Raw genomic sequence first — 71325 nt, 5'->3', positions numbered from 1 at the left:
CCTTTTCTGATTGCATTTTTTCAATAAATGTAAACCTGCCTTCTCTGCCTTCTTCTCATCTCCACTGCTCACCAGCTATTGAGAACAAGGAAAAAGAAAGCCTCTGTTACAAAAGTGTATAATCAATATTCCATATTGACCACATCCAAAACCTGTGTCTCCGTCTGTGCTCTGAATCCTTCGCCTTCTTGTCAGGAGAGGAGGAGTGTGTATCATCCTGAGTCCTTTGGATCGTGGCTGGTCATGGTGTGATCAGAGTTCTAAAGTCTTTCAAAGTTGTTTGTTCTTACAATAATGCTTATCGTCTCAATTGTTCTCTATATCAGTTCCTATATCATCTTCCCATTTTTCTCTGAAACTGTTCTTATGACACAATAGTGTTCTATCCCATTTACATACTGTAACTTGTTTGGTCATACTCCAGTGAATCTTCTGAATGTCTAATTCCTTGCCACTTATAAAAAGGGTTGCAGTAAATATTTTTGGACATAAAATTTTGAGGATTACAATATTTTTGTGTATTTCCTCTTTCTTTGAGCTCTTTGGGGGTGTAGACCTACTAGCGGCATCACTAGGTCAAAAAGTAGGCACAATTGGCTAACTTTGGAGGCATCGTTTCAAATTGCTTTCCAGAATGGTTGGACAAGTTCGCAACTCCACCAGCAATGTATTCATGTGCCTACGTTCCTGCAGTCACTTTACATTTGTCATTTTCCTTTTTTTTGGTCAGTTTTGCCAATTTAACAGATGTCAGGTGGAACATCAATTATTTTAGTGTCCATTTCCCTAAATGATTAGAACTCCAGAGCATTTTTCATGGCTATCAAAAGATTTGATTCCTTCCCTTGAAAACTGCCTTTTGACATCCTTTGATCATTCAGCAACTGGGGAATGCCTCTTATTCTTTTAAGTGTGAATAATTTCCTTTTATATCCTAGAAATAAGACCTTTATCAAAGAAATTTGCTGCAAAACTTTCTTCCCAATTATCTGCTTTTATTTTTCTCATTTTAGATATTTTGTTTGTGCAGAAACTTTTCAAGATTTTTCAGAGAGTGTTGATAGAAGCTCAGCAATCACATCTATCAACCCCCAAGAAGGAAGCTCCCCAGGCCTGGTAACCTGAACTCACTGAGGGCACCTTGACGCTGTCTCATTGTCCCGTCGCTGAGCTTGGGTTTCTACTTCTTGCTCGCTGGTTTTTGCTCTTTCCTTCCCACCACAAAAGCCGTCATATTAGGAAGAAGGAAGAGAGGTAAAACAAGGGTGCTGGCGGCCCATTTTCACGGTCTCGTCCGCCCGGGGCAGGTGATGCTCTCCCACGCCCTTCTTCTAGGTTGCCCCATCTAGCGCCCCGGCTCCCTTTCGTCTTCAGTCTCTCCTTATCTGCTGGCTGCCTCCCTCCTGCCTCCAAACGTGCCCTTGGCTCCTCATCCTCAAAAACCCCTCCCTTGATCCAGTCACTTCCACAGGATCCCTTCCCCTGTCTCTCCTCCCTTTTGTGGCTAAACTCCTTGAGAAGGCCACCCGCACCAGGTGCCACCACTTCTCTTCTCTCACTTTTTAAGTCTTTGCATTCTGTTTTTTGACCTTACTCAACCCCAGCCGCCCTCTCCAAAGGTACCAGTGGTCTCCTCACTGTCAGCTCCAATGGCCTTTTCTCAGTCCTCCTCCTCCCTGACCTCTCTGCAGCCTTGGCGGAGGTCTCCCACTTCACCCTGGGCCATCTCCAGTTGTCCTGATCTGTATCTGGCCACTGGGCCCAGATGGCTCTGGAGGAGAGAGTGAGGCTGGTGACACAGCCCTGCCTCACTTAAATCCAAGTCACTTGCATGTCATGGCACGGTCCTCCTTGAGACCGAAGGCCGAGAGAACGACAGCCTTGGATGTTGCTGACGACCCTCTTCTCCTTGAGAGTCTTTTCATTCGAGGTTTTCCTCACACCCCTCTCTCCCGGTTCTCTTCCACCCTCTCTGACTGATCCTTCTCTTCTCCCTCTAGAGTCCCAGGGCTGGGGAGCCTGCAGCCTCGAGGCCACCTGTGGCCCTCTAGGTCCTCAAGTGTAGCCCTTTGGCTGAATCCAAACTTCACACAACAAATCCCCTTAAAAAGATTCCTTCTGTCAAACTTGGACTCAGCCAAAAGGCGGCACCCCAGGACCTAGAGGGCCACATGTGGCTCCCCAGCCTGCCCTAGCCTATTTCACTTCCTGCTCTTGTCGGCTCCCATGGGCTCATGCTGATGATCCTCACATCTGCTTGTCCAGCCCTAACCTCTCTCCTGAGCTCCAGTGTCAGAGGCAGTCAGAGCAGAGGGGCCTCGGGAGAGTGTCTGAAGCTGGCCTCCAAGGCCCTCCTGCCTCATCCTTTCTGATCTTGTGGGGCTGGACTTGGGGGGTGAGGAGTGCATGGGCGTTCTGTTTGCCAGGTGTCCCTTAGAAATCTTAAACTCAATGCATCCCAAGCTGAACTCAGGTCCTTCCTTCTTCCTAACTTCTTCCCAGTCACCCAAGCCAGCAGCCCAGGCCTCAGCCTTGACTCCCCCCTGAGGCTTTCCTGGGACGGGGGTTCTCCACTTTGAGGCTGTGTGCGACAGTGAGAGAGGTAGGCCCAGCTTGGTCTGCTCCCCACCCGTGCCAGCCCCAGCGGGCGGCTCCAAAGTCTTGGCATCCCAAGGCACATGGAGCTGCCATCTTGTGAAAAAGAAGTGGGGCGGGGCGGCCAGGTGGCTCAGCGAGTAAGAGCGGCCCCAGTGTCAGGATGACCTGGGGATCAAATCTGGGCTCAGATACTTAGCATCACACCCAGAAATAACTGGCCGTGTAACCTTGAGCAAGTTACTTAACCGCAATTGCTTATAAAAAAAAAAAGAAAAAGAAATGGGGCTCAAGTAATCTTGCTATCCCCTCCCCTCCCCTTCCCCCCCCCTCCCCTCCTTCCCTCCCCTCTTCCTTCCCCTCCCCTCCTCTCAGTGGTCCCTCTTGGCCTCTGGCTTTGCAATGCTTAGACATCTCCCCATCAGTTTTCACACCCTCTCCCTCCAGGCCAGGATAGCCACCCTCTAAGTGACTCTGGGCCTCAGCGGGCAAACAGCCTGGGCCATGCTCTGGAGAAGCCAGAGACACACCTAGGCCCCACCTTTGGGCAGCTGCAGTGAGCGGCCAGCACTGGGCAGTGGAGGATCCTAATCAGATCTGGGGGCCTAAGATTTCCCAGCACTTTCTGAATTCCTTAATCCCACATTTTCTAGAATGGAACTCAACATCACTAGCCCCCATTTCACTGACACAGAGCTTTAAGATTGGCAGATATTTACTCATTAGAGCCTCTCAATCCCTCTGGGAGGTGGGCGCTCTTAACATCCCCATTTTTCAGATGAGGGAACTAAGGTCCAGAGACAATTATACGCCTTGCCCAGGGTCACACAGCGAGTTAAGTGCTTGAGGTAGAATTTGAACTCAGGTCTGGCTGGCTCCAGGCTCAGTGGTCTCTGTCGGTCACAATCACTTTGTATAATCTAGGCCTGTCCAGTCTTCCGTGAGCTGGAGAAGCTTGGGTTGTGAGAAGAGCCCAGGGTCTTCACAAGGGAAGGGGTGGGGCGTCTACCAAGCCCAGCGTCCCCTTTTGAGAAGCCATTGAGTCATGGAGAATCCCTGGGGTCCCTCTCCCACTCCTCTGGATTGGTGAATTTTTCCGTGGACCTGCTGAGAAAGGGGTCTAGTGTTTCACTGCCCCCCAAGACTCTAGGGGCGCTTAAGGAACTGAAGCTCTGGCCACCTCCTCTCTTGTCTGGTGTATATGGGTTTCAGGAAGTAGGTTTTCATGGGAGCACGTGCCTCAAAATGGCACTATATGTGTGTGTGCACAGATGTGCATGTGCACAGCTGTGTACGGATGTGTGTGCATGTGCATGTCTGTGTGTGGATGTCCACTGGCTCCCAGTAAGGGAGCTGACCCCAGGAAGGACTGACCCACAGTCCTGGGCATTCTTTCAGGCCCTATGCAGAAGGGATGAGAGGGTCCAGGATCCCCACTGGAGGCTGGGTCACCTCACTGAAGGGTGTCGGGCACCCACGGTAGATTAAACTCCAGCCACTGGGATTTTTCCTTAGTTTTCCATCCCGAACATCTCTGCGGCCTAGAGGCCCCATCCTAGAAGCTGAGCCAGACTTGGACGTGGGCAGCCTGAATGGGAGCTGGAGAGTGGGAAAGTCTACCCTGAGCAGCATCACTTACAACAAGGCTCTCCCCTCCTGCACCTTCTCGTCCCCTCATTTGGCGCCCAAAGCAAGTTCTGCCTGAGACACTTTGGTGGGTCCTGTGGCTGAGGGTTCTGTGGGAGGGCTCTGGGTCATGTTGGTCAAAGGCTCACAGAGCCAGGCTGAAGGGGCCTAGAAGCCATCACCTTACAGGGAAGGAAATGAAGCCCAGGCTGAGGAAGTGGCAGCTCTGAGGTCACACAGGGAGTGAGCAACCAAGGACTATACCTCCTGGCAGGCTAATCTTCCCCTTGCCAGCTACCAATGGCAGGGCCCTATGCCACTTCTCCATCAGTGATATGCCTAGTCAGAACACTAGGGAATTCTGACTAACCAGGGGTGTCCACACTTCACACCAGCCTCCTTGCCCAGGTCTAGCTCCCTAAGGAATCGTGGCTACAAAACTCCCCCTGCCCCCACCTGGGGAGGGTGCCTTTGTCATTGGCCCGATTAAGGAAAGCCCTAGCCATCAGATGACTCCGGCTGGGCTCGCAGTTGGTCCCTTATTGAATGGCTTGAGGCCCTGCTTCTTTTGAGGTTGCCAGCTGCTAGATTTGGTAGCTCTCACAAGGTTGTGCCACATGCAGATTCTGAGCTCAGACGAGGCAGGACTCGTGGCCCAAGTGCAGGGGGTGTCCGTGACCTGGTCCTGGCTGGGCTCTCCCAGGGGAGTAATGTGGGACTCCACCTGGACTCATTCATCTGCTTCACAAGACTGAGAGTCCTTGAACTCTCGGCTTATGGCTATCTGCTGGGACACCTGACCCCTGGCTTCAACTGAAGCCAGTCTTGACCTGTAGGGATGGCCTGCACCCCACCTGTGAAGACCAAACTGAAACAGCTGGTCTTGGTCCAGCCTCTGCTCACCCTGGTCAAGAAAAAGTATCAGCTACTCCCATGTTGTGAAGGCAAGCTGGGGCCTGCTGCCCACCTGCTGCCGCCTGCACTGGGGGAGTCCCCATCTGGACACCGTGGCATGTTCTTCCTAAGGCACAGCTCTCATCTAGTGCTCAAACCTTACATGGCATTCAAGGCCACATCATCTGACCCCAATCAATCTATGATTGATTAAGCACCTACTGTGTACCAGACACTCTAGTAGGCACTGGGTACGACCCAGACAAAAACGAAATAGTCCCTGTCCTCCAGAAACAGGAAGTATACTCCTAAATATGGACAGAATGCATGCTCAAGCACATACACCACACACACACACACACACACACACCACACATACACAAACCACACACACACCACATGCTCACACTTACACACATCACACACACACACACCCACACTCATACACCACACACACTCACACACACCACACACACACCACACTCACACACACCACACACACATACCACACACACACCACGCATACACTCACATTCACATACACACCACATACTCACACACACACCACACTCACACACCACACACTCACACACACCACACACACATCACACATATACACACATACACCACACACACACCTCTTCTTTTCTTGGCTTCTCTTCTTGCTAATCTTCCTCAGGCACTATGGCCATAATGGACCACTAGCTTTTCTCCCACCTCTCTCTGGGATTTCCTACCTCCATGCCTTTATCTGCACGAATGAATGGATTTTACAGAGCACTCAGCCCCTCCTGGATGCCCCAGCATCTCTGGGGATACAGACCCCAGAGAGACACCATCCCTGCCCCCCAGGACCTACTTTCTGATGGCCAAGGGAGGGAGCTTTGCTCAGTGGAGCCACAGGGCCTTTGGCTGCCACACCCTTTCCCGGAGCAAAGCTGGATTAATGCTCCAAGAGCAAAAAAAAAAGTGGAATGTGGTGGCTGGCCCCAGGCCAGGAAGCCACCTCTCTGCTCCAGGACCAACAGCGTCCTTTGCTTCACAAATAGAAGGCCTAAGGTTAAGTAAATCATGTATTTGGAGAGGGGAGGGGAGCCCTGCCTCTGAAACATACTAGCCACAGGGCCCTGGGAAAGTCACTTAACTCTTCAGCAATAATTGGTAAGATTACTCTGGCAGGGGTAAGAGGCTGGATAGCAGTTTGCCCTGGTGGAGGTGGAGGTAACAGGTCCCAGAATATTAGAACACCAGATTATAAGCCCCCTGGGGGCAGGGGCTGCCTTCAGCCTCTTTTTGTATCCAAAGTGATCAGTATCATGCTTGGCACATGGCAGGCTTTTTGTTGTTCAGTCATTTCCATCAAATCTAACTCTTTGTGACTCCATCTGGGATTTTCTTGGCAAAGATATTAGAGTGGTTGGTCATTTCTTTCTCCAACTCATTTTACAGATGAAGAAACTGAAGAAAACAGGGTTAAGTGACTTGCCCAGGGTCACACAGCTAGCATCTGAGGCCAGATTTGAACTTGGGAAGATGAGTCTTCCTGACTCCAGGCCCAGTGCCCTATCCACTGCACCACAGTTGATTACTGGTTAAAAATGGCATTGCCAGGTGGGTAGCGGTGAGCCAAAGTTGTTTCTTGCTTGGGCTGACCTGGGTCTGAATTTCCTTACCTGGGAGTTAGTTAATGAAATCACGGGTCCTGTCGGTACCTCAGAGCAAGAACTGGAAAGTAAAGGAGTGGGGGTAGGAAGGATATGTGTGTGGATCTCTGTCTCCCACAGTTCCTGCACAGGACAGCTACTCAGAATGTTTGCTGAATCTCTAGATTCAGTTAGACTTGTTGGATTCATTGAAGAGAGACCCCCAGCTCATTCAGAAATGAAGGAAGGAAGGAAGGAAGGAAGGAAGGAAGGAAGGAAGGAGGGAGGGAGGGAAAGAAGGAGGAAGGAAGGGGAAGGAGGGAAGGAAGAAAGGAAGGAAAGAAGGAAGGAAGGAAGGAAGGGGAAGGAGGGAGGGGAGGAAGGAGGGAAGGAAGGAAACAAGTATTTTAAAAATAATATTATTTATTTTTAGCTTTCTTTTCTTTTTAAATCTTGAGTTCCAAATTCTTTGCCTCCTTCCCACCCCTCTCCACCCACTGAGAAGGCAAGCAATATGGCATCAATTACACATGCGAAATCACGCAAAACTTATTTCCATATTATCCATATTTCCAAAAAAAGGAAGAAAAAGAAACAGAGAAAATCATGCTGCAACCTGCACTCAGAGCTCATCCATTCTCTTCCCGGAGGTGAATAGCACTCTTTCATCATGAGTTATGTGGAATTGTCTTGGCTCTGTCTTGATCGGAGTAGCCGAGTCCTTCCCAGACGATCGTCATTCCAACATCGCCGTTACGGTGACAATGATCTCCTGATGCTTCTCACTTTGTCTGCATCAGTTCATAGAAGTCTTGCCATGTTCTTCTGGAAACACTCCTCTTGTCTTTTTTTTTTTGGAGGGCAATTGGAGTTACGTGACTTGCCCAAGATCACATGGCTAGTTTTTTTGTTTTGTTTTGTTTTTTGGTGTGTGTTAAGTGTCTGAGGCCAGACTGGAACTCAGGTCCTCCTGACTCCAGGGCCAGCACTCCACCCACTCTTGTCATTTCTTATAGCACAATATAGTATTCCATCACAATCATATGACACAACTTGTTCAGCCATTCCCCAACCGATGGGCATCTCACCAATTTCCAATTCTTTGCCACCACAAAAAAGCTCCTATGAATATTTTTGTACATATAAGTGCTTTTTCCACTTCTTTGATCTCTTTGGGGGACAGACCTAATAGTGGTATTGCTGGATCAAAGGGTATGCACAATTTTATAGCCCTTTGGGTTTAGTTCCAAATTGTTCTCCAGAATGGCTACACCAGCTCACAACTCCACCAACAATCCATGAGTGTACCTATCTTTCCATCATCTCCTCCAGCTAAATGCTGGATTTCTGATAGGGGGAGAAGGCACTTTGAAACAAGAACTTAAGTACCTACTATGTGCTATTACAGTGATGTTTAGATCACAAAGTGCTCTCTTTGGAGTCTGAAGATGTGCTTTCCAACTTCATCTCTACCATTTACCCCCTGTGTGATTGTGGAGAAGCCACTTCAATTCTCTGGGGTTTGGGTTTCTACTTATTGGGAATATGAGGGTTTCAGACAAGGAGATGATGATCTCTGAAGTCTATGTTAATACCGTAAGAGTCTAAGAACTCCAGCAATGGGGCGGCTAGGTGGCACAGTGAATAGAGCACCGGCCCTGGAGTCAGGAGGACCCAAGTTCAAATCTTGGCCCCAGACACTTAACACAAAAACTAGCTGTGTGACCTTGGGCAAGTCACTTAACCCCAATTGCCCTCCAGAAAGCAAAACAAAAAAACCAAACCAACAAACCAAAAAAAAAAAAAAAAAAGAACTCCAGCACTAAGAATGCTTGCTGCCTTCCTTGCTAGAAGGGCCCTGATGTGTGGTACCCAAAGATGCTTTTCTCTAGTTCCACAAGGGGGAGCCAAAGACACGCATTGTCTATTGAGCAATTTTTCTGTGTAAGAACCCAGATGACCAATGTGTCCTTTCGTTCCCAAAGAAAAGCCTAGACTTGACAAAATCACGGCTTTTTCTTGGGGGAGTGGGAGGAAGATTCAGGGGTGGGAAGGCAGAGAAAGGGAAAGGTAGACAGAGCTGAGAACAGTTTGGGTAAGGAATACACGTTATATGGTGAACCTGGACGTCGCTCCCTGTTTCTGGAGCTGGAGAGGGAGCTAGGGCATGACTGCTTCTATTCAGAAAGCCTAGAGCCAGGTTGGTTGGGGGGCTGAGAGAAAGAGCTGGGCAGAACTGGATTTATCAGAAAATTGCACGATTTGGTAGCTCCACATCATTGAATATCAGAATTCTGAAAAAGGATCTGACAGGTCATTTGGTCCAATAGTTTCCAATCTAAGGGATCTTAAGCTTTTTTTTTCAATAGGTCCTTGAATCCATAGGCAAATTCATAAACAAGCAAACATACCTTCTGGAGGCTAATGTTTCTGACACATGTAGGGGCCCCTTCTGAGTTCCCCTGATTTTTATACCAGTTCTACCTTCGCAGGCGGCTGGTTGGGTCCCCAGGGTCATGCCCAGTCTTTAGCTAGCCATTAGGAGCTGGTCTCTAATTACCTCAAGAACTTCTTCACACCTTGTAAAGATGTAAACAAGTGAAGACTCTCCTTTGAACTTGACATTATTAGCACCTTTTTGTCTTTGTTACCATACCCCTTTCTCTGAATATGGGAACTGGTCTAGGGGGAAATCAGTGGATCAGGGATGTTGTGACCAGCTCCCCTCCCTTGACACTTGCTGTCCCCAGAAAATCACCTGGGTGCTTCTATGCTAAAGTTTTTTTCTCATTTCCCATTTATTCATGGTCTCCCTGTTTTTCTCTGCCTCTTGGCTGTATTCTCACCATAGAGGGAAAGAAGAATGAGTGCAAAGAAAGGTAAATAGCCAGCTGTATTCAGGGGCAGCATCCAGGGGGAGTCCTGGTGACCAAGGGGTAGCAGGGGAGGCTTCCTTTCCTACAGAAAGTGATCCTTGAGCTGAGCTGTAAGGGAAACTGGGGGTTTCTGTCTACCTTCTCACTCCTGGATCCTCCCCACTCCTACCCTTGCCCCCCCAAAAGGCCATCTATTTGTGAGCTAAAGGACAAACTTCCTGCTGGGCCCTCACACAAAAAGACAGCTGGATAGACAATGTACATCTTTGATCACCTCTTGTGGAACTTGAAGAAAGCACCTTTGGGTACCATATGTCAGGTGAGGAGGGCATGGAGATGGAAGGAGGATGTCACAAGCAGGCTAGCTGGGGCCAGTCCAACCTTTGCATTTTTCAGATGAGGATGCCAAGGCCCAGAGAGGCCCAGAGAGGCTGGGACTAGAATCTGTTTCCTGGCTCCCAGTTCAGTGTTCTTTCTGTCCTTTGTTTATTTATTTTTTTGCCTTCTCTTTGGAGGGCAATTGGGGTTAAGTGACTTGCCTAAGGTCACACGACTTTCAGGTCCTCCTGACTCCAGGGTCAGTGCTCTATTCACTGCGCCACCTAGCCACCCTCTTTCTGCCCTTTAGACTACTGTGGGTGAAAGAGAAAATGACTGAGGGTTATCTGTTTATTAAGCCCAACACACCAAGACCAGACCTCCTCAGCTTAGGCCTGGACCCCCAAAACAAGGGGAGACAGACTTTTATACATCAAAAACAACTGGTCAAGCAAAAAAAAAAAAGAATTAAAAGGGAATACAACAGTAGGTAATCTGGTTTCCAATTAGATGAAAGATTGGGAAGTTGGGAGGGGGAGAGCAATCAGGCACAAATTCTCTGCAATCAGAAAAGGAGGCGCCTCACTCCCTGCCAAAGGTCTGTAAACAGCCAAAGGAACATGGAAACAATAAGTGATTGACCAGTACCAGGCCAGTTTTCATTTAAAACACATGGGTTGCTTGAGATGTAGAAATGTGAGAAAACACCTTGCATCAATTTTTGGATCTGACTGGGTTGCTGCTCAGCCTCACCTGAGTCCTTCGTTAAGGGTCTCTCAGCAGCAGGGAGAGAGGCCCAGCTTCCCAGCCACACTGGGATGGCTTCCTCCCGATTTCCAAGACTGGCTAAAGTTTTTTTCTCTTCTTCTCACAAAGTAGAAGTTGGACTAGACCCATCATTGAACAGGAGGGAGCTGAGCTGACTCCAGAACTGTTACAAGATGGTGGATTACTCAGTTTCCACACTTGACCACCTGCTGTCCAATCCCCTCAATTCCCTCACCTCGGCAGCAGAGCCTCAAGGAAGAATCAGGGTTCTGGCTTCAAGGTGAATTCCAAGTGAATTCCGCCCAAGTGAATTCCACAGCAAATGCTTCATCCTTCATGACTCCGGCTGGTGTTCAAGGGGGCAGACAAATGGAGAGAAGAGGAAAGACCACCCCTTGCCCCTAGAACAGGTGCTGACCTCATGTGTGTGAGTTTACAGGAGTCAGAATTTTAGAGCAAGAACGGATTTTGACCCATTTTGCACAGCCCCAGTGAGATGAAGGGAGGCTAGATGGCGCCATGGGGCATAAAGCACAGTGCCTAGAGTCTGAAGACTTGAGTTCCAATTTGGCCTCAGACACTTACTTGCTGTGAGACCCTGGGCAAGTCACTTAACCATGTTTGCCTCAGTTTCTGCATGTGTAAAATAAGCTGGAGAAGGAAATGGCAGACCCCTCCAGTCTTTCTGCCAAGAAAACCCCAAATGGGGTCACAAAAAGTCTGATAAGCGATTTATCCATTTCTCCCACTGTTAATACAAAATGGTGCATGGGCCCAAAGTTTTCTTGGCTGTTTCTCTGCCTCCTGGCTCTAAATGAAGCATAGCTTTCTACAGATGTCCTCTCCCCTTCTGCCTCCTTCGAGGCAGCTTTCACAGTAGGGGACGAGAGTCCGTGTTGCCCAGTCCTGTGCCTTTGAGAATGGTGACCTGGGTCACTGAAGGACAACAAATAAGTTATTACAGACAGCTGTTTGCTAAAGGTAGTTTTTTTTTTTTAAAGTTTAAATAGTTGTAAATATAACTTTAAATGTTTCTGCTGTTTAAAGTGACATTTCTATTTTTTTTCAATGAAAGAGGTGGGTACCATCACATCATCTTGGGAAGGATGTCCACAAAGTTCGACGTGAAAATGACGAGGGGGCCATAGGTGGTACGGGGGCTCCAATCAATGACCAGAGTCCCTGCTGGGCAGTCTGGAAGGAATTCACATGGCCCAAGCAGTCTTTTAAGTCAGGATTGTAAAAGTTTATTGGTATATCGGGCAGGGAATCTTAGGGAACCTGCAACCTTAAAAAAGTCATTGGTATAGTTTATAAAGAGTTACAATAGTAAATCAGATGTCAATTATGCTAACTAGGTGAGTAAGGGTGGGATTATGGAGGAGTTAAGGAGTGGTCAGTGCTTAAAGGAACATGCACTTTTAATATCAACTACACAGGCATATTGCCCATAATTCACTGGGAAATAGCCCAAGGGGGGGGCTACCTGGAGGTGTGGTTTTAGGCTTGAAACATCACTAAGTCAGCTAGCGGTCAGGGCTGACTGAGAAATGCCTAGTCTGCCACCCATCAGTGTCATGTTTGACAAGATGGATGTTGGGAACCAAGGCTGATGGGGATTCAGGATGTGCCTAATAGGCTGAGGAGTTAACCTACAGATAGTGCATTGAAGGATTCATAGGTGCAGCTGGCCATTATACTAGGGGGAGATAAACAGTTCATGAATTGTTGCTGGGCAGAGTGCTGGCAGGGGGAAGGGGCAGAGGTAATGCTCTGAGGCTGGGGGGCGGGGTGGGAAATGTGATTTTACAGACTGGTTTTACAAAGTGATGACATAGACACCCCAAGCACCCCATCAGAAGATTCCAGAAAGGTGAACAGCCTGGGACCACACTGGGCACGGGCTGGTTATAAGGGCTGGCAATGTTCAGCCTGGAGACTGAGATGGATAGGAGCACTCTGTCTGAATATCCAAAGGGCTATGGTGGGGAAGAGAGTTACTCACCACCTGTGTGACCTTGAGCAAGCTGACCTATCTGCCCTCGATTTGCTCATCTGTAAAATGAGGTAGAAAGGCCTTCTGGATTCAGTGGCTTTGGGGGGGGTCCTATACCGGCAGGCTGGGGGCTCACTCACCCTTTACAGACAGATTGTCGAGGGCTGTGGGGGAGGCAATCTGGGATGAGCCGGCTGGGGAGCCCCACTTTTTGTCTCAGCACCTTGATGAGGGAAGGGCTGAGGGGCTGTAGGTGTAGGACAGGGGCCCTGGAGAGGGCAGAAGCCACCCTCCCCCTGGGGCTGGCTCTTGTCAGAACCCGTATCTCTCCACACCTCTTACTGGGGGCCTGTGTGTCCTCTGGCTGACTGAGGCAGAGGCGCAGAGTGGAAAGCACACAGAATTTTAGAGTCATCTAATCTTCCAGAGCCTCAGTTTCCTTATCTGTCAAATGGACTACAGGTGATATTCGAGGCCCTTCCAGCTCCATGATCGCCCCACTTTGGTTTTCTCTTCCATGTCTTTGCAAACCTTTAATTGCTATAGAAAGAGGGATTATCACCATATCCCCATGCAGACTCCACCGTGGGTCCCTGGGGCCCTCTACTACACACTGGCTGCTGGGCTCCCAGCTGACACCAGCCCATTGGAGACCTCTCTGGATCTGGTCATTCAGCCCTTACAAACTCACCTGACTGTCCTGGTGTCTATCCCATCTCTCGCCATCTCACCCACAACAGCCTGACTTTGTAATGTGTTGTTTCTGTCATGTGAGATTCTGGGATAATGGAGCTGTGTTCAAAGACCAGCAGTCTACCCCGCCCTGGGGACTCAGGCCCCTTGGCAGATCTCACCCAGCTGTGTCTCAGTGGAGAAAACCAGCCTAAGGCTCCCTCCAAGGCCTCACTCCTTTCACCCGGAAAGCCCTGGGGAGTGATCAAGGGAGTCTGGGGGAGAAGCAGTAACACTGATAACACTCTAGGCTAGCAGGGCCCTGTGCTCTCTTGCCAAAGGCCAGCGGAAGTTCCCTAGCGGAAATGACGAAATCCTCCAATTGGGGGACTAAGAGTGAGCGCACTTCATCTCCAACTTGTCCTAATCAAATCTTAAGGCCCCTGGGAAGTGCCCTGAGGCCAACGCCCACCAGAAAGAGCAGGAGTCAGGGGAAGCCCCTCCAAGCAGCCCCCCTCCCCACCTTCCTGACTTATCCTGTACAGGGGGGAGCTGCTCTGCTAGGCCCTGAGGGAAGAATGAGGAACCCTGGATGAAAATTTAGTGGATGTCAGGAAGTGATCCTAACAAGTAGTATTATCCCCTGGACGACCACCTGCTTGGCCCCCTTCAGGGTTTTGTTGCTTATGTGGGTCAGACCAGCTGACCTCGGAGGTCCCTTGCAGCCCTGACATCCTCGATCCCCACTGGGCATGCTAGGAAGTGACTGGCTTCAGCGTAACCCAACCCTTGCTCCTTTGGCTGCTTGTGAGAGCGTGCTGGCTAACGTTTCACAGCTCCCTGGAGATCTTGTCTCCCTCTCAGCTTCCAGGGCCTGGCACTGTCTTTGCCCATGATGTGCCCGTCCCCTTTCTCCTATTCTCTGGAAATGCAGTGGCCACATGGACAGCCCTGTTACCAGTATCTCCCTATCCATAGGGGCCCTGGGCCTTCCCAGGCAGTCTTGAGATGGGATGCTCTCAGCATTTCCGAAGGCATTCTCATCGGTATAATGATGGGAGTGACCCCATGTCACCATACCTGTTAAGGGTCTGTGCTCCCCAGCCCAACACCGGGGCACCCTAGGGGAGAGACATCCAGGTGACTCAAACTGTTACCACCACCTTGACCATGGCCCCTCAGACCCCAAGGGGGCCAGTCCAGGACCCTGAGCCCAGGGGCCCTGAGAAGAGCCAGGCTTCCAGCTCAGCGCCCTCGGCCCCTGTCCTGGGAGATGCAGCCTGGGGCTGCAGCCACAGTGGCACAAAGTCCTTGGTCCTTCCCAATGGTCCAATATCAGAAGCAGATGTGATTTTATCAGTGATGGCTATTTGATCACCTGCTGTACACTCAAGTGCACAGGACTTTTCAGTCTGACCTCCAGCTGGAATCACTTTGTGAGGTTTCCGCTGTTAGAACATGAACTTCCTGAGTTCAGGGACTGTCTTCCCCTTAGATCTCCAGAGCTTAGCAAGGTACTTTGCATATAGTAAGGTCTTAATAAAGGCTTTAGGCATCCATTCCTAGAAAACCCACCTGTGCTGGGGACTCCACCCATGTCTGCCTCTCCTATGGGTATCCTGGCCCTGTTGGCCAAAAAAGAAAAGGGGGGGGGGGCGGGTGTGTGGCTTTAAAGCTCTCTCCCTTTTTACAAGGCTTGACCAGCCATAGCCCAGCAAGCTGGTGTGCCTGAGTGGGTAGAATGCTGGACTGGGAGGGAGAAAGGTCTGGGTTCAGACCCAGCTCTTCCCCCTCCTTAGAGGTTTGAGCCAGTCTGTTTTCACATCTCTACAATGGGGCACTGACCTCCCAGGGTGGTTGTGGTGCTCAAATGAGATGATACACTGAAAGCATCAAGGCACAGATTTGGAACAGGAAGAGGCTTTCAGGGCAGCTGTCTCCACCACCGTGGACTTCACTGTGACAGTCCCTCCACCAGAGCCGTGTGCCTGTCCCCCTCCCGGCCTGGCCCGATGCCATGGTCTTGTCCAGCTCTCCCAGCCCAGGCCTCTGCAATGGAAGCCAAAGGCCCCTCTCCATGAGCTCCGTGCCTGATGGAGACAGTGTGGTGTGGCAGACGGAGATGCGTCCTCCCTGGGAGGCGGCATTCAGACTTCTCCGCCCTCATGGCCCAGCCCTTGTTCCGCAGGCTCATTCTTCCAAGGGCTATCCGTTCTGGTTCTTAGCCTGGCGCTCACGTAATCTAAAGAGAAATGTCAGGCGTCTGTGAATTAAAACAAAACTGCTGGGTCTGAGAAGGGAAAATGCCGCCTTAGTCCCCTCTCTGACCCTCTGCACTTTTATTCTATGCGTTTACATTCTGAGAAGGGACCCCTGGGCTGTACTAGAAGGCCCATGGATCCCTGCTCTGGGGGACCCATCAGGGCCTGGGTACAAACGCTGGTACCTCTTGCCCACTCCTGGTCCCAGCTGCTGCTAACTCCCCAGGCAGCCCAGGGAGACAGTGGAGCCCCTTTGGTGCTTGGACCTGACCTTAGTTATCTCTGTATCTGCCAGGGCTAAGCACACAGGCTACAATTCCCAGAGAAGGCATTTAGAAATAAACGTTTACTGTGTGACTGAATGGGCCAGTCATGTTCCAAAAGGCTGGGGTAGTCTGCTAATGACCCGCCAGCTGAAAGGTTTCACCATTTAGGAGATCCACAGGGTCAGCTCCGAGGGGCCTTACAGAAATGGGGGGACCATTAGGGTGTCCTATGGTTCTGTCATTCTGTGCTCCTCCAAGGAAGCCGAGCTCCTTCCCATCTACCAGGCAATGACCCCAGGGGCCTCTGACCTTAAGTTCTTCCCTCTTGCTCTGAATCTGACACATTTTCTCTGAGTCTCTGCTCTGCCAGACGTATGGCAGCCCCGCCAGCAGCAAAGATCACAGGGTCACAGATTTAGGGCTGGGAGGGGTACTGGAGGGTAAGAGGTTAAGTGACTTGCCCCAAGATAAAGTGGTACCAAGCCAGGCCCCGAGATGCACGTTTGCCCCCTGGGAGCTCATGATGGAACACCATGAGGGGGAGCTCTTAGGGGAACTGGGGGCAGCACCATGGGGAGGGAACTTTGTCTGCCCCAGCTACTTCTCTAGCTTTCCCTGGACTCTCATCCCTGGCCCTGCCTTCGCTTGGCCAGCTCCGCTCTGTCTGACCCTCCCTAGCACTGACTCCCCGCCCGGCCTCCTGACCAGTCCTCCACCCCAGGGCCAGACTAAGGCCATTCAGCCTCATCTTGCTGCCTCCTGCTGGCCTCTCTCAACAGGGCATTTGGGCAGACTAGATGTCACACCAGTTGCCGAGGTCCCACCTAGACCAGGCTTCTCGATGCTTTGCTTGAGGTCACCAAGAATGACATTCCAGGCCATTGGCCGAAGCTCTGAAATAAGTCTGAGATGTGCTAAGACAAGCCAAAGCAGCATGGCAGCTGCACCAGGACCCAGTGGGAGCATGAATGAGACCATGGCGGGGAAGCCCAGTGAAGACCTCCAGGTCCGTGAGCAGCCCGGCCTTCCTTCTGAACCTCAGTTCTCCTCTCCATCCACTCACTGGCCTCCTCCTCTCGAAGTCCCAGGAGGGAAAGGCCTAGTTTTCTCTTTCGTCCCGACACTGGGTTTTATTCTGCTGGGAAGAGAGGTGAGCGGGCAGTCTCATCAGGGAGAGGGCAGCACCCACTGTACTGTCTAAAACTGACCTCTCCACCTTCTCTGGCCTCAAACGAGCCTTTCCTGTGAAGTCTCTTTCAGGCAACGATACGTGGCCACCCTGCCGGCCAGTTACCTAGGGCCCACCTAGGAGTCAGTCCCTCCACTCACTCATTTCTTCCTCTGAGCTGCCCCTTTTTGGGTCTCTCGCTCTGTTCCTCCCTCTCCCCTCTTCCCCCCCTCCCCCGTCTCTCTCTCTGCTTCCTGCCCTCCTTCCTTCCTTTTAGTACCATCTAGTACCTCATCTGGTCCATGATGGGGTCACAATGACAGAACCATTTGAGCCAGAACTTGGGGTAGGTTAGTTCTGCATATGGTGTAACTAAATCAACCTGTGGCCCTCATGTCCTCTCAGCTTCCTTCTCCCCCACCTGCTTCCTTGATCGTAAGCAATCCCCACTATGTTCCTGCTCTCCTCTCCAGTCAGGCCCACTTTCTGGGTCTATGGAAGCCTGGCTTTTCTCCACCCTCCAATGACTCTCTGCTGGGAAGGCCCCCAGCCACCAGGCCCACGATGGATCCCACCCACATCCACTGACCCCGAGGACTCTCTCCTGCTTCTCTCTGGCTTGAGGACCTGGCTCAGTTTTTGGTTCCCATCTCTTAGCCTAAGTAATTTCAGCAGAAATTCAGTGGCTAGTTTCCTGTGCCTCCGACAGAGCCCACAGTCAGCTCTTTGGGCTCCACCTTCCCCCAGCTTCCTACAACTTCCCGTCCTTTTGGTATGTGCTGCACTTATTTTTGACCAGGAAGCTTCCATTGGATGCAGCATAGGCTGGTAAATATTTAGCAACAGTCTCTCCAGAAAAAAGCAAAGTGTGCTGGACACACTAAAGTTATGGTGGCATTGTCATCTTCTCCACTGCTTTCTTAATTAAGCCCAGACAACTGACAATACATCAGACCACACCAAACACTTACCGACTGCTTGTCTTGCTGAGCAGCTGGGTCCAGCGCCCCATCGACTGCATATCTCCACCATTCTTCCTAAGCCATTCCTTCTCCCCATCACTTACTGACTCCCTTTTATGTTCTCTGAAGGTTATTCCAAAACACCATCCCCATTCCCTTCCACCCGAACCCTGTCCTTGCTTCTTACTTCATTCATCCTCCAGGGAACCTTGCCTCCCCTGTCCCATAATCTCCCTCTCAATTCCATCCCCCATGCCACGGTCCGCTGGTCTGAGTTCAGACCTCAGCTCTGACGATTTCTGCCCCTTTGCACTGGGGTGAGTTGCTTCTCTCCAGATCTCAGTTCTGTTTTTCAAATGGAGTGCTGGACCAGATGACCTCTAAGGTGCCTGAGCTCTAAATCTGTGCTTCCATGGCTTCTGAAGCTCATTAAATTCTTATCTGCTCCTCTTTTGTCTGGGAGAAGAGATGGCTTTCCACCTTTCTAAGATGAATTCCCTCCCCTGGCCCCATGGTGACCTCCCTTGGCCTCTGCTCCATCAATCTTACACACACACCTTTTTCCCCTCCGTCCCCTCCGTCTCCATGCCAGCCTTCCCTTTGTGCTGCCCCTGCTCTGCCGGTCTTCATCCCTTCTCATGCCTCCTTTCTGCCTCCTCATACAAGTCCCATGGCCACCCCTTCCTCCATTTTTGCCCCTTGGTCCCACTTCTCTACTGAATCTGCTCTCCCAAAGATCCCCATCAGCAAACACTGGGTACCAGATAGGAAAAAGCGGAGATGAAAACACTGCCAGGCTGAGGACTATAGGAATGTTTTAATTCATAAATTGGTTTTAATTACATTACGTAATAATATCACAGTCTATTTTACAAGTGTATGAAGACATATGAAACAATGAAAACTAAACACGGGGCTGGAAAATGAACTCTATTCAAAAGCAGGGGCTGAGAAAGAAGTGGCGCCAAGGGGGCCGAGGGAGCAGGAGTGGGGGGATGCCATTCCTGGTCAGTGTTCATCCAACTGTGCTTACAACTGGACAGGGCTCTCCGCTCCCCTGCTCATCCTGTTGTGGGGTGGGGGAGGTTGGGCTGGTCACCAAGTGGGAAAAGACCAGCTGGCTGCCTCTACAGAGCTGGCCAGCCGGGGGTGCAGGTCTGTGGTGGTGCCAAAAAAGGGGGTGTGGAGGAAAGTCAAACAGCTCCCTTCCCTCCCCCCACCCCAGACCCCAAACCCAGATCCTGGAAATCCACACCCACCCTTCTCTCAAACGTAGAAAAGTCTCACTCTGGACGTGCTGACGAGAAGGTCGTCATCAAAGAACTTGGTCTCTATGATCACATTCCCACTGTTGAGAAGGACAGGGAAGAGGCAGCAGCAGAGAAAAGAGAGGGGGCGTTAGAGAATGGACAGAGGCAGGGGCCTGAGGCGACCGATGCAGGCCTGCCCAATGTGCCCTGCCTGGACAGGAGCAGCCTGCTCACTCTGGCTTCAGGCAGGAGAGTCTGATGGCTAAAGGGTCACAACCTATGTGTCTACAGGCTCCCCCCAGGCAGGGGCAGGAGGAGGGAGCCCTCACTCTGCACAAGGTATTAAAGCTTAAAACAGCACAAAGACTTGGGCCAGTGTGTGTGTGCATGCTTGTGTGTGTGCGTGCGTGAAGATGGAACTCTGGGCAGGGGAAGGGGGCAAATCAATATACTCTACACCTGCATTATGCAGAGGGAGGAGAGGAAGGTACACAGAGATTAAGTGACATCTCTCTCTTCCCTCCTGGTGGGGTCTGAGGGTCCCCATTTCAGCCAAATGAGGCGTGAAATGACCCCTGAAGTCGCTTCCAGCTCTGACATTCTGTGATCCAGGGGCGGGCTAAGAACTGCTCATCTCCAACACAGGCTTTACCTCACTTTTTCCAGCATCTAAGAGACTCTGAGGTCAAGGAAGGGAGTCATAATTTTATTAGCCAAGCCAGTCATGGTGGGGCTTACAGGCCTCATGAGTAAGTGAGGTCTGGCCTAAGTCAGGCAGTGGGCAGAGAGGACTCTTTAACAGAACTGAGAATGTCTGTCTTGCCCACACCTTCAGTTTTACAGGCTACTGATGCTTTTTGATCCCCACAACCAATGCTAAGGGCAAACTGGGAACTCAAAATATGATGGACCGATAATTTAAAAAGCTATTTCCAAGGTTCCTTTAAAACACAACATGGCTTTTTACAAAGGCTTATTCTTGGTGGATTATCCGGCCTCCCCTATCAGCTCAGCTGGGTGAATGACTCTGAAAGAGAAAGAATTCTTCCTCAAGAGAAATCGATAAAGGATTTGACAGGGTCTTTGAACAAATGGCTGGCTGTACCTTGGGTAGACTGCTAAGTGATAGTCCCAGACATCAAGCCCAAGTTCAGAAACACTGTAACACTGAGTAAGGGCTTTGTCAGATTCTGCCATAGGTAGCCCATACCAGCGAAGACAGATGAGGTTTAGAAAAGTCAAAGGTATGGTCAAAGGAGGAAGACTCTGTCCTTTTGGCAACCTAAACAACCCACCCAAATGATCCAAAGTGCCCTCTGCTAGTCTCTCTTACCCTCACCTATTGGCCCAGGCTCCCACCCGCTTTTCCAGGAATCCTTGCTTCTCAGTCCATTTTCCTAAGACCTGCCCACTCACGTTAAGACGTTTGCTGGCATCATCTGGGACTCTGGCGCTGCCTCTATCAAGGACTGCCAGGTGTTTGTGGAATTAGGAATCACGAAGCCAAATTCGAAGAACCACTCTGAAGGAGGAAGGAGAAGCCAGGCTGAGCAGGTGTGCTGGGGAAGGGCTCCTGACTTCCTCCTTGCTGACTCTTTAAAAACCCAGCCAAACAAGCCCAGGCCACTGCTCAGGGCAGACGGCCCCCAGTCGGTGGGATAGAGAATAGGGCCTTTTCACTTGGAATGACAGCATTCACTATTTTACACACACACTGCTCATCTGGCAGAACAGCAGCACACTGTACCCTACAAAAAGGGTCCTTTTCATCCATTAAGAATCAAATATTGCATCAGTAACAAATGTCAGGGAAAAGCTAAGCAGGCCCCCTGGTGAAAAGAGGCATTTTTGCTTGTCGAACTCAAAGCACTTTGCAATTCTTAGTCTGTGTACATTCAAGCAATTTTCCTTTGGAGAGGAGGTGGAAGGAATAGATAGGACGTCCTGACCACCCAACACCATCACCAAGGACTTCATTAATTTTGGTGTGGTTTCCTCGTTCCATGGGAGCTCCTGTCAGACCAAAGCAGGCTCACGGCACTGGAGCTAGACGGGACCCTAGGAGTCATCCAGATCAAGACCCTCATTTTACGAGAGAAAACTGAGACCCACAAAGGGGAAGTGACTTTGATGCTAAAAAGGCAGTTACGAGTTGTACTGGGGTTCCAGGGCTCTTACCATTGTCCCCACTGTCCCCCAAGAACTGCTCTGGCTCCCCAGGGTTCCCCCTTTCCCCTCAAACCAGTCATTGCCAAAGTACCTTCTAAGCACTGCCCTTTAAAATACACTTTTTGCTCCAAGCGGAATTTTTCCATCTGCTCTGCTGAAGAAAAGTTCAACTCCCGAGACACAGCCTTACACTTGAGGATTTTCTTGGGTACACGGGCTGAAAAGAATATGGGAACATGGAATGGAATGAAGTTAGGGTCACAGCCTCCTGATCATGTGGTGGGGCATCTGCCCACATCAGCTGGGCTCCTCTGAGCATGTCTGCCCCACCCCTTCAAAAGAAAGAAGATTGTTTGACTCTCCAAAGGCAACGGGGCATCAGGATTTTGTCCCTACGGCTTCACTTACGCTGACGGATCGTTTACTGTGCCCAAAGAAATGATGGTTGTGGACAGGAAAGCAGCATAGAAGGCTAAAGATTCACTCGGCCAATCACTTGGCCTTCTCATTTATATCACCACCACCAACTTCTTCTTGCAGAAAAAAAAAAAGCAAGGCCCTTTTAAAAAGTCACCTTAGTAGATACATGCTGATCTTCCTGGCCAGCCAGACTGGTGGCAGTGAGCTGCTGACAGCCCTTCTCTGAGGCTGCTGGGGATTTCCCAGGAGGGAAATGACAGCAAAGTCATCATTCCCACTCACGTTCCTGGTCTGCACTCGATAGAATGCAAGCTCTTTGAGGGCAGGGACTTGTTTTGCCTTTTTCTGTATTCCTGGAACTCAGAACAATTCTGGGCACAGGGTGAGTGCTTAACAAAGCCTTGTTGACTGGCTGTCAGATCCTGGAAGAAGCCAAAAGCTTCTGGTCTCCAGACTTTGGTAAGAATGGCAAGTGGAAGAGTTTGTCTATTTGGGTGTCAGGCAGGACGGGAGGGGAGTGAGAAGAGAGGAAGGAGGAGAAAGAAAAGGTGCAGTTTCTATGTGGCTTCCAACTAAAGCCTGCTCTGAGCTCAGATTCCCCAAACCTGGCTCCCCCGCACCAGCCCCGACAAAAGAGTCTGAAATTACCTTCATGCTCCACACCAGGGACAGACAGGTCTTCCGTTCCCTGCCAAAGGATCTTCCCTGTCTCAGCATCCCGAAGGTTCATCCAATTTCTGATTGAAGAAGATTAAGGAAAAACACACCTCTGAGCTCCCATTGGGCTGTCTGGGTCTGGGACTGCTGAGTTCGTCACTGGCTACTTTTCCATTGGTTAATCAACCTGTTAGGTCCTGTGACAGCAGATTTGATTATATACAGCATTTTAGAGAAAAAAAAAACCCAAAGGATGTAGTTGAGACCTAGAGATGGATCTGACAGATCTGGAATCTGCTAGAAAGTGATGGAAAACCAACCAAGCAATCCCTGATTATGGAGGCCAACTCTGGGGCTACTAAAACTGGAAATAACGACAAAGCAAAACGATGAAATAAAAAAGACACAAGGGGTAAAATGTATCAGTGGCGAGAGAGCCAGCCTCTGAAACACACTGGTTGTGTGACCTCTGGCAAATCACCTGACCTCCCAGTGCCCCCAGAACCTTCAACTATAGGCAGTAGAAGAGATGGAGGGTAGAGGGAATTCTTTGCACTGATCAAGTCACAGGTTTGCAAAGAAGTGAGGCACATTCTCCTGTCTCCTCTTCAGAGCCAAGTTTGGTCATGATAATCACACATCAAGCTAATATTCCTAGGACTCGACCTCCCAAGTCTCCTCTTCTTCAGGCTCCTTAGTTCCTTCAAATAATCCTTATACATGGTGTCCTAAATGTCTCAGGACAGGTACGCACATCTGCCCTTAGACTTTTGGGACACTGTATGGTAGAGGCTTGGGCGCCGTCAATCTCCCAGTTGTCTTTCTCCATCAGAAGGCTGCCATCCTGTCAATGAAGCAAGCTCAAGCTACCTGCTCCATGTCAGAGAGATGAAGTAGGGTCCAGAATGAGACAAACTTTCTGGACACAGTCAATGTGGCAATCTGTTCTGCTTGACCATGCATATTTGTTACAGGGGTTTTGTCTTTCTTTTCTTTTCTCCCAGTGGTGAGGGAATTTAGAAAAAAAATATAGATTTTTGTTCACTGAAAAACAACTTAATTTTTAAAATGTTGTCATCTAAAGACATCTGATATTTTCTTAGGACTTTAAGTAATGTGTGGAACACATTGGGGACATACTGCCAATGATGCTAGGGATAGAGAATGTTAATTATCTAGGCTTCTTCTGGAGTTCTTCCTCTGCCAAAAACAGGGCAGTTAACACATTCTTGTCTTGCCTCAAAGCAATATTATCTCCCAAAACCGGAGGAAGCGACAAGAGAAGCCTTCTGTTCTAGACCTGATTCTGAACAGCAAAGATGAACTAGGACGCTGGCTAGAAAAGATGGAAACGTTTAGAAAAGATGACCGGTCACTCCCATCTTAGAATTCATGATAAAAAAATCAGAGATTTTTGAAAATGGTTCAGAGAAAAGATAAGTAGGATCCTAAGATCTAAAATTCTGCATGGCAAATTGGACCAGGAGTAAAGGGCATTGATAAACTGGGGCAAGTCTAGCAGAAAACCACCAGAACAGCGACGGCCTTGAGATTATACACGAAGGAAGACCAGCGATAGAAATGACTGGTGGCTCCAAGCCAATAAAGGACAGTCCTGTGGAAGCAGCATAAACTTGGCCTCAGAGGGCAGAGCTCACAGCACCAGAAAAGAATACTGATGCAGATTTCTGCTCCCTCCGAGAAAAACCTTCCTCGTGACGGCAGAGGGACACAAAATAGGCTGCCTTGAGGGTTTGTTTTGGTTCGTTTTTAGTAATAACCACTCATTGGGACATTGTTGCAAACATCTTGGTCAGGTATATGTTGCGCAAATGGCCTATTTGGTCCTTTTCCCCTCAAAACAAACCTGCTGGCCCATGCACTATTACAAGGTAGGAAAATATCATTCTGAATCTAAAAGGACTGTCATGGAGTATTGTCTAGCTCATACCTTTTCGGGTCTCGCATTCTACCTTCCTTCCCCTGCTTGTGTGAGTAATTGTTTATTCTGGCTAGAATTTGTGTCCTGTCGGCTGGACTGAACCCCAAAGGGCTCCCAGGGCAGCTGACCTGTGCCATGTTCAATAGTAGACACTTGGGAGGCAGCCAGTGGGAACATAAAAGTATTTGAGCATTTCTCCAGCGTTTCTGTTACTAATCAATTTCATCTTGCTTGGAAGTGGTGATGTAAAGACCTTAGGTAGGACACGTATGATTGGAACAGTACACAATGAAAAATCCTAGACAGACAGGCTAAGAGGTACTCCCAGGCTATTAGAAAGACCAGAATGAGGCCTTTATTCAGTTGGGCAGATTCCCTAGAGACTAGAGAGAGAACTTATTATGTGAATACCATGTGCAAATACTGAGCTAAGTGCTAAGGATTCTGATGCTGCCTCTTCTTTTCCCCCCTGAGATATACTTGTCCTACAGGAGTCAATGCTGGGTGTCCTGGCAAGAGAAGCCTCCAACTGCTTGGGGGCCAGGGCAGTGGGATATAAGCCCCTGGCATCCCTGTGACTACTCTGAAGTCAGTCACTGGATTGTCCACGTAGCCGTCACTCCCTCCTGTGGCCACCATAGCACCCCCTCCACAGCCATTCTCAGGCCTCTCTTCTTCCCTCTTTGGGAGAACTTATCTAGCTCCTTGTACTATTCTCTGTTATTTCTAGCTGGTTAACTTGTCACCTGAAGCTTAACTGTCCCCTAAACCAAATGCTGTCCTGACATTCAGCAGCATCACTTAGCCCACCCTCCTACTCCCCACCACGGGTTCACTGCTATGAGTCTCTTTACCATCTCCTCTCCAGTTCCCTCCCTCCCTCCCTCTCTCAAAGGGCTTAGCACAGTGCCCAGCACATAGTAGGTGCGTGAGAGAGACTCTCTCTCTCTCACGCTCCACCCCTCCAGTTCATGAGGAGCCTTCCTAACCAGGACGTTCATTCACAGTTCTTTGTACCCGAATGCTCATAGATCCATCTCATCTAAAAAGCTTCACACCTCAGCCTCCACCTTCTATATGAAGCCTTTCTAAAGGGCTTAGCACAGTGCCCAGCACATAGTAGGTGCTTAATAAATGTTTGTTGCTTTATCCTCTTTCCTGAACCACCTAGCTGCCAGGACTTTGTCTAAAAAACCAAACCAAAACAAACTCCTTTATTTATTTATTTATTTATTCTGGCAGTGTGGTGCAGTGGCCTGCTGGGTTCAAACCCCACTGCTGATTCACAAGGGAAGATCCAGGTCTGGGCCTGTAGAAGGTACTGATCTACATAAACAAGGAAGTCAGCCCTGAGCACTCCCTACACCCAGGAAATCACTGGTCAACCCTTAAAGCATCTCATTTATTTTGTAGTAAATGCGGGTGTGTACATACAGCTTCTTTCCCAAGGAACTTAAGCTCCTCAAAGGCAGGGGCCTTATGTTTTCAACTTTTGTTTTCCTAGTGCCCAGAGTGAGACAGTACCTGGTACATATCAGGTGTTTAACAAATGCTTATTGAAGGACAGCCACCCCAGCAACAAGTTCCTCCTTGCTAATAAGACTGATTATGAAGACAACTTCTCCTTACTGTTTCTTCCATCTTACTGGAGGATGACATTACCATTAAAGTAACTCAAGAAATCATCAGCTGCTCTGGTGTTGGCAGAGAAAAAGCTGTGGCAAATGCTGAGCTGCTCACAAGGAAAGGATGACCTGGACCCACGACTGTGTTTTCTGTTCTGGTCGTCTATGGTAGACCCTCATCCCGATGCTTTCAGCATCCCTGGCCACCTTTTCCTCTATCCTGTTTCTTCAGAGTAAGGCATGCCTTTCCAGAGCCATGCCTCACACTCATGGGTCTCATCCTACAACGTCTCAAGGAGGCCAAAGTTACTGGCTTATATTACAATCTCTAATTCATCTTGCTCAGGACTAATTGTTGCATATACTCTGCAAATGTGTGTATAAACATCTGAAGTCACAGGATTTGTAGTTAGCTCCTTTCTGCAAAATGCTAGGGGTCTATTTTTATTCTTTACTCTACATGTTATTTAGCTACTGTGTCAAGTGGATGGACATGGCAATTTTCTCCCTTTCCCTTCCTATTTAAAGTCCTTTGGATGGAATTTGCAAAACTGTAGGCAAATGTAGCTACTAAGTACTACATTCCTGGCCAGGAGCCTGTTACTCCTATATTTTATACAAAAGTTGAGGGAAAAAAACTTCATTTTCCAACATTATTTTCTTAACTACTAGCCCTGTGGTCTCTAAATCTGTCATTCTCTTGAATTCTTTGTCTTTGGGGGCAGTAGTAATGAAGCCACCACCTGTGCCCAGAAGGTCTTCAGTTTCTTGCCTTAGACTTTGTAATCTAGCAATGCTTTAAAGGTTCCTTCTGGCAGTAACATTTATGAATGAATGAAAAACAATTAGCTAGAAGTTTAAGATGCATAAATCACTGGGCTAAGCCCTGCAGATACAAACATAAGAGCAAGCTTGTCTTTGCTCTCCATTCCTTTTCTTCCAGTGACTGCCAGGCTCTATCATCCCTAACCTCCCACTAATCTTCCATCACTTCCTCTCTCCTGGTTGCTTCCCTGCCACCCACAAAGACGCTCATGGCCCCCCTCTCCTTAGAACCCCCACTTGATCCACCCATTTCCACTCACTATAGTTTGACACCTCTCCTCTTTTGTGCCTAACACCAGGAGCTTTCTCATCCACGGTAGGTTCGTCCACTTCCTTTCCTCCCATGCTTTCCAAGAATTTTTCTCTTTGGATCACAACTCTGTCATCTGATGTGTTAACTACCACTCCCTGATCTGTGTCATCTATAAATTTGATAGGCATGCCATCTGTATCTTTATTCAAGCCATTGATAAAAATGGCAACAGGCACGAGGCCAAGCACAGATCCCTGAGGGACCCCACTGGAGATGACACCAAACAATTAACTATTCTTTCAATGTGGTGGCTCAAATGGCTCCAGATTCATTTATCTGTATGATGGTCAGTCATCCCTCTCCAGCTCTTCCACAAGAATTGTATTAGACATTCTAAACATGCACACCACTCCCCTGACCTCTCCTACCGAGAGAGGAAATGCTGCTCTTCTGATAACCCATTCTGGAATATTCCTGGTAATGAAGTTCACTGGCCTAGAACTTGCAGATTCTGTTCTCTTCCCTGTACTGAAAATTGGGCCGACCTTGACACCTGCCTGGGCCACACTGCCTCTCCTGTGTTCTGCACTGCCAGTTCTTTTCGTAGCCACGGAGGTAGCTCATCTAGGCCAGGTGACTTGAATTCATTAGAGGCAAACAGGTGCTCTCGTACCATGGCCTTCCTAAGCTTGGGTCTCAGCTCCCCATGAGGCCTTTTTATTCTGGCATTTCCGGTGCAGAGGTCATTCTCCTTGACAGTGAAGCCAGAAGCAGAATAAGGAGTAATGCCTTTGTTTTCTCTGTTTCCAGGCAGCACCAGGTGTCATCCCTCCTGAGCCACCTTCCTCTCTGTACAGCTAAGACATGGCTGCTTCCTTGGCTTCCTTCGCCAGCCTCATTTCATCGTGAGCTTCACAGTCTGGACATCATTTCTGCAGGGCTGTGCTCCTCCCTACCTTGCTACCTGTCCTCATTTCCATCTTTCAAACATTTCTTTAAAAAACAAAACCCAACCTGAATATTAATGAGCTCCCTATGCATCCTTATAGGTCTCTTCAGACAGCTCTCATTTTGCCTCCCCTTGTTTCCTTTTGTATCTTTGTAATTTAATTCTTGAAGTTCCCCACTGTTCCTGGAATGATTTCTCCATAGAATTTTAGTCCATAGGGGACTATCCGTCCTCCCTCTTAGCCCAATTTAGGGAACATATCAGTCCATGCCTGGTTTTCCTCCTCACACACTCTAGGAGAGGGAGATCGCTTTCCCCCAGTTTTCATCATTTCTAACCCAGTATCCAGCTCCTCCAAAAGCTGACACTTTCTGTTTCCACAGCCCAGGCAGTCTTTAGATTCCATTTATAAATTCCAATTTCCGTAGAACACAATGGCTTACTATGGAAAAGTCTTTCCTGACGCTTACTGTACAGACAGAAAGCTTCCCGCTCTCACAAAAAGGACAGCAAACTCAAGACACAGACTGCTTTCTCTCACATGCTGTGGTCTCACATTTTGGATTTGTGTTACCAGGATTTTGAGAAGCCACAACTTAGCGCTTTTCCCTACTCTTTTTGGAGAAACTGGAAAGTCAATCAACCCATATACATGAGTGAGATCAAATTTTCTTAAATTTACTTGAAAAAATACTTTGAAACTCCCAGGCATGGCTGCCTGACAATGAGTGAAGGGTAACAAATACTAGAAAAAGTCTTTGTGGGGCAGCTAGGTGGTGCAGCGAATAAAGAATCGGCCTTGGAGTCAGGAGGACCTGAGTTCAAATCTGGCCTCAGTCATTTAACACTTACTAGCTGTGTGACCTTGGGAAAGTCACTTAACCCCAACTGCCCTGCCCTCCAAAAAGAAAAAAACAAAAAACCCAAACAAACAAAAAAAGTCTTTGTGGGGCATACTATACAAAGTAACACCAGCTAGGCCTCCTTTAAGACACGGATTCTTAACTAACTTCTTGTCTGGGAAAAGAGCCTAAGGTCTGAGACTTATCCTACCTGACTACTGAATCAGGGAATGTTATAGATGGCAATGTAAAGGAATAAAGTAAACTTCTCTTTGGTTGACTGAAGATTTTTTTTATCAAACAGCAAGAGGAAAAACTGTTTAAAATATGAGGCTTTTACTTTCTATCACCCTAATCTCACAGCCTGTTAGAGAATTAAGATGACTTAAGAGCTCTTCAGATCTTCAGGTACATTTCTGAAGCATCCAGACCCCACTAAGAAGGCCCTTTCACCTTATCCTCATCAGCCCTTCTTCCCAAGTTCACACCTATCTGGTTCACCCATTTCCCAGAACATCTCACAGAGTCCTCTGGAGTCCCCACTGTTAGCAACAAAATCTCCTTAATCCTTGGACATTGTCAATGAAACATCTAAGTCCCCTGAAGAGGACACTGCCTAGGGTGGAAGGAGCATTAGACACAAGTCTCTGGTTTCAGGCCGAGCTCTGCTACCTTTGGGGCCCAGCAGGAGCCACTTCATTCCTCTGACTCTGTTTCCTCATGATGAAATAAAGGCTTGGGCTAGATGACTTCTCAGATCAATGCCAGGCCTACATTGGACGATCCCAAGAATCCCCTTCAACCCTTTCTAGGGAGGCCAGCCTTTTCACTCCCCCAGCTCACCGGGCCAGCAGCAGAACGAGACGTCCCCCCTTGCCTCCCACTGTTATTCCCGGGCCACCAGCTTTTGAGCTCCACGTAATTCATCTAGACCGTCCCCTCTCAATGCTTGTCACTGTCATCTACTGACTTTTTCTCAATGGATTCAAATCCATGCTCTTCCTCTCTACCCCACCCCCTGCCATCATCACTGGAAATGACCCCTCTGACAAGCTGACCTTCTCATTCCTTAATCTCCACTCCAATAACCTTTTTCCCTTCAGGTCAACCACACACCAATACGACAGATGGTACCGATCTCACATCTCTATGAAATGCAAGACCTCTGAGATCTGGAAGGTGGAGACGGCACTCTATACCCAAGACCACCTAAGCCTCCCCGCCTCCAACTCGTGAATCTCATTCTTTGAAGTTGTGACCTGTCCACGCTCTCCCCCTCCATTTCCTCTATGACGGCTCCATTTGCCTTGCCACACAGTGCAGATGGTCAGCCACTCCAACACTTCACTGACAATTACAAATCTGTCATTCTATGGATCTTCTGGGTAAGGGCTACCATTTAGTCTTCCAAGGCTGTTCCAGGGCTGATTGGGACAAACTGATGTTAGATACTTTCAGTCAAGCTTTGGCTGCTCCTCTCCCCTTGACTCCTGTCTCATTTCCCACAGTCTCCTCCAAATTTCCTTTTCTCTCTTTTCCAACAATTACAGAAGATGACTTAGCTTTCTTCACTGGGAAGACTGAGGCCAGGCTGAGGGGGTTGTATTTTATTGTAAAAGTAACAGGGAGCCACTGAAAGATTTTTGATCAGGGGAATGGCACAGTCAGACTTGAGCCTCAGGAAGATTATTTTTGCCACTATGGAAGATAAACTAGAGAGGGGAAAGATGGCACAGAAGTCAATTAGAATGCTATTTATTACAGTCAAGGCAAGAAGGGATGAGGACCTGAACTACTTTTTTTTAGTGTAGTGTTTGTTCAATATGAAATGGGAATGTGGCACCCTCCATAAAAAGAATGCTTGGAGTTGGGGAACTTGGGTTTGAATAGAAACTCTGTGACTCTGGGTAAGTCACTTTCCCTCTCTCATCCCATTTGCTCATCTATCAAAATTAGGGGATTGAATCAGAGCAGAGATGTCAGACTTGTGGTCCCTGGCTGAACCAAACTGCAACATAACTGAGAAGTGTTTAACAAAATAAATAAAAACACACCAGAGCACAGATGATGTTAATTGTAGCTGATTAAAACAAAACGTAGCCGAAAGGCATGTTTTTCTATTTGAGTTTAATACCCCTGGATTAGAGGACCTTTAGAGTCGCTTTCCTCAATGCAGACTGAAGCAGGGAATGGTCAGTGAAACAAGCCCCCCTATGTCAGGAAATCAGAAGACCAGGGCTCTGTGTGGTGGCCCCAAGGTTCCTAGGGCACAACAGTGTGACACTAACAGGGAAGTAAACTTCAGATGGTTTAAGATGTCAATTGTGACACATGACAAAAGGGAAATGATAATAATGCTAACATTTACCATGTCCAGTGAAGGACATAAAACAATCAAGGACTAGTCCTCAGACAATGAAAAGTATTGGATTGGGAATGATGTAAGTTAAAGGCAAGACTTTTCTCCATCTGTTTCAATGATTTATTCTTACTCTTTTTCTTTATGGTTCCACCACCATGATTTCTGGCAAGAAAAGGAACCTGGGTTTAAGACTTAAAAGGGCAAGCGACCTTCAATCCAAGGGAGAGGATTCGGTCAGGAGAGGCCAGGATGGAGGGCCGGAGACTGTACAGAAATGCTCCCTCCTTGGTCAGCAAAGTCTTACTGTGGTTAAAAGCTTTCTGGTGTAAGAGCAGCTTGCCTTTCCTGAAGACTCTCTCCCTGCAGAAGGGAGGCTCTCATTTGGGACACAGTAGCCATGAAGAACTACAACTTTCCATCGTCAAAAACAACGTACTGTTTAAAGTAATAGTAATAATAAATCAATAGTTTATAGGATGCATCAATCAGGTTAAAAATGGTGTGGAAAGGAACACAGGCACGAGCTATCAAGAGACTTCCAAACAGAATTCATGGCATAATTTTGCTTCAGGAGACACAGTCTGCTCAAGGAAGTAAAAGGCTTGAAGAGAAGGAGAAGGTTAAATGTGGAAGCAGGAAATAAACTGCACCAGGAGAAGAGGAGAGATGGTGGTAGAGTGCAGGAGATAAGAAGTAGGAAAAGATGTGAGAAAGCTGAAGGTGCCTGTCCCTGAGAAACCTTGTGGGAAGGCTCCTGGGCTTTGGCTGATCCCCAGGCTGCATTCCAAGGTGCAGGCTCTGACGGCTGTGAGCGCAGGCCAATGGGACAGCTAATGGGGCACATGTGCCTTCTATGAGAGATACGTCTTCTGTTCTCTCAAGGAGACTTCCTGGTAGCCAGGAAAAGGAAATGAAGATTCTATGATTCTGCAGACACAAGCAATCCCGTGTATTTTATCAGCCGCCCACTGTATGCCAATCGTTAGTATACAAAGACCTAAGCAGAATGCACCCCCCCCCCCCAAGGACATTACACTCAAAATGATAAGACAAGCTGCACCCAGGGACAGGGAGGGAGAGCTGGGGGAGAAGCAGGAAAAATGTCATGTAGAAACAGGGCCTCGAGCTGAGCCTGGAGGGAAACCAGATTTTTTAAGAGGCAGGGGAGAAAAGAGTGCATTCTAGGCATAGGATACAGCCAGTGCAAAGGCCTGGAGATGGGAGAAGGAGCAATGAGCCCGACAGCAAGCCAGGTCACCAAAGCCATAGAGGAGAGTGATGTCTCAAAGTACAAGAAGGGGTGAGGGTGTAAAAGCCATAAATGACAAACCGAGGGCTTTCTGTCTGATCCTAGAGCTAGGAGGGGGCTGGTGGGAGTTACTGAAGGGGGCTCAGGATGGAGGACACACATCCTTCTTTTAATGAGGGTGTTTTTTTCTTGAAAAAAATTGAAAATTCTTTAAGGAAACAAACAAAAGGCCCAACTCAGCTTCTTTTCAAGTTAAAAGGAGAGCACAGAAATGGTTATTTAAATACAAATAAACTGGTTCAGTAGTTCCCCATGGGGATCTACACACAAGTACACAAATAAGCACAATTCTGTGGACTGAATAAATGTTTCACATATAGAGGAGTAGTATTTTTTCAGATTTATGTAAGTGCTACAAGATTTACAAAACAGAAGTCCATTGAAAGGCATTTTATTGACAAGGAGTATTGGCTTCATAGTAGCTTTTCTGTCATTCCCCCAAATCAAGTCTAGCATCTGCGCGCAGAGCCTGTACTAACACCCCAGGAACCCGAAATCAAAATAACAAAGTGCTCAAGTGAAAATCATTCCCTTCTCTAGCTTCCAAGACCCTCTGCTTGGGTCACATCACACCCAGTCCTTAGTGGTTTTGTAGCCCTTGGGCCATGAATCATGGCCCGAATCGCCCAAATCATGACTCCTCCTCGATGGTTCAGAATAAACACTGAAGTGAACCACAGGGTACCACTGATTATCTTTCTTTTTCTTTACTACCTTTTAAATTCTTTCCATTCATCCTGATACATTTGTTGAAAATCTCTTTGAAGCATAAATTGTTAATAATCACTTGAAAGAATTCTTGCCATTAATAATCAAGGGGAAGAGAATGAATAATCACACTTTCTGGAATATACGCCGTGTCCCTAATAAGAAGCATCTGGTGATGGCATCTCTGAGGCAGAAAGGCCAGTTATTGATTCTTCCCACCCATTTCACATGCAATCTGTTGTCAAGTTAGTTCCACCTCTGTGATCTCTCTCCCTTCGATTATGGAGACAGCCACCTTACTGATCTCCATACCACTGACACAGTAATCCCCACTGACTCCCTCCCCAGAAAGTCTTTGATGACTCCCTACTCCCTGCTGAATAAATTGTGCACTCCTTAGCCTTGCAATCAAGGCTCTCCATCATCTATTTCCAAACTCCCTTTCTAGTTTTATTCTATACAACTATTTCTGGGTAAGCAAGACTATTCACTTGGGAACAATGACTCCTGAATCTTCTCCTGCCTTCCCCCAAGCTCAGCAGTCTTTTGGGCACAGGTCATGCCCAGCTTGGTCCATACTCATTTCCACCTCACTGCACTGTCCTATCACCGGGCCACGCCCTCAGCCAGAAGCAATTCTTCCCTCCTCCCATCTCTCAAGTCACTGTGTGAATTGCTTCTATACACTCCTATCCTAATTTATCAGCTATTTGGGTTAAGTCTTCTCTCTAAGTGGCTAATTCTTGCTCTTAGAGGTCAAGAATTGTTCCTTGCACCAGACATGGTGCACTGCACGTAGTAGGTGCTTAGATAATTTATTGGCTTGAGGGTCAAGCTCAACCATCATTCTCCCTGGGAAGGAAGCCTTTTGGAAACACAGCAGGGAGGTGATCTTCTGAGTTCCCCTAATGTTTACTGCCTCCAGTATTTGTCTTGCATTAATTATGTGCTGTTTTGTACTGTTAATTGCCTTTTCATGTGTGTTTTATCTCACTGCATAAACACAATTCTGTCAGCTTACCCTGACACATTGCACAGGGCTGTTGCACAATTAATGTTAACTGACTGGTGGCTGACAATGGAGGGAAGAGCCGACCAAGGTCAAAGATTCCCTCAACTCACTGTGCGCATCAGAAGTTGTTAAAAGCAAAATGGCTCTTCTGGTGCATTGGGAGCAAAGAAATCCTCTACCTGGCTGGGCAGCTAGAACTCAGTCCCAAGGCCTGGGAAGGCCCACATATTCTTTTGTAGTCACATGGCTACTACTGAAAGAGACAAAAAAGCCAGAAACAGTAGAACTTCAAGCTAAATCTTACTAGTTTACTTCAAGGCACTCCCATCTTTGATTCTCTCCTCTTTCTAAAAGTCCACATCCATTAAAGCCCTAATAAAATCCAACCTTTTACATCCAATCCCCTCTCAATAGCTCTCACCTAGGCTATGATAATTGCTTCCTTTCCTTTGGTCTCTTCTTCTCTGTACCTGAGGATATATAATCTGATTATTGCGGACACTTCTTCAGCCAACACGGGTCACACGCAATTCTGTCAATGGGCTGGGAAAGTTGCTATGGCAGAACCTTGCAGCCAGCTGGGCAGAAGCCTCTTTGAATCTGCAAGGCTGGTTCCTGGACCAAAGGCACACAGAGTTCATCATTGGGAAAGCCTTTCAGCTTTGCTAGAACACTCCAGAGCTGGCACTCTATTTGTTTGCCTTTGAACTCACCCAGGGCTGCCTCCTTGTTGGAAGCAGGGCTTTCGCAGAAGGTGAAGAATATTAAACACTTACAAAATGTGAACAGTTAGAAGATTGTCCCAACTTCTGACTCCTCTCTATGTAATATAAAATTCTCCTTCAATTATTTAATGTAAATACTAATTCCCATGGTTGTATTCCCCTCCTTCCAAAATGGAAAAGCTGATTCCCCCAACCACTGACACACTCATAGTACAACCGCTTCATTCTCCATGCCAGCGCCAGCAATGAATGAGCCTTACAGCTTCTCATGCAAACAGGCAGTGGCCCAGTGAATGTGTCATCTGGTCATCCGATGTCAAGTGGCCCAGCCTGCCAGCCACAGAGACAGAAACAGAACTACGAAATGTTTTAGTGGAAAAGACTGATTCAAGATGTTCATTTCTATGTCCCAAGTTTCCATTAAGAATAGGAAACAACCAAAAAGTCCCTACTGAACATTCAGGAAAGAAAATGTTCTATGACAAAGACAAGAATAAAATGGGAAGGAAGTCGCCCCCTACCCACGGTACAATATGGTTGCTGTACTACAGTGCTTCCTGAACTGTTCTGCTGGGGCTGATGTTAACAGGTGTGCTACAAGAAAATTGAGAAACTTGTGCTAATTATCTGGGCACAGAAAGAGAAGAGGAAGGGAGGGTCGGAGCAGGACACTTTGTCTCTAGCTGGGGCCTGGGATCAAGAAGCATTGGGGAGCTGTGCGCCCAGGGGCCGGCTGCTTGAGGCAAGAGTCTCTGATAATGGCCACCCTGAGCTACAGCAGCCAAGACCGACTGGAGCTTGCATGTGAAATAATTACATGCAACAATTCTGTGGTTATGCCAAAATGGGCTTCGTTTCCATTCTGTTCGCAAAAATCTCCAAGTCCATTTTCTTCTAGGGGAAGGCTATTCTAAACCCTCAGATCTCCTGGTCTGCATTTGGAGTAACACTGTTGTATTTCAAGCCCCCAAACGCTCTGTAAAAGCAAAAGCACAAATTAGGAATGTAAAGATGCAGTTTAAAACCCCAGTATATTTGCTTCAAAGCATAAGGAAATAATCATTTATTAAGCACCTATGTGACAGGCCCTGTGCTTAAAGCACTTTACAAAAATCCCCTCATGACCCTGGAGGCAAAGGCTCTCATTATTCCCATTTTACAGCTGAGGGGACAAGGCCAACCGAGGTGAAGTGACTTGTGAAAGGACACACAGCTGGTGAACTCTGGTCTTCCTGGCCCCAGACCCCCACTGTGCACAATGGAGACACCCCCAGTCCCTAGGTATGTTATTTAAAGAACAAACTCTGCATTCACAGAATCACAGAATTCCCCCTTGGAAGGGACTTCAGTGATCACAGAGTCCAACCCATCCTTCAAAAACAACATCCCCTCTGGTCATCTGGCAAACGTGCCAGAGGCAGGAAAGGTGATGGTGGGAGCTGGGGGACAGACCGGGAATTCAGCTGGGGGTTCATTGAGGCATTCAGATGTAAGACTCCAGAAAGGCCCTCTTCCCTCACTGTGCTCTGAGCGACCAGAGACTATAGAGGGGCTGAGCCCAGACTTCCCTCACTCCAATAAAACCAAGAGCAGCCATTTCCTCTGGCTTTCTTGTGGCTTCCTCAGATTCCAAGAGGAGCACAGGTCTGGCCCTCAAGGCGCCCTGGGACAGTGCAATGGGCTGTGGGCGAAAGGGCGTTCAGGGAGCTATCATGCTGTGCCTCCTCAGCAAAGTTACAGGCTTCTCTGGGGTTCAGCTTCCTTATCTGGGAAACAAAGGTTGTGGTCCAGGCCCAGAGCTACTACAGTCCTTTGGGTAGTCTGATGAAGTCTGGGGACTTTTTCCTCAAAATGTTTTAAAATGTATAAGACAAAATACATTGGTTACAAAGGAAAATAATTATAGTTAAAACTAGGTATATATTATATATAATATAACTAATATTATGTATATATAAGTATATATTATAGTTAAAACTATAGTTTTAAATATCTTTGAAAGGTTCAGGTTAAGAGCCACTGGACTTATCCTCTAGTATTTCTGAGCTCTCAAATTCCATGGCATTAATAATTTGGTTTAGTCCCCAGTGATGGGCTAAACATAATGTGGCTGGTAACTCGGCTGTGGAGGGCTGAGCAGCAGAGCCCTCTTCTCCACCCCCTCCACTCCCCACCTATGAGCTCCAGCTCCAGCCTTTTGTTCTCGTCTCTCAAGACACCTCCCCTGGCTCATACCCTAATTCCATTCACTAACTAGTCTTACATCTACAAGTCTTAATAAGCCCCCAGCAGAATTCACAATCTTTCCCCCAACTCACCACCATCACCCTTCCTGCTTCAATCTAAAACCTTTCCAGGCTCCAAACCTAAACATCATCTTTGATAAATCTTTTCTTTTGGACCCTATCGTCTGCAACTCAATCTTGGAGCCATCAAGTGGGGCCCACACAGTCAGTGACAAAGCTGTGTCTATGGGCAAGTCACTTAATGTGCCTCGAGCAACTCCTGAGGCTTGACCTAAGTCACTGGCTTAGGGGAATCCTCTACAGACAAAATCACAGGACTTCCCATAATTCTACATGTGAAAAGCACCAAGCTAGGCCCTCGAGATACAAAAACAAAAAATGAAACAGTCTCTAAGAGGTTTAGAGAGGGAGAAATAGAATATACACAGATAAATTAATAAAAAACCACAGACAATAGATTTTCAGGAGCAGGGGATCCAAAAAAGGCACTGAAGGGAAGAAGAGGTTAAGCTTAGGAGGGAACACTATTCCAGGTATAGGAGACAGCCTAAGCAGAGGCATGAAGGTGAAAGATGGACCATGAGGTACCTTGCCCACTCTTGGGTTTCAGCTAGGCTGAAATGCAGATGAGTGAAGGGGAGTAATGGGAGATGAGTCTGGAACTAAAGGTCAAAGTCAAGTGGTGAAAGGCTCGGGGAGCTTCTAGGGTGGGGGGATTATTGGGTGGCTAAGTAACTAAAAGTGTGATAAACTCAGGATTTTTGTACACTAGGCTTTAGAAATTCAGATACATTCATACAACCAATTCATGGTGGTGGGTCTATTATGGGAAGTTCAATCCATGCAAGGGAAACCGGTAGAAACTGAACTGCAAGAGTTTACACCCAGCTCAGAAATCAGATTTCTGATACAGATCTGGCCCGAGCTAAAACAAGACTCTTGTGACACTAACAGAAAGGCAGTGACGAAGTCGGCCTTGTTCGCCCTTTATTAACTCACATCTCCTTTATCCTGTCCTTCTTAAATGGAGTTTACTCAGAATCCTTTTTACAACTACAAGTAACCTTGGAGATCCCCTAGTCCAGCTCCCCCATTTTAGAGAGAAACTGAGTCCCAAAGACAGAAAGTGACTTCCCTAAAGTCAAAGGTCTGGACCCCCATCTCCTGGCTCCCAGTAGAGGGGAGTCAACATGGCAGCAGAAAGTGAACTGGCCTTGGAGTGAGTCCTAACCTGGCCCTGCCACTCGAAGTGGGTGAGCAGGAATGATTTCATCTGTGGGAAGCCTCCCATCCCTTGGCTATAAGGGGTGACGAATGGACCAGGGGAGGCCCTTTCCCATTCCTAACTCCAATGACCTCTCATCATTTCCCTCCTCTGGGCTTCAGTTACATCATCTACAGAACTGGCCAGTGGGGAGGCAAGGGCTTTGGGCAGCTTAAAGCCAGTCTGTTTTATTCAATTAAATTTCTCCCCCACACTTCTGCCTACCCCAAGTGAGAAAGCAAGAAAAAAACAAACCAACAAACAGGGAGACACCACAACAAATCTGGCTTCCTTGAGGGCAGGGACTGTTTTTCTTTCTCTTTGTATCTGTAGGCCCAGCAATTAGCACGGATGGCTCAGTGGATAGAGTATGGGGCCTGGAGTCAGGATGACCCGAGTTCAAATCCAGCTTCTGACTGTTACGAGCTCTGTGACCTTGGGCAAGTCACAGAAGTTACCGGTTTGCCTTAATCCACTAGAGAAGGAAATGGCGAACCACTCCAGTATCTTTGCAAATCACAGAGTTGAACATCACTAAATACAACAAGGAAGTGTTTAATAAATGGTTGTTGTTGAAAACAAATTCCTATTTTTTGGAAACATTTACATAGCCAGGATGTGCTAAGCATCTCATTATTACTGTCCCATTTGATCTTCACAACAACCCTGGAAGGTACATAAATTATGCTCTTTTACAGATGAGGAAATGCAGGCAATAAGGCCCTGCCCAAAAAAATGATGTCTCACTCTTCACTGAGTCCTTCACCTTTCTACCAGGAGGTAGGCAGTATGTTTTATCATGAATCCTTCTGGAATGATCAGTCATTGTGTTGATGACAGTTTCTAAGTCACTTCAAAGTTGTCTTTACAATGTTGTTGGGACAGAAATTGTTCTCCTGGATCTGCTCACTGCACTCTGGATCAGTTCATACAACTCTTCTCAGGTTTCTCTGAAACCATTCCCTTCATCATTTTTTTTTCTTTGCCTTTTGGAGGGCAATTGGGGTTAAGTAACTTGCCCAAGGTTACACGGCTAGTTTTTTTGTGTGGGTGTTAAGGGTCTGAGGCCTGAACCGAACTCGGGTCCTCCTGACTCTGGGGACAGCGCTTTACTCACTGCGCCACCTAGCCGTCCCCCTTCATCATTTCTTATAACATAACTGTATTCTGCAACACTCACGTACCATAACTCGCTCAGACATTCCCCCAATTGATAGGCATCCCACGCAGTTTCCAAATTCTTTGCCACTGCAAAGAGAGCTTTAAGTATACCACACCTATGACGCCTCTCCCTAATGACCTTTCCTGGAATCACAGAATTTCAGAGCAGAATGAGGGTTTAAAAATGCTCATTTCTACGGGGCTTTCTAGTCCAACTGCCTCCTGAAGCTTGCGTCCTCTCCTACAATATCCCGGATAAGTGACCGTTCACCCTCCCTCTTTGTTCCCTATCTCTGTGATGGCAGCACCCTCTCACCTGATGGCTTTATTTCCCTAGTGTACCTCAGCACTGCACAACAAAAAGCACCACTAATTCCAGGTGCGTGCCAGGAGGCACCTGCCTCTGCAGGATTTCAGAAAAGACTTTTATCCACTTGTTTTCAGTTGATATTACTTTCCATTGTTTCTGTCAGAAGCCACAAGGGAGAACTCCACAACTGGCTTTTGGCTTGTAACAACAGCAGAGGATGTGGATTTCCCCTGTATGCCTAACCTTATTCTCTGTCCCTCCCCTAGAAACGTAGGACAAAAGCCAAGGCAAAGAGAAATCCATCAGTCAGAACAAGAGATGCTGAGACCAACATGGCTACTGGAATCTGCTCCTCAGCTACTGCATCCTTTAGGGACAAGGAGCCTTCTACCAAGGAATGGAATGAGGAGCTCGAGGGAAGGCCCTACCAATGGATCCCTCCCGTCCTGGGCGGCCAACGCTCTCACATTTCTTACCTGTCGGTGCATACAGTGAGCTGATGATTCCCTTGCCACTTCACCTGAGTACGTGTTGAGCAACTAAAGCAATCGCTGAAAGGTTGGTCCCTGCGGGACATGAGATAATAAACAGCAAACGTCGGCTCAGATCTGCCTCCTCAGTCTTCAGCTCCAACATGGAGAATTTCTTTGTGGTCTCTGACAACCATCTCCCTGCTGCCCCTTACTCAGTTACCTGGAAAACCTGCACCTGGGCTCTTCTCAATGAAACATCCAGGAGCATTGCAGCAATATAATCCCTTCATTTCTATCGAGGGAAGTAGAGGAAGAGCAGCAGATAAGTGCTCCAGGGCCCACGTGGGACAGGGCAGACTGGGAGCAGGCCCTGCCCAACCCTCGAGCTCTGGTTCTGGTCACAGTAAGACAAGATCTCACTGGGGCTAATGAGCATTTTCAGGGTAAAGGCTGGCGTTCTGGGAGTTAAAAAGAGCAGAACTCAAAATGGCTGTTTACTGGTGATGGAAAATACAAGCTGTTTGAAGGAAATAAGCTGGCCTCTTCCACTTCCTGTGCTCTCCTGCTGAGCCTTAAAAATCTACAGCACTACTGAGGAACTAGGGGTCACATTTTTCATTTTACAGATGAGGAAACTGAAGCCCTGAAATGTCCAGTGACTTGATCAGGGTAACACAGATAGCAGGTGACTGAAGGAGGATCTGAAACCAGGTTTTCCTGACTCCAAAGTCAATGACTTACCCACCACCCCATGCCGCAGGGCACCAAAGAGTTTTCAAGCAACAATGGCACCCGCAAGAACTGGACATTTTCTGGTGGGAAAGAAGGCAGGTGGGTGAACTGAGAAGAACAGAGAGAGGTGGGGGAGGGGAGAGACAAAGAGAGAGGAGAGAGAGAAAGGGAGAGAGACAGACAGACAGAGAGGGAGGGAGAGAGAGGAGACAGAGAGATAGAGGGAGGGAGGGAGAGAGAGAAGGAGAGAGAGAGAGGTGGGAAGGGAGGGAGAGGGGGAAGGAGAGAGAGGGAGAAGGAAAGACAGAGAGAAAGAGAAATTTAGGGGATCTACCACTGTTAGTGGGTGTGACTCGGATGGAAATCTGGCTAAAGACACAGAGAAGTAGTCAGACAAGCAGGAGGACAGGAGAGGAGTGCCATGAAAACCTAAAGACAATAATAGTAAGAAGTATTTCTGAGCACTTTCAGACTGGCACGACACGACACTTTCCATATATTAACTCATTTGATCGTCAAGATAACCCTGTGATGTTACTTTCCCTATTTTACAGATGAGGAAATTGAGGCAAACAGTGGTTAAGTGACTTGCTAGGGTCACACAGCCAAGAGCATAAGACAGGATTCAAACTCAGGTCTTCCTGACTCCAAGTTCCGCCGTGTATACACTGGGCCACCTAGTGGTCTGTATCAAGGAGAACAGTCTCAAAGACTGGAGAGAAGTTCAGAAGATTGAAGACTGAGAAAAGGCCAGTAGATCTGGTGGCTAAGAGATCACAGGTAACTTTGGAGAGAGAAGTTTCAGGTGAATTATGAGGTCAGAAGCCAGACCGCAAAGAGTTAAGAATGAGAGGAAATGGGGCGGCTAGGTGGAGCAGTGAATACAGCACTAGTCCTGGAGTCAGGAGGACCTGAGTTCAAATCCAGCTCCAGACACTTAACACTTACTAGCCGTGTGACCTTGGGCAAGTCACGCCCCAGGACGATAGCTAGTGGGGATGGGCACCTCAAGTGAGGAGTGTGAGGCTACGGGAGCCAATGGAAGCAGCAAGTAACAGAGAATGACTAAGGATTAATGAGAGAGCAGGGAAGATAAAAGTGACAGTCTGATGGGGAAGACAGGATGGAACAGGCTCATTTCATTCAAAGTCCTCCAAGCATCTGGCCCCAAACTATCTGCGCCTCCACCGTCCATTCCAGACCAATGAATTTCCCAGCTGCCTCCAAAGCTCATGGTCACACTCAACCTTTTCCTCACTGCAGCTTTCTCTTTCCTTTCCCCTGGAATCCTGCCCATCCCTTCTCCCCAGCTTCCCAGAGGAGTCTGGAATCACAATGGGTAGGGACAACTAAAGAGGGAAAAGCTTCTTTTCGAATGGCAGATGAGAGGTGCTTGGGGTCTCCCCTCCTGGGCTTGCTGTAGAACTCCCATCCATTCAGTCAACGCCTCCCATGACTCTCCTTTGCCAAGAATTCAGGACTCAAACTCCACCTGTTGCTTTTTCCTTCCTCGATTTAAACACATCCCCTTCCATACTGGCCAGAAACATACTTTTCCCCTGTGTTTGTATAATTCCTCCAGTTTTGTCCAAGGCTCACAGAACTGTGGAGAACTGGAGCTTTGGTGCACATGCCTCCAAAACTATTATTCTCCAAATAAGGAAACCAAAGCTCAAAATCAACTTCTAGCTCTTAGAACTGGGGGCCAAACAGAGTTGTTCTGCCCCCATGAAAAGCACAAAGATTTCGACAGAATACCTATAACAGACATAAGAGAGCTTATGTGGCGGTCACACTTTGTATGGTTGTCAAGAAATACTTTATTGATTTCTTTTGGCCATGTCTGACTCTGTGACCCACTGGGGGCTTTCTTGGTAAAGATACTGGAGCAGTTTGCCATATCCTTCTCTATCTCATTTTGCAGATGAGGAAATCGAGGCAAAGAAGAGTAAGTGACTTGCCCAGGCTGGATTTTAACTCAGGTCTCCTGACTCCAAGTCCAGTGTTTATCCACTGCACCACCCAATGCGGAAATGCTTACTGTTGATAACTGATGGCCAGCGCTTTACAGGTGCAAGTGAGACTGAACTCAGTGGATTTTGGCCCCTAAAGGGTGAGCAGAGCAGAAGTGGGCAGCTGGCCGGCCTACATGGATGCTGAGGCTCAGTGAATGAGACATCAGCCTCCTCAAGGCTCCAAACATCGCCAGCCTGCAGCGCTGCCCACTTCAGCACTTCTCACTGATCTGCACAGAGAGGGAGCTCAGTCCATCAGAGGCAGACTGCTGCAGTGCTGCAGCGTCAAACATGGATCCCTGCCATAGGGACTCAGAAAAGCACAAATGAACATTATCTATACTGTATTGTATATTTGTTTTTTTAAACATTGACTAATTACATTTTAATCTGATTCAGAGTCTGACACCAGAGTTGGTGCTATAGCGGACAAACCAAGGAGTCAGAATGACCTGGGTTCAAATCCTGCCTGCCACCCTGGGTTGTGTGGCTCTGGATAAGCCATTTGTCTTCTGTAGGTCTCCACTGCTTCAGATACTGGACTTGGTGATTTTCCCTCTGGAATGTCCAATCATCCCACAATCCTACTCAGTGACCGCTGCTGTGCCAAGTGCTCTAAATCTTAGACTCTCCAAATCTGGCCAAAATAAGGCGCCTGCCTTCATGGAGCTTCTAGTCTAGTGACAACATCTGACATTTTGGAGTGCTTTAAGGTTTGTAAAGCACTTTCCAGAGCTGATCACATTGGAGCTAGGTGATAAGACACACAGTGCTGCCCAAACATGCCAGAGAGGGACAAAAGCTCCATGTGAAAACCAGGGAGGGCTCTGGGAGGAGAAGCATTGGAGATGAGCTTTCAACAAGCCAAAGGAGACAGAAAGACTTCCCAGGCACATGATGCAGAGAAAGCGAAGACGTGCAGACCAGTTTTCACAGAGCGTGTTCAGAAGGCAGCAAGGTCATCAGAGCACTTGGAGGGGACTGAGGATTAGATAAGGCTGGATTGTGCTAGCCTGAGAGGGCCTTGAACTTCAGGCAGTGAGAAGTTACCGAGGACTTCTGGCCTTAGTCTGGCGATGGCGTGAGTGCTGGAATGGGTGTGGCTGAAAGAAATCAAAGATTATTCCAAGAGTATATCGTCTGCTACCATTTTGTTCCATAGATGCTGAGCTCTGTCTTAACCTGGAGCTTACCTTCTCACAACAAGAATGCTGGAATCCCAACTTCTACAATTCTGAGAACACGTAGCTAACCTTCTATTAACAGAGTCAGAATTACTTTTAGTTTCAAACTCTTCTATACCGATTCAGAAGGGTTAAGACTGGACTGAGCTCAAACATGACCAATGAGCCTTTCTCTAAGCTGGTCCCCACAGGCCTCACTGACAAGTCCTCCAACTGCAGATCTTACTAACTTTGGGAAAGAAAGACCACTCAGCAGGAGGCCTCTCTTCCCACTGGCCCAGTATGACAAGGAGATGTTACTTCTGTGAATTGTAGGGTCGATGTTTATTCCTGAAGGTTGGGGGAATGCAGTCAGCTTTCCTGGAGTGTATCACATTGCCTGATAACATGGTCAATCATACAATATTCAAATTTTCAGGTTGCTGCCCCTATTCCTTTCTGGTTTGTTCAAACATAACTGAAGGCACTCAAGCCTGCAGAAAGAAACAAGGGAAGCTCCACAGGAAGACATCAGAGATCCTCAAAGTAGAACAGGGGACGGTGCAGATTAGGCCAGTATACGTAGCTAGGAGGCACACAGAATTGAAGACAGGTTTAGAAATGCAAGCCCCTGCCATAAGGTACATGATAAGGCAGAATAAGCAACACTTAAAAGCTTTTTTGAGCATAAATTCTCCAAGAGTTAAACCAAATTCAATTTCAAAGGTCCAAAGGGTTAAGAAACGCTATTATTAAAGTGGCCTAATGTGGCCTTACTCCAGGTCTCGTGAAAGGGCTTGTGTTAATGATTTCTCCTTGAACCTTCAATCATCAGCCACCAAACTGCCCCTGACTATGCTTCTCATCACTTAAAATAGGCTCTGAATCTAAAACGTTGAATGGATTTGTACTCAAGCATTTTGTCACTGGCAGCACTTTCAACTTCACTGAAGCTGACCTTGGATATGGAATCAAGACAAATAAAAATCACAGCAAAAACGTTACTGGCTACACAGTCAGTTTTGGGCAGTCAATCCAGGCTGTCCCTGCAGAGTATCCATGGCGCCTGCTACACTTGACAAAGGGTCATCTGGTCTTTGCCCCTGAACACTCTGGGGGAAGATTGTCCTGACATCCAGCCTCAATGCATCCTTTTACACCTTGTAGCCAGCGCTCCTAGCCTGCTGTGGGGCCCAGTGGGGCTTTTCAGATATTTTGAGGCAGCCACGATGTTTCCCAGGCTCTTCACTCTTCCAGAGTAAACATCCCAAGTTCCTTCAACCAGTCCCCAGAGGAAGCAGACCTGAAGCCCTTCACCATTCTTGTTATTCTCCTCTAAGCGATTTTCAGAAAGCACTGCAGCCGACTCCAATTGGGCAGCCCTGACTTGCTCAGAATTTAGTGCAAGTTAAGAGAATCACCTCAAATATCTTTCTTGTTTCTGTTCTTTGAGAAAGGGGGAATCATGTTTTCACTTAAGAACTTTGTTCATGTAAGTAACCTCACTCTAAGAATCTACTTCTGAGGGAGGGGCTGGCAGGGCGGAGTCACAGATTACCTCCAGAGACAAACATGTGCTTCGGCACTGACTTGGAGGGAAGAAAGGAAGACACCTGGAAAAGGAGGAGGGGCTGCTAAGCTTCACTGGCCTTTCTCATTTCACCTGCTTCCTTCTAGACCTGACTTAATCTAGCTTTTGCCTCCTACAGTCATTGTGTGAAACCAGAGTTTGGTGCTGAGATCACTGGGACAGATTGTGAGCTGAAGGGAAACTGAGTCCTGCTAAGGTGACTTGCTTGAGGCCCCCACAGGATGGGGCACTGCTGGGCTTCAAACCAAGCTCCAGCTGCTTCTCCCCATTGCTTCCCCCAACACTTGCAGCAAATTGGGGTATTTTTGACCCTAAATGTGCAGATTCACCTTTATCTTTATTCTATTTCAGAAGCTTGTTCATTTTCACTCAGGACTTCAGCAGAGAACACACTGAATATACAAACGTCTTCTAGGTCTTCATTCAAGAACAGAGGCTGGCGGCAAGCCCCCAGCAACCTGCTTCCAGAACGAACATGCCGAACATGGTTGTCCAACCAGCTCTGAACCTGCCTCCAGGCACCATCCTTAGGCTCACATTCCTCCAGCTTTCCGCCAGGATATCAAGAAAGATTCTGTAAAATATCGTGCTACCCCACTGTGATCTGAACCATGTCCCTTTAGGTCCCAGCTTCCTCATTTTTAAAATGAAAGGCTGAACCACACAACCTAGAAATCAGAGGATTTCAAACTGCAAAGAATCTTAAAGCCCTTCTAACACATCACTTGCTTTCCACATAAAGAAAAAGGCACCCAGAGAAGGGGACTCACTTGCCCAAGGTTACACAGCAGTTAAAGATATGCTAGGCCTTGACCCCGGTGTCCTGTCACCTTTTCACAAAGCTTTCTGATTAATTTTTCTGCCCACTCTGTCCCTAGAACTCAGCCCACGAGATGCCTGGGAACCACAATGCAGCCAAAGAGTCGAAGCTGTTCAAAGCGAAGAGCTCCCTTTCATCAATTCCCCTGAAGGGCCCAGGAAAAAAAGCCCAGAGGAACAGGCTTCCCCAGGCACCACCTGCAGGAGTCGACAACAAACAACACGTTGCTTCCCTTCATGCTCTGGGAAAACAAAACAAGAAAACCCTGCCTTTGGATGCTCCCTCAGCTACTGAGAGCCTTGTAAGACCTCTATAAAACACCAAGACATTTCCATCAAAAATACTGAAAGAAATGACAAGAGGAAGGGGTTTTTGTTTCAAGGACAACTTTCCTCTGTAAAATGAGATTTAGTATCAGGAAGATTTTTAGAGAAATGAATAAAATGTTTAAGGCAAATAAAGCATCTGACAACTTTGCTGCTTCTGGACCTGCAGTCCTCTAGACATTTCTCAAAACTGGAACCTAATTCTGAATGTAAATGCGGAGAGGGGAAGCTCTCTGTGGGCACGGCCTACCTGGTTTCTGCCTTGGGAGCCCCAGGCACAGCATTTGGTACTGGGCATGTGCTTACACCCCTTTGTGGAATTCAGTAAAACATTCCCTATGGAGCAATTGATTCTGAACATTTAAGAGTTTCTGCTTACAAATACAGAAGAATACCAAGTTAAGGACTTCGATGACAAAGAGAAATATTATTAGGCAGTTTCTGCTGCTTTGGGCCTCTCAGATGGCACATTCAGAAATCAGAATATAGTCCAACACTTGGGCTTCATCAGACACTGACTGAGGGCCAGTGTATGAGGGGTTGTGCCAGGCACTGAGGGTCCCTACCATCGAGAGAGCTCCAATGGCTGGGGGCTTGATCTGGAGTCCAGATTATCTGGTTGTAAATAGTACCTGTGACACTGCTGTGTGACCCCAGCCAGGTTTCTGGACTTCTCTGAGACTCAGTTTCCTCATCTGTTAAAAGGAAGGAATGGGCTTTGACGGTGTCAAAGGTTCTATGTCTACCCCTACAATCCCACAAGATGAAGGCATTGGAAAGAGCCCTTTAAATGTCAGAGTGGAAGTAAGGAGGGGTGGCCAGGGGAGGGGCGAATGTAACTGCTTGTTAACTTGAAAAAATGAAATATACAGGAGAGAAAAGAAGGTCAGAAGCAGCAGAACCAGGACAGCTCTGAAAGCAAAGAGCTAAATTTGCTATAAACTTATTAAAAACAAGCTCTGTAGCTTCTTCACACACAATCCAACTTTTCTTGTATCATACCCATTCATTTTTGGTGTCTGAGTTCAGGATAAAAATAAGAATAGAAGCCCCCGAATAAATGTAGAGTGCCCGGGGCTGCCTGGTTTGGCACTCTGCCAAGCGTACCCCACTGCAGAAGGCAACAAAGGCCTCTGTGCCCTTTCAGGCTCCTCCTAATTACTGCCTACATCAGGCCCCTTCACCTTCTGCAGTAGCGCTCGGGAGCAGGAAAGCTACCTGACAGCAGTGATCTCTTAACGGCCTCGTCCTTCTCGCCCTCCTGCCCTGCCGGGCACTGCCTTCTCGCCTCTCCTGGTGCAGCTTCCTTTACTTGATCTCCACCCATGTCACTAAGTGTAGGTGCCCCCAAGGCCTGGGACCCCCTGACACCCTCTTCTCCTTTACTCCTGATTTCATTTGGCGATCTCGTCTCCCAGGGATCATTCCGTCTATACGGGTGACTCCCAGATCTGATTGTCCAGCCCTAGTGTCTCTCTGGTCCAGGCTCCAGGCCCACATCACAGCTGCTGCCTGGACATTCCAGACTGGCTCAGAGATATCTCCAATTCAGCATGTTCCAAGCAGGATTCCTCATCTCGCCCTTCCCCCCCCAGCCACCCTTTCTCCATTCCCTTTTATCATGCTTCGATCACTCAGGCTTGCACTCCAACTCTATTCTTGCTCACCCCGTGTCCAGTCAGGTGCCAAGTCTTACCATTTCTACTTTCCCATCTCTTGTATATGTGCTCCTCCCCACCCATACAACCCAGTGCTGGACCAGGGCCTCATCACCTCTCACCTGGACCACCAAGTCCCTCTCCACTCGAGTCCATCATCAGTTACCAAGTAATTTTCCTCAAGTACAGCCCTGACCATGTTACTCTTTCATAAATCAACTCCTGTGGCTCCCTATTACCTCTAGGACTAAATTTAAAGCTGTAACAACCTGACCCCTTCCTCCCTTTCCCATCTTCTTACATTTTACCCCATCCTCGACCTTGATCACTCAGGACACTGACCTGCCCACCACCCCCTTCATATAATGCTGCATTCTTCTCAGAGTCCCCAGCCTTCTCCAACACCCCTTCCCCAGCAGCCTGATCCTTCCCGTGCTGCACATACAGTCATCTCCACTAGGATTTAAGCTCCTTGAAGACTTTCTTTATATCCCCCAGCACTGGTCGTAGTTCCCAATACCCGCTAATCATTTAAGAAAAGTTTAGCAACTGAAGAGACTGCAAAACAAGAAACAAACTAACACCTGAAAAGACGGAAAGCCTTGTCTCAATCTCAGCCAAAGCGAGCCCAGGAAGTGGGAAAAGGCAGGAGCTGATCAGACAAAGGTCCCCGTGGCAAAGTTCACAGGTCACAAATCCTCCATTTGTCTTCTCTCTCTTTCCTGTTCTCCTTTCTCTGTTTTGTTCCTTTTTAACTGAGCCAGAGGACATAAGGCAGCCAGAGGACATAAGGTAGTGGTTTACTTTATTTTGCAAAAATGATGAGTTTTTCTGTTCAAAACTGTGTCTTCTCATAAACTGGTCCCAAATTAAACGATGGGTTTGTTAGAGTTTAGCAGTTTCTAACTCCAACTGAAATAACAATTAAACACTGAAAAATAAACTCTCAGAGAATCTTTTTGGGGAGGCAATTGGAGTTAAGTGACTTGCCCAGGGTCACATAGCTAGTAAGTATCTGAGGCTGGATTTGAACTCAGATCCTCCTGACTCCAGGACCAGTGGGCTATCTACTATGCCACCCAGTTGCCCCCTCCCAGTGAATTTTGGTAAATGTTCATTTTTTTTTGAGGGCAAATGGGGTTAAGCGACTTGCCCAAGGTCACATGGTTGGTTTTTGTGTGTGTTAAGTGTCTGAGGCCAGATTTGAACCCAGGTCCTCCTGACTCCAGGGCCAGTGCTCTATTCACTGCACCACCTAGCTGCCCCGACCCAGTGAATTTTGAACAATCCAAATAAACACTTAAATTTAGCAAACCAAGTCCTCCAAAATAAATTTCATGTTCCTACACTAACCAAATGCCTTAATCTCTGTAAACATTCTGCCTGCTGTCCAGATTGCCCCTCCTTTCCACTTCTCTCTAAAGAACCCCCCACTCCCCAACTTTTCTTTCTCCTTGATTCAAAATTTAAAGAAAATCTCTCTCAAGTCTGTTAGTTTGCTGTTTACAAGAGCCAGAAAAGAGATGCCCTGGATGGAGCTGTCTCTGGGGACAGTCACCAGCGTCACTTAATAGCAGCCTTTGGAGAAGGAGCCTGTGGGCCCCAGCAGCATGGCACCAGGCCTCTTGGGAACGAAGCTCCTCCCCATGGAAAAGAGCAGAGGGACACAGGGAGCGATGGGAAAGTCAAGCAGGCAACCCTTTCTGCCAACACCCCCTGGGTGCCCAGACAGAAAAATCCCCTGATTATTGAAAGGGTCTTCATTTTCCAAGAGGCAGCAAGAACTGTCATAGTCCACTAGCAGAGGGCCAGAGCCCAGCCCCACTGCTGCTCATGTGTGGCCCTAGGCAAGTTAAGGGCTCAAGGCCTCAGGCTCCTCATCTGTCAAATGGGGAGAGCCGATGAAGAGACCCAGAGAAGGCAGAGCTCCCCAACTCTTTATTTGGCTTCCGTTCTTTGCTCAGGCCCTTCAAGAGACAGAAAAAAAGGGCTAATAAAGTTCTGGTGCCTAAGATCAGCTGAGAGGTAAGAAAACTCCCACACTTCTCTGATACCTCTGGCCTCAGGTCCTGAAAAAATGGGGGCTAGTGAGTGCTCAGAGATCGTGGAGGATACAAGCCATGCCACAAGAACGGGGCAGTTTTCCAAAAAGGGAAGGGAGTGGGGCCTGAGAAGCAGAGAGGCCCGACAGCTTGACTGTGATTCCTGGCAAAGTTCTAGATCATTAAAGGGATGGTTTGTGATGATCTAGAAAAGGCAGCAGCCATCACAAAGAGCTGCCACAGCACAACGAAGAACAAAGCCTGCCGGATGGACCAGGCCGCTTCCTTTGCAGTTGGGCTCACTAGACTGACAGAAGCAGGGATGCCAGAGTTATTGCTTACCTCGCTTTGAACAAAGTGTCAGACAGAGCCTCTCACACTGCTCTTGTGAAACAAGCAGAGAGATGGAAGATAGAAGATGGCACAACAGGACTAGGAAGGTCTTGGGTCTGCTGGACCCTGCCCTGGACAGATCACGTCTGGAGTCCCGAGTCTTGAGTTCACCTTGGGCTGCTGTCTTTGAAAGGAAATCAGCTAGGTGGGGGTAGTGCAGAGTGCCAAGTCTGGAGTAAGGAAGACCTGAGTTCAAATCCAGCCTCAGACACTTAACAGCTATATCACCCTGGGCAAGTCACTTCACCCTGTTGGCTTCAGTTTCCTCATCTGTAAAATGAGCCGGAGGAAAAAAATGGCAAACCACTCCAGCATCACTGCCAAGAAAACCCCAAATGAGTCTGACATGACTGAAAATGACGGAACTAAAACAACAATAAATCTTTGAAAGGGTGCTAGTAGTAACATGCTGGCTGTCCTGTGTTAGCAGAATCCAGCTTAGCTTGGCCCCAAAGGACCAAACAAGGAGGGGCAATGTGTGGTCGCTTCGAGGGGGCATCTATAGGAAAGACGTAAAAAGAACTTTCTAACAAACAGCCTGGTCCAAAGTGGAATGAGCTGCTTTGAGAGGCAGGAAGCTCCCCTTTACTGAAGGTATTCGAAGAAAAGCTCACTCACCCCTCGTTAGAGACACTGCAGTTGTTTGGCCTTTGTTCTCAAAGGGGACGGTGATGCCCTAACTTCCAGGAACTGGACTTCGGTGAGGGGGGCTGTGAAGGTGACATGGCAGGAAGGCGGCAGAGATGAGTGTTAGACTTGGAGGTTCAATTCCACCTCAAATGTACTAGCTGTATGACTAAGGGTAAGTCAAATTGGGAATAATCATCCCCATGGCACTTAACTCCAGGCTGTGCTGAGGACCTAGCACTAGGCCACACAAATGTCAGCCATTGGTGTGACTGCTATGGTAGAAGCACAGTTAGGGCAGCCAGCTGCCGAGGCCCCTTCCTGCTCCGGGAGTCCAAGGAGGACTCGGAGGAGGGAGTCTGCCAGCCAACTCCTCGGAACTCACTATCAGCCTGGGTTCTAGAACATTTCCATCTCACTGTTACCCATTTCCACGACTCTCATAGCAGTTTTTAACATGAAAAATGTTTCCTCCTGTCTGACTTCTTCATTCCTCTCTTTGACTTTTACAACTTTCTTATAGTTTCTCATCAGAACTTGTTTCTTGGGAAAGCTCTTTCTAGACCTGCCTGAAGAGAGCTGACGAGAGGCAGAGAATTAAGGTGCCTGGGCTTCCTGCCTTCTATCCACCGCCTCCCTCTGAGCACACTCTAAGCACTGCCCAGACATATTTTCAGAATCACATAATATGAGAACTGCAAGGGCCTGAGAGGCCACCCTAAGCTGAGCCTTCCCTGAAGCAGGAATCCCTTCTTCACCATTTCCAATAAGCAGCTGTCCGGCTTCCAGAATTCCTTAACCAGCTGATTCCACTTTATATTTTTAAGTGTCATTCCTTGTGCTGAGCCAAAACCTCTCTTCATACCTTCTTTCCTTGCCTTACTGGGTCTACTATAGATTTGTATGATCTAATCCCAACCGAAGACTCAGTTTATTCTCCTCTCACTGACCTTCTATCATGCTCCCTATTGCAGTAGCTAAACCCCCTCCCTCTCCCTCGCCGCCATTCTAGATCTCCCAAGCCCACCACTGTCCCTCATGCCTTTCAGTGGCTCATGAAGGGACGGCTCTTTCCCCCACCAAAGTCAACATCTCTACTTGTGCCCTCAGTCCCACTGCCCTGATCTTCTCTCTTTCCCACCTCCCTCAAAATCCTCAACCTCTCCTTAGTCACAGCCTACACACATGCCTGAGTTTTCTCCCAACTTTCAAAAGTTCTCACTTGACCTCATCACCCCCTCACGTTCTCATTCATTATCGCTCCTCCCTTTGGCAGCCAAATTCTCAGAAAAGGTCACTTCCACCTGCTCTGTCTCCCCTTCCACTCACATCTACCTCCTCTGCAATCTGCCTCCCAGCCCCACCCACTCACTACAGCTGCTCTTCAGGGTTACCAAAGAACACAACTGTGAAGGCCAAATGCTCCTTCTCAGGTCAAGGATCCATCAAAGTTTAAGTGTCATTTCACTTTCTTTCATTCTGCCCATCCTTTCACAAAGAGCATGCTGGATCCCAATTCTTCATTAGCTATCCTCCCACCCAGCTGCGGCTCTTCTGTGCATTTTCTCAGCACGCCATCCATGTTTTAATCCAATCCCTGATAAAATCACTGAAGAGATTAGGGCCAAGGACAATCGAGGGAACACTAAGACACTGATTAACATACTTTGGGCACACTCCATCAGTTTCCAAATTTGCTTATTATCCACCCTACATCTCTCAATCTCATCTATAAGGACACTACACAGCTTTAGAGAAATGCCTTACAATAATCCAGATATCCTATGGCAACAGAATTTCCTCATGTGACTGTTAGCATGTGATTATTCTAGTAATAACAACAACAGACTTTACATGTAACACTGTCCTTTACATTTCATTTGAGTGTTCCAACAATGCTGTGGATTAAGTACTAAAGTTCTTATTCTTCTTCTCGTTTCATGGCTGAGGATACTGAGGAATACGTCTCCTTCTTCTCCTAAGAAGGCAGGATTTGAACCCTGTCCCTCCTGATCCCACCCTGTCCAGAACTCTGTTCACTATACTACCTTGCCTGCCCATTGATTTGATAAACTTAGGGTCAATGATTATTCTAGTTTATCTAATGCTCAGTTGCCCTAGCACTCCAAAAAGGCTGAATGAAAGCAGGCCCCAGGGGCATAAACAAGGCTGTGTGGCCCAAGCCACGATGCCACGTCTGTTCTCTCTGACCCATTTGAATTCTGAAACCACCAAGGAAAAACAATTAAGGTTTTTGGAAACAAAGTTAAGTTCTGCTGGACTCTTCTGTCAGTGGTTTGAAACAGGGACACAAGAACAAAAGATGAACAGGCTAGAAAGCCAGCCTTAGACAGAAACCATTTTTCAGGTTTGAACGTGATAGAAAACAACACAAATGGGCTTTGTTTCCAGAGTTAAATATTCAGAGACCCTTTCTGGAAGCCCACCTACCTCGTCTTTCATTTTCACTGCCTTCTGTGGCACTAAGAAAAGGACATTTAAGTGATGCCAGTGCATCATAATGTAGTGTCCAGCTCATGACCCACAGGGGCGGCTAGGTGGCACTATGACTAGAGTGCGAGGCCTGGAGTCAGGAAGAATCAAGTTCAAATCTAGTCTTGGACACTTAGCAAGTCGGGGCCAAACCTCTGCTTGCTTCAGTGTCTTCAACTGTGAAGTGGGGATAATAAATAACAGCATCTCCATCCCAGGGTTGTTGTGGGGATTAAAGGATATAACTGTAAAATGCTCAGCACAGTGCTGGGGTGCACAGTAGGTATTATGAAAATGTTAGCTCCTAATAGGTAGCCCTGGAAATGCCGGCAGCTTGGGCCCCAGATGTGTGGGTGGCCCCGGCAGGCTTCCTCCCCAGCTGCAGCATCAGGGGTCTAGGACCTGGAGCTGGCTGGCAGGCAGCTTCTTGAGGGCCAAGCACTTCTCTGGTCCAATCTGGTAACAATGAGCCTTTCTCCCACACTGGGATCTCGGCTGGCCCTCCCTCAACTGCCTTCTCCTTCGTTGGGGCAGCCTGAGAAGCTGCGGGTAGATGGATCTTTGGGAAACCAGAATTTGGTCTACTTGAAACTTAAGTCCTCATGCAAGTGAATGTAATCTGCCAGAGATGCCCTCACAGAACAATGCTGGCCAGAGCAAGAACAGCACACTTGGAAAGGGTCAACATCTGATCTAGCCTGGGAAACAGTCACGGCAAGTCATTGTTAAACAGAAAAAGATCACTACTTGAACCATGAGGAACAATCTTCCACTCACTGACAAAACCAAACAGAAACAAATTGTCCTTTATCTAATGGGTCTAACACTCAAGGGACACATTCAACAGGACATCAGAGGGTGGGCAGAAACACACTGGCACAGACCCACCCAATGAGGAACCTTAGGGACTGCAGGGGCTTGGCAATGCTGTTTCCCTAAGAAAAGTCAGCACAATGGCCTGTCTCCGGGGCCTGGCCACTGCCTCCTTCAGATTAAAGCAAATCACTGAATCTGGTGACAGACGGAGGGTCCCTTGAGCCATGTATGCCATCCATACTGGGAGGTTTATGATCTGAACATTTCCCAGTTTAAAAAAGAAACACTGGCTTGTGTACAATGATGAATCTGCAAAAAGTCTTCAATTTAGAAAAAACGGAAGCTTTAGACATCTAATTTTAATGAGGCACACAAGTTTTGGAGTGTCACCATCTCACGTGGCCTTTATCTCTGCTGCCACCCCCAGCTTGCTGTTTGGAGACGAGGCTTGTTCTGGGGCATTTCAAGCTGGCAGTGCCTAACTCAGAGCAAACTGCTACATGGGGGCAATGCTTTTACTAACCACTCAGACACTTCCGAAATGGAAACAGACCCAGGGCTTTCCAACAAGGGTAACAACATCTTAATTGGTGAGGACGCTTTCTTTAGGCTGGCTTAGTGGACAGGGAGTGAGCCTGAAAGTCAAGAATTGGGTTCGAGTGTTACCTCTCTGTCACATACTGGCTGGGTGACTCGGCCTCTCAGTGCCGCAGGGCACTCTCTGAGGCATCCCTGGCAGAGAAGGTGCCCACCCACATCGGGAGGGTTTGCTCACAAGGAGCTCCCCCTCCCAATGAAAATCTCTTCCCCACTGATTACTCCATTTAAACCTCACCTGCACCTGGAGGAGACAAGGGAAGGTGTCCTCAGCCCTGTGTTACTGCTAAGAAGACTGAGATCTCCATCTTCGAGGGGCATTCCCTCTCTTTGCCTCTCTGTGTCCAATCACGTGCCCGCTCGCACGTGTAAGACATCTCTCAGGCCACCTCCCAAACTCAGATGTCAGCTTCTATCCTCCAGACACTAACATCTTCACACAAGCTCCCAGTCTCCAACCTCAGCCTCTCCAACACCCGCTTCCCACAGCTGCCAAACAGTCTTCCTAATGCATGGATCTGGCTACTTCCCTGTTCAAACCTTCCATGATTCCCTACTACTTCGAGGCAGGAAATGCCTCAGGCTGGCACCTTAGACCCCCCCCCCCCCCTGACCCATCCCCTCCTTTTCCAGCCTTATTTCACATCCTCCCCCTCATTCACCCTGACTTCCCATCAAACTAAACCTGCCCTCTCCTGCCTCTGAAGGGGCGGAGCTGTGTGAGCCCGGGAACATTACTGAACCTCTCAGCCTCAGTTTCCCCCTTTTCTGTAAAACCTCCTTTGGAGGATCCAATAAGAGAACATATTCTCTCTGCCTGGTAAATCTAACTGCTGCCTAAATGCTGTCTGGTCTTCTCATCTCTCCCTGTCAAAGCCTTCCCTTCTCAGCTCAGGTCAGGAGCCACGCCCTGTGGGAACCAGACAAAGGGCTCTCCAGGGCCCTCTGCCCAGTCCATTCTCACACGCTCGGGTGTGAACCCCCCCATACAGCACAAGCTGGCAAGGGCAAGGACTGAATCATTTTTCTTATCTTTGTACCCCTAGTATCCAGCATGATTCTTTGGGATCTTCAGGTGCCCAATAAATGTCTAAAGAACAAGTCATGTCACTTGCACTTTGTGTCTTGCTTCAACAACATCTGGACAGAACAGAACCAGGCTTTTCCTATACTGCACCCTCAACCCAGGACTTTCTGTAGCTTGTCATCCCCACCCCAGTCCCTGGAGGAGCCCCCAACCCTCCCTTCACCTACCTCTTTCCAGGCCCAGCAGCCTCCTTTTCCAATAGACCCCTGCCTCCAGGTCCAGCTGCCTTCTTTGCTGCCAACCCCCTGTCTCTCGAGTCATGAGCCCCTCCTCTTAGATCTACTAAAACCTCTCCCCCAGCAAAGAAAGGCCTCCATCACTGCCTGGCCAGCCTCTCTGCGTGCTGTGGCTGCCTCCTCTTCCTCCTCCTCCCTATCCCTGCCCAGAGCAGTGTACTTTGTGGGGAGCTGGTGAAATATAAGCACAGTCCCTTCTGTAGCACCAGAACATGCGGCCTTCTCCAGGCTTGGCCAAACCTCCCCAGACAAGTAGGGTCATTACCTCGATGCTATGGAGGCTGCCCTGATCACAAAGAGAGGCCTGAAGTAGGCCCTACTGAAGCTGCGAATGCTAAGCTCTGGCTGTGCCCACATTTCTGTGATGTCCCAGAGAGCCACTTCCAAGGGGAGAGGGAAAGCTGCCGAAGGAGCTGGGTGACCAGCTGACCACCAGACGCCACAAACAACTGGGCTGCAAGGTTGGCCCTAGCCAGGTCTCACCGACACTCAGAATGAAGTATTAGTCCCTGGGCCTTTGCAGCCTGTCATGGAAGCCTTCGGAAGCTCTGGCCCCAGAATCAGCCCTGAAGTTACATGCAGGAATAAATCTTTCTCTGAGCTCATCCCTCCAGCTGTAAGCATCCTCTCCCCACCCAAAGATTCCCAGAGCCCTCGCTTGGTCCTGCTCATCATGTCCTCCCTGGTATTTGACACATCTGTGTCCTCGTCACGACCCCACCCTCCCCCATGGAAGTTTACTGGGGGCAGGAATGTCACTGGAGCGCCTGTGCCCAGCCCACTAGCTTGTTCAGGGCTTTTTTACCCAACCTGTGACTTCCCTGGTAAAGAAGTCCTGTGCCAATGGCGATGGGCTACTTCCCTACAGCTTATAATCACTGAGGAGTTAAGGGCCTTGCTTGCTGAGGGTCCCAAAGCCCAGATGACTGAGGAGAGGTTCACAGGCAGATCTGCGGGCCTCTGAGGCTGACTCTCTGCCCACTAGGCCTCTCACTTTAAAGTGTGCACTAAAGAAATGTTGGCTGAATTTACTACATTTGAACTTGTTGAAGTGATTTTCTCAAGGCCAGAGGGTAGGTAGGGCAGAGGGAACCAGAAAACCCGATTCCTTTCTCAGCCCCACACTGCCTCCAGGAAAGGCCTCCCTGGCATTCTAAGCCTCCATTCACCCTTCAGTTTCTATCGCTTGGCAGTGACCGACCCAAAACCCAATGGGTCATGGAGGCCTCTCCTCCAGGGGCCTTGGCAGCCCTTTCCTGGGCTGCTCACTCCCATCACTGCCTGATAATATACCTGCGTTGATGACTTTCTATGCATCTAAAGGAACAGCTTCCAACTTCTCCATATATTATAGCAACTGCAAACCTTTGGGTCCCAGGTAATGTTCTCTGCTTTCACTCTATCAAATTAGAGAATGCTCAGGACGTGGGTTGTCTCTCTCAACAGATAGAATTTTTAAATGTTTTTTTCTCCTAACAAAAGAAGTCACACCTCCTAGTGAAATGCTCTTTCCAACCTTTCCTTTTGCCTTCATTTGAATGCCTGGATTCTAGACTGGCTGTTGTGCAATTCCTTTGACTTCTGTTTCACCCATGCTGCTTACACCAAGGTTTCTAAACCAAAGGGAAGCAGGTAATCTCCTTATATCTCATATGCACATAAGGAAAGAGCAGGTAAGGACAGGTTTCCTTGACCATCTGGCTGGCAAAAACACCAGGTCCTAGGCAGGAGAGATGTTGAAATAATTCTCTTCAGAATGTTTGCTTTCATCAGTAACTGGGTTTTTACTGGTCTGGAGATTACAGGCTTTTAACTTTTCTGAAACTAGATTAATCAAACTCAAAGCCAGCTCTAGAAACATTCAGTCTCCTCCCTAACAAAAAGAAAAGCATCCCACATGGGAAAAAAGACAAGTATCAAAGATAAAGCTTTTCCTGGGCCTCACGTGGGATTTTAGGAAGATTCAAGGAATACACGAATGCCTGAGGCAAAACCTAACCTCCAACCAAGGTCAACAAACCCTCTCACAATCTTAAACTATATTCCCTTAATGGCAGAATAATTTTTAGGGCTGGCTATCAGACTGACCAAAATCACCCACGAATAAATGAAACAATGTCTTTGAAAAGGCAGCCCAGACCTCCTTGTCTTTCCCCTAGAGACAAAGAACAATCACACAACCAAGACTACAATGAATTCAATCCAGGCCTACAGAATGCTTCTTTTCTCTTAGGGCAATAGGGAGCCACTGAATGTTTCTGAACAGGAGAAACAACTTAGTTTTTTGGCAGTTGTATAAAACAGTGGGGGAAGGGATGAAATAGAAATGGGGACTACTAGTGCCTACAGAGGACTCCTGCAGGCTAAAAATGCCCTTAGCTTTTGAATGTAATGTTAACTGTGTTTTATTGTATTTTTATTTCTTTGGTGAACTCTTTCCCAGTTACATTTAATCTGGTTTGGGAGGCAATAGGGGTGGGGATCCAGGTCGTGGCCGGCCAGACTCAAGTTCAACACCTTTTTCTATGGAGAAGGAGCCCCAAACTTGGAAGATGGAGAAGAGCATCAAGGATGTCCCATCGGTAATGGCAGCAGCACATTTGGACCATGATTCCCAAAGCCTTCAGGCCCTTGCCTTTGAGCAGGAAGCTCAGCCTGACTAGACTAGCCTGAAGACATGCAGAAGAGGGAGGCCCATGTGACTCCTCTCTCACACACACAGGGTGACCATGACATTACTAGAGGATCAGGGCATGACCCCATGCACAGTGTGAAGGGTGGGGAGAGGTTGGGAGCCTTCAGAAAAGGGGTTTTCCAGCCACCTGGAAGAGCTGAGTTCACCACAATCACCCCTACCCTTATCCCCCAACATCTCCTTCTGAGTCAGGGATCTATAGCATCATCACCAGCCAGACAATCAAAGCAACAGCTACCACAGGTACCACGAGAGAAATCTGCCCCCCCCAGACTCATTCCCCCATGTCACCTCATGGCTGTGGCAAACAGCCTTCAGAGGGTGAGCTCTGACTAGTAAGAAAAAGTTTGAATATCACACTAGACGACACAATTTTAAGGATCCCGAGGTATCAATTCTCAAGGTATCTGAAAGAGGGGAGAATACTAAAAAACTTGGAGAAAAAATAATGGCTCATATTACCAAAATAATAATAATTTTTATAATAAACACATATTAAGTGCCTATTATGTGCCAGCACTGTGCTATACACCGGGGTGGAAAGGCAGCCCCTGCCCTCAAGAAGCTCACACTCTAACAAGGGAGCCAACCAACCAACAAACATATACAAACTATACACAGGATAAAAAGGAGATACTCTAAAAGGGAAGGCATTGGGATTAGGCGAGGTTAGGTCCAGGAGAAAGAGGTGATCAAGAACATATCAATAACTACTGACCCATAAGGAATATGGACAAGGGGGCTGACTGGTCCAGAAAAGTCAAGGAGGATGAGGACTGAGAGAAGACCATCAGATTGGGCCATGACAAAGAGCTTCTTAGAAAGCCATGAGTAGTCCCACCTGCCCTGGAAGGCCGGAAGGATGGAAGGATGCTCCCATTTTCCCATCTGGCCAGGGCACAGGCACTCCAGGCTTTTGTTTGACTCTCCTCATTTGGTACAAGGAGGTATGGAGAAAGGAGTCTATGGAATATGCAAGTAATGTTTTCAAAAAAATCAATAAAGCATTTCTTAAAAGATTTCACTAGTGGTCTTTGTGAGAGCAGTTTCTATGGTATGGGACTGCGAGAAGCCAAATTACAATGGAATGAAAAGGGTTCAGTAAAGGTAAAGAGGGTAGCAGTGAATGGGAGAAGAGAGTTGTGGAAAAACCTGAACGCACAGTGGAAAAGCAGCCAGGAGCTAGGAAAACTCTCAAAGAATTCTGTTAGAAAGTCCAGTCCAGTCTCTTAGCACCATTCTTAAAAATCACTAATTATCTTTCTTCCTGCAAGTGCTGAAGCAGAGCGCTAGGGGCCCCATAATGCACAAAGCTCTGGGCATGGGGTAAGAAAGACACAAGTCCAAATCCAGACTCTGACACTTACTGGCTACGTGACTTTGGGCAAGTTCATTCAACATCTGTCTGCCTCAGTTTCCTCAATTGTAAAATGGGGTTCCTAAGAGCACCTACCTCACAGAGTTCTCAAGAGAATCAGAGGAGATGCTAACTGTAAAATGCTTCACCCGGCATTAGAAGTGCTATTCTTATTGTTTTCACTGAGGCTTTTTTTTCATGAAAGAAGCACATTTAAGAGGAAGTCACCAAGCACATTAATGTGGAAACTGCAGGTGTCCTGCACTGATGAAGAGACAATGAGATGCCAACTGGTGCCTGGGACAACTCCTTCACAAGAGTGCAAGAGTAAGCTTCCCAAAGCAAAGAAGCAAAAGTCAAACTGTCGAATTAGGGTGACTCAATCAAATGGAAGTTTATAAAACCTGGCTTGATCACATAAAATGTAAAAGGTTCTGCACAAACAAAACCAAGGAAGCTACTATTAAAAAAAAAAAAAGCAGGTAAATGAGCAAAAAATCTCTGGTCAATTTCTCTGATAAGGGTCTCCTTTCTAAGATCTATTAGGAACTGCTTTACATTTCTAAGAATTAGAGTATCCTCCAATTGATAAATGCTCAAAGGACATGAACAGGTAGTATTAAGAGGAAGAAATCCAAGCTACTTACAGACAGAAGAAAAATGCTCTAAATAAGTAATAGAGAAATGAAAATTAAAGATACTCTCAATTTCCACCTCACACTAGTCAGATTGGTAAAACTGGTAAAAAAAAAAAAAAGGGAAATGACAAATGCTGGAGGAACTATGGGAAAATGGGCACATTAATGGAACTGTGAACTGATTCAACCATTCTGGAACTACTGACCCAGAATACTATTACTAGATCTATACCCCCCCAAGAGATCAAATAAAGAAAAAACCATTTACAGCAGCATTTCTTTTTTGTGGGGGCAAAGAACTGGGAACTGAGGGGGGTGCCCATCAATTGGGAAATGGCTGAAAAGCTTGTAGTCCAAGAATGTGAAAGAATACTAATAATGGCTAGCATTTATATTTGGCTTTAAGGTTTGAAAAATGCTTTACAAATATTAATTCATTTGATCCTCACAACAACCTTGGGAGGCAAATTTATTATCATCATTTTACAGATAAGGAAATTCAGGCAACAGAGGTTAAGTGACTCTCCCATGACCACATAGCTAGTAAGTATCCAAGGCAGGATTTGAACTTAGGTCTTCCAGACTCCAGGCCTATGGTTCTATCCACTTCGTGTAATAAGAAATGATGAAGGGATGGTTTTAGAGAAAGCAAACAAGACTTTCTCGAATTGATACAGAGTGAAATGATCAGAACCAGGAGAAAAATTTATACAAGAGCAACAATACTGTAAAGACAAACCACTTTTAAAGACTTAAGGGATGCTGATCAGCGAAATGACCAACCAGGACCCACGGTCCAGGATGAAACAAACTGCCCACTTCCTGCCAAAGAGGGAACAGACTCGGGGTACAGACATGGCCAAGAGGGGGAATGTTTTGCTTGGTTACATACACGTGTAACAGGGATTTGGTTTTTCTTGCTTTCTCAATGGAGGAAAAGTGGAGGTGGGAGGTAGAGAAAGTAGACTTCCATTTGGGAAAAAGTTTAACTAATTAAAAACAAGTAAACAAGAATTATTTGCAAAACAATCATCATTTATCTTGCAATGCTATTTCTTTTTAGCTCCACATTCATGAAATAATTGTGTTTCCAATGGATGGAAACCAATATTTTGAAGGGTCAAGAAAGAGCATCAAGTGGTAAACAGTTTTTAAAAAACTAAGAATGTTTAATCCGGGAGAGGATAAAAAGTTTTGGGGTGGAGAAGGAAACAAAAATGATTACTGTTCTCAAATATCTGGAGAACCAGACTGATTCTGTGTGCTTCCAGAGAACAAAACCAGGCCTATGTGTTCAAGTTCAGAGATCACAGATTTAAAGCTATAAGGGTGCTCAGAGGCCACTGAGTTCAAACCACTCATTTTATGTAAGAGGTCGAGGATGCTTAGAGCGGGGACAGGACTTGCCCAGGGGCCCAGAACTAACAAGTGACTAAGGCAGGATCTGAACATAGGTTTTCCTCACTCCAAGTCCAGAACACTATTCACTCCCACCCCGCATCTCACTAAGGGACTGTGGTAGATTTCGGATGCAAGTAAGGCCTTCTAACAATTAGAACAGTCTGAAAATGGAAGGGGTGGCCTTGGGAAATAGGAAGTTTGCTCTCAGGGATGTTTAAGCAGAGGCTGGATGCCAGAACACTTGTCAGGAATGTCAAAGGGATTCGTGTTGCAGTGAAGTCTGCGGTGGATGTCCTCTGAAGGTCCTTCCACCTCTGGGATTTCTATATGCAGCGGTAGGACCCAGAACCTATCTGCTATACAGCTGGAGGGCTGCCTGTCAGGCTTGCAGACAGCAGAACTGAGCCCCAGTTATTAATTCAACAAACTTACTATTTTGAATTTTAATTATGTAGTAAAGGGAAAAATGGTAACACTAGGTTCTCATCTTCACACACACACATGTACACACAAATATCCACACCTAACCTTAATTTAGAATGCGATAGGTGCCACAGAAGTGCTGTAAGATTCAGAAATTGGGGTGGGGAGCGCAATTCAGGAAGTTTTCATGGACTGAACCCTGAAAGACAGCATAATTTTGAATGGAGCTTATAGGGTTAGGTGGTAAGGGCATTATAGCAGCAAAGGCAACAAGAACAATCCAGATCAAGGAACAAGGAAAGAGAGAGAACAGAGAGCACTATAAAGCCAAGTTAAGACTCTGTGGACAGCAGGCTGAACTGTAATCAACTGGCGATAGGGAGCCTTAGAGGGCTTTTAGTGGGAGTGTGCTTGCATATCAGACCAGAGTAGTGTTTCAGAGAGCTGCTGACTGCCCACAGGGCATAAGGAATGGAAGCAGCTATTACACACCTAAGGTGAGAGGTAATTAGGGCTTGAACAGAAATGGAACAGAAAGGAGGATAATGAAAGCTCAGATTTATATGACTCTTTAAGGTTTACTTAAGTAAAGTACTTAAGTGCTTTACAAATGTTAACTCATTTGATCCACCTAAAAGTAAAGAAGGCTCCATTATCATCATCACCATTTTGCAGAAAAGGAAAGCAAATCCAATAAAGGTTAAATGACTTGCCCAGGGTCACTTGGCTAGTAAGGCAGATTTTGAACTCAGGTCTTCTCGACTCCAGGCCCAACCCTCTATCCTCTGTGCCTAACTGCCTAAGGAGGACCTAACTGCCTCAAGATCGACCATGACCACAGGGCCTCAGTCATGGTTGAGGAGAAATGAGGCTCAAGGAAGAAAAAGGAACAGAAGAAGGCTCTGGAGTGTCAAGTCTGGGCAAAGTGGAAGACAAGAGTGGGACAAAGGAACAAATGATGATCTTCCAACAGTTATCTGAATGATAAATGGAAATCCTTGAATTGGGCATTTGGAAAGTCCAGCCTCGGACACAGGCACCAGGACGGATACCCCATTTTGCCCCTTTCAGTTAATGGCCAATCCTTGAGCACCGTCCCAGGCCTGGTGACTGTGCAGAAGCAGAGCTGTGCCAGAGACAGCAGCAAGCAGCCCTGTAAGAGGTACAGTCGAGTGTGGGATGAGGGAAAGTGAGACATTAAAGTCTGGGCTCCCGCTTCGCAGCTTTAATCAACACAAACTGTCATCCATAACTGCCACATACCTTGGAAAGGGGCAAGTGAACAGTAAAGACAATAAAGTCGGGAAGAATTCAGTGAAAGGAATGACGCCATGTGGACTGGCTGGAAAGAAGCCCTGGGACTTACAAAGGAAAAATCATCTTCACGGCTCCAAATGATTGATTTTCACCAAGTTACTGCACCCTGCGTCTGTTTTAGCCGGCCCGGCCCTCCCCCCCCGCCCCATTTCAAAAAGGTAAACCATACAGCACTCAGGTTATCCTGTCACCCTGCACCGGAGCCATGGTACCTTCTCCGTCTCATTCCCATGTGAGTACCTGGGCTGCCCAAGCGGCTCCACCCGGCCTCTTGACCTTGGCCTAGCCAACATTACTTATCTAACCCATGAAAGCTTGGCCTCACAGAATCACAGTTCCTTGGTACTGGAAGCACCTTCAGACACCATCTACTCCAGACCGTCCTGGAGCCAGGATCTCTGGCTGGCAGGCCGACGGAGGTGCCCACAGCTACGTCTGGGAACCCTTCTCTTTCCTTGGCTCTCCCTGTCACTATTCCTTGCAAAACATGAAGTTATCATCTGATAATCCAAGTTAAATTCAGGAAACCTACCTAAATGCTGAGTCTTTGTTATTTCCCAAACTTCCTCTACACCTAAGTGGATAGGTGTAGTCAAAAACTAAAGAGACCAGAGACATTCAAAGCTGCAATTCAGGAAGGAATGGAAAGGTTGGTTTTTTTCTTTTTAATTATCTTTTTCTTGGCCAAGAAAATCTAGACATTAAGTTTAAAAGCATTTATTTGGTATTTTGGGAGTATCAAACAACAAATAACTAGGTAAAAGTGATAAAGATAAAGACTAGATAAAGTGATAAAGAGTGCCAGGTCTGGAGTTGGGAAGGTTCATTTTCCTGAGTTCAAATCTGGCCTCAGACCCTTACTAGCTGTGTGACCCCAGGCAAGTCACTTAACCTCATTTGCCCCAGTTTCCTCATCTGTAAAATGAGCTAGATAAGGAAAGGCAAACCACTCTAGTATCTTTGCCAAGAAAACCTCAAATAGGGTCACAAAGAGTTGGACACAACTGAAAACGATTGAACAACAAATTAAACAACGAATATTTATTGAATGCCTAATTAAAAAAAACTGCATCATGAGTGGAAGGTCATCTGGTCAAAGACACCATGCTTAGAAAATCCGAGCCAAGTAATTCAATTAACTTGATTAATTTATAATTTGATTATTAAAATTGCTTTAAAAATGTATTATGCATGGTCCAGCGGAGGAAAGAGTTTACCCTTTCAAGCAGTTCAGAATCTCCTGAGGTGGGAGTGCAACACAAACAGGGATAAGTAACTGTGGAATAAACACACAGTAATTTGGGGAGTGAAAGGACACTGCCAGCTGGGCGGAGCTAAAGCAGGGCCACACGGAGGAAGCAGACCCTCATCTGGACTTCACAGGAAGGGCTGAATTTTAAGCAGCAGAGGTGAGGAGCACCAGGGAGTTCCTCAACAGAGGCAGAGATACAATGTCCTCACCAAGGAATAGCTAGTAGGTCAGCGTGACTGGAACAAGTGAGTGTGTGAAGGAGAATAATGAGAAACAGGACAAGGAAGTTGGAATTCCTATTGCGGGGTGCTTTAATGCCATGCTAAGGGTTTGGAATTTTGTCTTAGAGGCACCAGGGAATGAACAAAGATTTCTGAGTAAAAGAATGACCAGGCTAGGTCTATGGTTTCAGAATATCAAGTTGGCAGCTCTGTGGAGGACGGACTTCAGAGTGGATGTTGGAAGCAGGATGACTAATCAGAAGGCCAATAATACAGATGAAAGCTGATGAGATTGTCAAAGACATGAGCTGCACAAAGGAAGACTGATGGGACAGATGTTGTGAAAGTGGAATCTAGATGACTTGACAACTGATTATAAACAGTGAGAGAGAGGAAAGACTCAAGAATGACTCCAACTGTCCAAACCCTTTGACCCTGAGACTCTGGGCTTAACAACGAAGGAATCCGCTGATATGAATTATATACAACATATATTGGATATACACCAAAATACCAATCACTACTTTTTGTGACAGCAAAGACTTGGAAACATGGTGGATGCCCACTGACTAAGGAGTGACTAAACAAACTGTGGTACGTGAGTGTAAATGAATATTCCTATGCTATAAGAATCGATGTATATGATGAATACAGAGAGAAGCTTGTAAAGAGCTGCATGAACTGACACAGAATTGAGGTAAGCAGAGCCAAGAAAACAATATACACAGTAATTACAACAATATTAACAGAAAGAACCACACAGACATACACAAAATCTAAAGTGAATGGAGCAAAATGATAAAGATCAAGGATGACTTGAAGGAGGAGACATGAGAGGAGATTCCAAACCCATTTCCTTGTGGAAGGTGGGAGGGCCGTAGGTGTTACACATGGTACATGTTTTTGGAGCTTCTTTTTGATGTACTCATTGGTTGTACTGATTTTCCCCCCTTTTTGTCTATTAAAAAATACTATTTTCACTTAACCGCAATTGTCCTGCCTTCCTTCCTCCAAAAGGGAAAAAAAAAATACCATTTGGTATATGAAATGGCTTTCTGGAAGGCAGAGAGAAAGTTATGGTGGGGAAAATTCTGATGACACTAAAAAACAAGAGACATCAATACAAATTTATTTTTTTTTATAAAACGAATGCCTCTAAGACTACAAACCTGGCTAACTAGAAGGATGTTGCTACATTCAACAGAATTAGGAAAGTTTGGAGGAAGAACAGGTTTGAGGATCAGTGCCAGTTTGGACATTCTAACAAGCACTTTGCAATGAAGGGTTTCAGTTCAGGAAAGAGATTAGAACTAGATATATAGATTAGGGAGTCATCAGCAAAGAGATGATAATTGAACCCATGGGAGCTGATAACATCACAAGTGGGAAAAAGAGAAAAGGACCCAGGTCAAAGCCCAGAGGAACTCACACACAGGAGCAGGAGAAAGATGATGATCTAGCAAAGGAAACTTAAGAAGGAAGGATAAAAGAGGGAGTCCCTGAAGCCAAGGTGGGGTTGTGCCAGCCTGTGGAAATTCTATGTTACTGTTACTTTTAGCCTAAAGAAAAGCATACAGTTCTCTTTAAGTTACCAAAACTTAGAGACTTATTTTATTTTTACATAAAAGCAACTTCCTAGTTTTTCAGCCTTAGCCCTCATGTGCCAGGCTCTACTAACCCAAAGAACACAATTGGAGGGGATTTGAGCAATTGCTCCGATACTTTTTTCCTATATTATCTTTCCCTAAATTTGTTCAATAGAGGACCCAGTACATGCACACCCCTGCTGCACTGATGGATTCACCTTCTTACCTACAAGACGGCCACAGGTTCTGAATTCTTATCAATTCCTCCATTTCTGTCAGCTACTTAATTCTTCAGTTTTCGCAAGAATAAAATTTGACAGAGAAAAGGTGTTTCCCGCTTCCTGCTTTGCTCATACACTATTCACAGATACTCTCTGATTTCTAGCGAGTTAAGAAACCACGCTTCCCTCCTTCTTAGAAGCTTCATACGTGCTACATGACCAAGCCCAGCACTACTTGGGGAAAAGGGAAGAGACAATCCACAGCCACGGGCGTGGAAAAAAGAGCAGCATGCCCCTAGAAATCTGCCCTTGATGGGAGGATGGGGTCACTTTCTGGAATCCAGTTCTCAGAAAAGTCAAGTACCCGCATGTCACCATGTCAGAAGCACCAGCCCTGTGGCTGCACGGGGCAGAAAGAGGGAAGGAGGCAAGCGCAGGGGGGCTGTCACAAAAGGCATTTCCGGCCTCCCCCACAAAGCTCCTGGCTGCCCTCCTGGCTGGCGCTCAGAGAAGCAGACGGAGGCCCGGAGGAAGGCCGGCCGCGGCCGCTCGGCTCTGGCATCTCTACATCGGCGCTGCTGGAAGCGGCGCGCGGGGATAAGTCCGGACCAGCCCGACTGCGGGGCTTCGAGGCGCAAGCACGGGCAGCTCCGCTTGGGCTCAGACCCCCCCCGGAGCCGCTTAAACAGAGGCGGAAGCGCCAAGGGGGCAGGAAGACACTCACGGAGCGCCCCCCGCGCCACGCCCTCCCGTCCCGCGCGCTCGCCGCGGCCCTCGGGGACCGCGTCCCCTCTCCCCCAATGGCCCTGGGGTCCCTCCGGCTTCCTGGACGGGGCCCCCCGGGCCCCTGGCGCAGGGCCCCCGCCCCTCACCCCCCCCCCGGGGCCCCCCAGCCCCGACGTTCCCCCGCGAGCGGATACAGCTTGAAGCCCCTCAGGATCTCCCGGGCCCGCTCGTCCTCGGTGGACATGACGAGGCGCCGGCGGCTCCGGGCGGCGCTGCCCCGGAGCTAGTCACCTGCAGCGGGCAGCACCAGGGGCGGCAACTGCGACGATGACGGCGGTGGCGGAGGGAGGGGAGCCGGAGCCGGAGCCGGGGCCGGAGCCGGGCCGGGGCCGGAGCCGGAGCGGGATTCTCTGCTGAAGAGGCGGCGGCGACTGAGGCGGCAGCGGTCCCCGCCCCCCTCCCCCACTCCGGCCCGCCCTCCGCCCCTATAACCAATGGGAAGCCGCTATCTTGCCGGAGGCCGGCCCCTCTTTATGGATGGGCATCTGATCCTACCAATAGAGGAAGGAGCGGCTTCGGCGAGGGAAGGAGGAGCGTCCCCCACCGAAGGACCGTCTCTCGGTCGTCATCATCCCCACCCCACCTGAGACGGGAGCCTCCTTGGGTCAATCTTTTCCGCTCGCGCCGCGGCCCGCTGCGCCCCGGCGGTGGGTGAGAGCCAATAAGAGCAGTTTCTTCTGCCGGCAACCTCGAGGCTCTGCTCCGAGAGTTGAGCGCGGGGACTACAAGTCCCAGCATGCTGCGCGCTTTGGAGCCTTCAGAGTCCGCTCCCCAGAGGCCCGGGAACTACGCGTCCCATGACGTCCCGCGGGCTGCTCTCCCGAAGTTGGGTCTCCGTGTGGGTAGACTCGCGTGGACTCGTTCGTAAACATCCAACCGCGTGGGGCTCCTGTGCCCTCCAGAGCCACGTGTGGGTGGCTCTCCCTCCCTGTCCCTTCCCCCGTCCTGTCTTTCCTCTCCTCGCCCTCTCTCCTTCTTTCTCTCCCTTCCCTTTCTCCCCCCTTCTTCCTGACTGACCTTCCCTGCCCGGCCGCTCCCTTCCCAATTTCTCTCCCTCTCTTTCTTTCCCTCCCTTTCTCATTCTCCCTCTTTATCTCCCTCCCCCTCCCTTTCTCTCTCCCTCCTTTCCCTCTCTCCCTCTCCCTTTCTCTCTTCTTTCTTTTCCCTTCCTTTTTCCCTCCCTTTCTTTCAACCCCTTATTCTCTCCCTCCCCATCTCCCTCCTCCCCCTTTCTCTTCTTTCTCCTTCCCTCTTTCTCTCCCTCTCTCATTCTCTTCCTTCCCCATTTCCCCTTATCTCTCTCTCCCACACCTCCCCCTCCCCCTCTCTACAAGCCTGAGGAAATGATTTTCCTCAAGCCCACCTCCACCACTGCTTGATTCTGGATTCAGGAAGACTCAAGTTCAACAGCAGCCTCAGGCACCTACTAGCTGTGTGACCCTGGACAGGTCACTTGACCTTTGTCTCCATTTCCCCATCTGTAAAATGAGGATCAAATAACATATGTAGGTACAGTGCGTTGCAAACCTCAAATCACTGCATGAAGTGCTTGGCTATTATTATCCCAACTGCCAATGTTTTCCTTCCCAAATCATCAAATCTATTTTATATATAACTCTTAAGTGTATGCTTACAACAAGTTAGGCTTAGAGTCTGATAGAACAGAACGAAACCTCCAGATTGATAGTGACTCAGTCCTCGGATGTGTAGTTAGAAAAGTTTGGATGTTTGTGATTATGCCCTGAGTTGGAAAGAGAAAGCTGTCTAACAAAGGCCTGGGGCATTGGTTTCCAAGCCTAGCATAAAAAAGTCACTTTGCTCCCAGGGAACCCATGGTGCCCTCGTGGGGTGGACAAAGAGTCATGAGGGAAAGCACAGGAAAAGGTCTTCCACAGGTGTTTATTAGGAGAGAGAAAGCTAGATAAGTCAGATGCAGTCTTTTTGCAGAATAAAAAAAACCAAACCAGGAATGGATGCGAGTCATACATAACAAGATGAAGTAAGGCTGGAGCCAGGGATGAGGACTGCCATTTTCTCCATATTCCCCACAATGCATTAATCAATAAACATTTATTAAGCTCCTACTGTGTGCTAGGCACTGTGCTAAGATTTGGGGGATACAAAAAAAAAAGGCAAAAGACAGTCCCTGCCTTCAAGGAGCTTACAATCCAATGGAAGAGACAGCATGCAAACAAATTGGTAGACACAAGCAACATACAGGATAAATAGTAAATAATTAACTGAGGGAAGGCACTAGAATTAAGAGGGGTTAGGAAAGGTTTCCT

General features: G+C 47.7%; 1 protein-coding gene across 5 annotated transcripts; it reads right to left on the bottom strand.

Annotated features, from left to right (window-relative positions):
• Nucleotides 1-18843: 18843 nt before the first annotated feature.
• On the bottom strand, nt 18844-69427 carry PDE6D (phosphodiesterase 6D). 5 transcript variants are annotated; one of them, XM_069103705.1, is made up of 6 exons: nt 69175-69427; nt 22533-22621; nt 21556-21681; nt 20712-20817; nt 19333-19393; nt 18844-19202 (listed from the first exon to the last, which is right to left on the bottom strand). In XM_069103705.1, exons 1-6 carry the CDS (start codon nt 69222-69224, stop codon nt 19173-19175), a joined length of 462 nt encoding a protein of 153 aa, XP_068959806.1. In that variant the 5' UTR covers nt 69225-69427; the 3' UTR covers nt 18844-19172. The 5 variants fall into 5 exon arrangements, with proteins under 5 accessions (XP_068959806.1, XP_068959805.1, XP_068959808.1 ...); XM_069103704.1 differs by having other exon boundaries at nt 18844-19111; XM_069103707.1 differs by having other exon boundaries at nt 19305-19393; nt 69175-69425.
• Between the last annotated feature and the right edge of the window lie 1898 nt (nt 69428-71325).

The sequence above is a fragment of the Petaurus breviceps genome, unplaced genomic scaffold, assembly GCF_028583685.1.
Source record: "Petaurus breviceps papuanus isolate PSGF00001 unplaced genomic scaffold, PetGlider_PUasm1.0 639, whole genome shotgun sequence".
NCBI classification, from domain to species: Eukaryota; Metazoa; Chordata; class Mammalia; order Diprotodontia; family Petauridae; genus Petaurus; species Petaurus breviceps.
Note: the sequence above shows the minus strand (reverse complement) of the source record. Positions and strands in the feature narration are given on the sequence as shown.

Coding starts and splice junctions, on each gene's coding strand:
- PDE6D (XM_069103704.1), bottom strand. CDS start 69,224: ATGTCCACCGAGGACGAGCGGGCCCGGGAGATCCTGAGGGGCTTCAAG. Junction 20,818..21,555: donor TAAAGGGCAGTGCTTAGAAG/GTACTTTGGCAA, acceptor TTCCTCCTTCAG/AGTGGTTCTTCGAATTTGGC. Junction 19,112..19,332: donor TTCTCGTCAGCACGTCCAGA/GTGAGACTTTTC, acceptor ACCCCACAACAG/GATGAGCAGGGGAGCGGAGA.